Genomic DNA, 70,155 nt, shown 5'->3' on the forward strand with positions numbered 1-70,155 from the left:
GTGGGGGCTGTAATTCAACTGGACTCATCTTGTTTCCTCCCGAGCACCCATCATAGGGCCTGGCACACAGTGGGCGGCTTACAAACTTCCGAGGTGTGAAGGGGACTTCTGGTGCCAGCCCGCATGGCTATGGCCCGTGTGCTGGGTGCCGGCCCCAGCCTGGTGTGGCTCAGCCGCTGAGGTGGGACCCTAGGCCCTCCCCCCACCCCAGAGACCGGATTCCAAATGTGGGAATGCGGTTCTCGCCTCCGGTTTAGCGGAAAGTTACCTGGGGAATTTGGGAGAAAGAGGGCTTCATGCCTGAACCAGTCAGATGAGGCTGCACTGCCTCGCGCTGACCCAGGCGACATCCTGGCCTGAGCCTGGCTTTTCACAGCTGAGGAATCACCCCCCCACACCCCCCCGGGCATTAGCGGGGAGGGTGACAGGTCCAGGCCCTGGCTCTTTAACAGGGGGACCGGGAACAAAGGGATGACGTGTGGCCGGGCTCGTTATGAGGATAGTAAGGAGCAGCCCCAGTGATCCCCACAGCCCAGCCCCTGGATTGGCAGGAGGCCTGCTTCCTTCTTCCCCTGCCCTCACCTTGGGTGGGGGGTCGCGTTCCCGTTCAGACCGAATTCACCCTCCTGGACACTGTGCTCTGCACAGGGAGGCCCCTGGGATCAGGTGGGTGGGTTGGGCCTCTCACCTCTCCAGGGGTACGTGTGGGGGAACCAATGTGGCCCACAGCTGGGCCTCCCCGCTGGCGCCTGGGAGGCTGGGGCATTGTATGGAAAGGCAGCCGGAGGGTGGAGGGAAGATGAGTTGGCCGGGAGGTGAGCTCCCAGTTCAGGCTCTAGCAAGGCCTCTCTTGTCAGTTCAGCTTGCTACCAATGAATCCCCCCACCCCACCCCCAAAAAAGCAAACCAACATGAAACAAACAAACATTTATTTGTAAGTGCACAGGTCTGGCTCCTGGATTTCAGGGCCTGTGTCTGACTATGATGCCTGGCCAGCTCTCTGACCGGAGAGGTGCTTGGCTGGGGAGGAGGAGGGGCAGTGGGGGTCTTGGGCACCGCGGGGGGCTGGGGGGCAGGGGGGGGTGTTGGCTCCATGCTGGTGCTGCTTTGATTTATCCCTAATGAGTTCTCAGCACATGGCTGCTCCCAGCGCACCCCAGGGGCCAGCGCGGCTTCCCGTGGCCCAGCCCGCAGACTCCGCCACAGCCGCTCGCTCAGAAAAGAGCCAATTTCCACACTGCACAGTCCGCTTCACTCGGGGAAATCACATTTCCCTGGGAGAGCCGCAGGCGGCACCTCCCTGCCCGGCCTGGCCGGCTGCCACCGGCACAGATGGAGGCGCCCCCACCCCCACCCCAGCGCCCCACTCCCACCCCCAGGAGACCCAAGCCGGGCCCCAAATCTCCAGGAGGCCTCTCCTCAGCTGGGGCCTGGCGTCGCTGCCCAGCAAGAGGAGGAGAAGGGTGCTGTCCACGGAGCCTGCTGGCCCGAGGGACCAGTCTCCAGGGAGAGGCACAGGCTCTGTCCCAGGGGCTTGGAGAAGGAGGGGCAAATGGTAGTGTGGGCCTGTCCAGAGGAGCGGGTGGGGGGGAGGGGTCTGGACCACCAGGAGGAAACAGCCCTGTGGGGTGTCCCAGTCCCCAGGGGCCAGAGGAAGGGAAGAAGGCCAAGAGGAGCATAAGAGGTCAGAGAGACGGGGCAGGGGGCTTTCCTGACCAGGCGTGGCCTCTGAGCCCTTCCCACACCCGCGGTGCAAAGGTCTCTCAATCGGCTGCAAAAGGAGTCATTGCTGGGACCTGGCAGCAGAGGGACCCATTGCTGGGACCCGGCAGCAGAGGGACCGGAGTAGGAAACTGAGAGGGGGAAGGAAAGAGAAGGGGAGAGGGAGGAGGTCAGTCGCCTCTGTGGGACGGGGTCCCTTGCTTTCACCAGCACCACAGCCTCTGCTGGCTCCGCTGGTCATGCCTGTTGGAGGTGACACAGGAGCTGGGGCCCAGGAGCATCACAGGTCGTCCTTCAGATGGTGGTGCACATGGCCCTGAAGGCTGGGGAGGGAAGGGGGGCCAAGGATGCAAGGGAAATGGATCCACCTGGCACTTCTCGGAGGGCCTGAGGGCTGGCCGCTGGGAGCCAGCAGCTCTGTCCCTCCCCACACAGCCAAGTGCCGGAGGCCACGTCCAGGCATCGGACGCCTCTGAGGAGGGTGCAGATTCAGCTTGGTCCCAGCTCCTCCAAACGACCTTGAAAAGGTCATCTCTTGCTGTCAGTTTCCCCAGGTGCAAAATGGGGACAATGTCCCGAATCAGAGAGAAATGGATGTGGAGAAGTTTTACAAACAGACAGACAGCACGGCTACGTGAAGGGTTGTCATAACCTCTGAGGGTGACGGAGGGCGGGGTGAGGGGGCAGCGCAGTGGCGGGTGAAGGAGGGCTAGGAGGGAGCCCCCAAGCCGCTGGGGGTCAGCCCCCTCCTCCTGCGCCTACCCCAGGACAGGGACACCAGGAATCACCTCAGAAAGACGGGTGGGTGTGGGGGAAAGGCGCATGGGCGGTAGGGGGGGCGGTGAGCAGGAGGAGAGGGAGCCCTTGGTGGGCCCATCTGGGCTGGGGCACCAACTCCCCTGCCTGAGGTTGTCTGAGGGTTGAGTGTGGCCCTGGGAAGGCAGGGCAGGGAATTCGTGTTCTTCAGTAACAACATTCAGCAGGAATGCTAGAGAAGCGAGGGTTGGACACAGCCCAGGGCCTGGCCACGGAGGCAGGACTCCCAGCTGGCCAGTCCCCAGCCTGCAGGACAGAGGGTCTCAGCAGCTCCAGCCACGGTGGGAAGATGGGTTCTGCCCCTCCTTGGCCAGGGAGGGTTCGAGCTGCTCTGTCTCCCACCCAGCAGGGGCTGCCTTCCCCACCGGGGCCTCTGTGGGCTGCAGGCCGGCCTGGCCCAGCTGGTGCAGGGAGGACGGGGTCCTGAGGAGGGAATGGGGAGCATGAGGGACCAGGGCGAGTGGCCTCAAAGCAGAGGGGCCTGTCTACAGCGGAGAGGGGCTGCTCTCGTGTGCAGGGGCAGGCGAGGTGGGCCCTCCCTGCCCCGGGGATGCCTCGGGCCTATGCTGTTCCCCCAGTTCTCCTGCCAACACCCTGCTCAGACAGGCCTTTGGAGAACCAGGGCCCAACAGCGCCACACAGTCAGCCAGCCCCTCCCTCGGGCCGCTGTGATGGGTCCCGTCCTCCACACACAGGTCCCATCAGGTGGCTTCCAGCTCCGCCCTATGCCCCCCTGCCCTCCTCACCCTCTCCTCTCACCCTTCTCTGCTGCCCTCACATTCCAGATTCTCCCAACAGCACCTCAAGTCGTATTTCTCTCCCAGGACATCGCTGGCTGCACGGTTTGACCACGGAGGGAATATCTGGCTGCACACCTGGCCCAGCCACACTCACCAGCACCTCAGAGCAGTGTCCTGGATACCCAGGTGGCCTCCGAAAGAGGAAGAGTGGCTCAGTCACCATGGCACAAGCACAGCCAAGCCCCTTTGCCACTCGGGGTGGGAGAGGGCCGGCCAGGGCACCGGTGTTTGGATTGCTCTGCAGGCTCCCTAGGTGCCATGCACCCCACAGTGATTCCTGGGTGAGGGTTCACTGTGGCCCCAGAACCAGGTGGGAGCTGCCTTAGGGCCTCAGGAGCCCAGAGTTTCAGGGTCACCAGGAGTCTCAGGGATACAGGGCTTGGTCCCCCCACCAGGCTCGTGGCCAGAGGGAAGCCGTTATTGAGGACGAGCCTCATCTCAAACCTCTGGGAAGAGATGGGGACCCGTTATTCCCATGGGAACGTTCTCTGGCCCGTGGCCTCCTGCTGTCCTCATCTTTGGTGGGCATCTTGGCCTCTCCTGTCTCCCAGCCCTTGCCCTCCCAGGCTGGAGTCCCTGGATGCTGGGTGTGTGTGCAGGGGGCGGGGTGGGGAGGGGCGGGGGAGAAGGGAGGTTGGAATCCTCTTCCATCTGACGCAGCCTCAGGTGCTGTCCTTGCAGCCATCAAGTTCACCACAGCCCTGCCTTTTGTTCCAGGGTCAATCGGAGAGGGTCCCTGTGGACAGCAGACAGCCCCTGGGGGACCCAGCACCCTGCAGGGGACAGAGCCCCGGAAGCCACCATGGTATGTGCCCCCTTGTTCTCTAACATATCTTAGAAAGAGGTTGTCCCTGCGGGCTCCCTCCCTACTTGCTGGCACTGCCACCCCGTGCCTCTCCATGGCGCCCTGCATAAGTCCCTCCAGCACCAGCCAGGCAGGGCTCTATGGTGCTGGGTGAAAGTGCTGGACTTACGGTAAGAGAACCTGACTGAGCCCACTGCCTCCACGCTTGGATTTCATTCTTCCTGCGCTTCAGTTTGCCCACATGTACAATGGGGCTAAGCCCACCTTCACTGATGGGAGGCCTCCCCCCTGTGCCTGGCACAGCAGAGCCCAGTAGATGTCTGCTCACTCCCCTTCCCCCCATCCCCCTCATACCACAGGGTCACAGGCTGCTTCTGTGCGCAGCCATTCCTGGGTCAGCTGCCAGCTTCCCCGCGACACTGGCTTCTGTTAACAACAGCAGCCACTTGTGGGGCGTCTACCACCGGCCCGGGACGGCCGTGTGCTTGTTTTATTCTCGAAGGTACTCGGAGCTGAAGACGTTAAAGTGTGGGATGGGTGTGTGCCTGGCCTGAAACATGTCAGGGCAGAGGGACAACCTAAGTCAGGCCTCATGGGCACCCCAGTCCCCAAAGTGAGTGTCCGCTGGGCCTGAGGTTCTCTGGACAAAGCCCACCCGCCTCCCCCATGCCTCCCAGTCAGCCCCGAAGCCTGGAACGGAGTAATGGTTTATTGAGTCGAGTGGCAATAGTGGCGTCTTTAAAAAAGAAAGAAGCATCGGGGAGGGAAGCCCAACATGGCAGGGAGACACTTCACTGAGAGGCCACAGTCTGGGTGGACAGAGGGAGCGGCGCCCATCAGAGCTGCATGTACAGTATTTACAGTCAGGCCTTGGGCGAGAGCGGCAGGTGCAGAGGGAGCCTGCGTGGCTGGCTGGGGTGGCAGCAGGCCTCCTCGGCTATGGGGTGGGAGGGGGGGGGGTCTTGGGCCAAGGCAGGGCTGATGGGAGGGACACAGGTCCCCAGCAGCTCTGCCTGCCCTGCGCTGGGCCCTTTGGAAAGTCTGTGTCTAGCTGTCAGAGGCTGGTCTCTGGGACGAGCTGCAGGAGGAGAAGCTGGGGCGCTGGTGCATCACAGAGCAGGCAGAGGAGGGCCCCTGAACCGCCAGTGGAGCTTTTGGTTGACTGGGCCCGGCTCTCAGGCTCTCAGCCCGTGGCCCAGGGGGAGGTGCAGGCGGAGCCAAGCAGGCTGGGTTGGGGAGGTGGACAGCAGGAGCCTCAACTCTGGGACAGCTCAGTGAGTGACCCTCAGGGTGGCTGTGGGGACAGCCTTCCCACGGCTGCGACGCGTGAGCCTGACGGAACTGCTAACAGCCCAGGAGAGACCGCTAGAGCATGTTGACCGTGGAGCCTCAGAGGCGCCTGGGCCCCTCAGCCCCCTGGGGGCCACCTGCCATCCCCTCAAGCTCGTCGCTCCTCTGCTCCCCGAATTCCTCCAGTTTTGCGTGTTTCGGGGTGCGATGTCCCTCCCTGGGACTCCGCCTCACGGAGGGATCCCGGAGGACAGTCTGGCCTTCTGCAAAGTCATCCTGTCTTTCACGGTTCATTAGGTCAACCACACAGGAGTGCGACCTGCGCGCGGACTTGTGATTGTTTTCGTGTAATAAATAAAGATTCCTTTCCGTGACTCTCTGCGGGCGTCCCCGACCCGGTCCTCCTGCGGCTCCTTCGCTCCCACTGTCCCCATGGCGACTACAGGTGGTCAAAGGCCGTGGCGGTGGTGGGCGGCGCGCTTGGCCTCGATGTGGAACTGTAATAATATGGGGAACCTGGACACGTCAGAAAAATAACAACAACACGGCTGGTCAGAGGGGGAAATTGCACCGCAGCCGCCCTGGCATCTGCTAACCTTTAAGACAGCGCAGGTTAATCATTTACCCCCGGGCCTATCTGATCATCAAAGATTAACTCCTCTCCGCCTGTTTCCTCCTTCTCTGACCTCACCTTTGAGTTTCTGGCCAGAAGGAGAAGGTGGCTCCTTGTCCCTCCCCCCATGATCACTGTGACCTTCAACGCCCTTGTTTCAGGGAGGGAGAGAGCAACAGAGAGCAGGTACGCACACCGGGGGATCACCAGGGTCTCCCCAGCTTTGCCCAAACTGTGCGAGGTCATAGAATCTTCCTCTTCCAAATCAGAGGGATTAAACATTTTGACTGGTTGTCCTGGCCAATGTTTCCCAGTGGTTAGAGCGTCGGTTCAGGCACCAAAGGGCTGTGGGTTCACTTCCTGGGCAAGGACACGTGCCTGGGTTGCAGGTTCGATTCCCTGCCCCAGTCAGGGAGTATGTGGGAGGCAACCAACCAATTGTCTCTCTCACATCAAAAATCAATGGGGAGAAGGTCCTCGGGTGAGGATTAACAACAACAAAACTTCTGACACGTCAATGGGGGCTGTGCGTGTTGGGGGAGCTCCACGGGGAGGCTCTGTGGGAAGGTGACCGGCCCTTAGCCCCTCGGCCTAAACTGAGCAGAGAGGTGGCAGTCCCTTCTGGAATGCCAGGGGGTAATGGGAGGAGAGGGAGGGGGTCTCGAGAGCGGTCGCCCTGCCAGGCCTGCGATGATGCCTGTGGGGTCAGCCATGCTCGCACCACTGCCTCTCTCTGGCCCAGGTTGGTCCGAGGTCATCACTCAGGGAGGCTGAGTGAGTTTCCTCAAGTTCCCCTCTTATGGGGCGTGTTTCCTGAAAAGCTTCTCCACGTAGTCCAGGCCCGAGGAAGAGAGGGGTGGGGAGCAGCCCGCAGGTCACTCTCTGGACCTGGATTCTAAGGCTTCACATCTCCAGCCAACTTCCGGGACTGGGTGGAACAGAGGACTTCTGTGCAGGGCCTGCTGAGCACTGTGAGCCACCTCCATGCCTAATGTGGGCAACAGGGCAGCGCTCGGTGCCATCGGCGTGCTCCCAGGCAGGGCCAGCGGGCGCTCTGCGGCCAGCCCAGCAGTGTTAATGCTGCTGGATTGTGAGCCCCCTAAGGTGGGGCATCCACTCTGTGGTTTCTTAATCCACCCCGGCCCTTCCTGAGCCCTGGATCCTCCTCAATAGAAAGATCTCAGAGACATGGCCTTGGGCAGCAGGAGAGAGATGGGCAGGGAAGTCTCCCCCACCCCACCCCCCGCCCCACCTTCTTGCCCCAAAGACCTGGCCACAGCCTGGCATACTGCCTTCCCGCTGGAGTTATGAGTAACACCTGTCTCCCCCGGCCCTGGTCTAACCTGGGCCTCCCAGGTTTGAGACGACTTTGGCCCAGCCTTGTACCCCACCTGCCCTGCATGCAGAGGGCCTGGGCGGCCCCGGGGACTTACTCAGCAAGCTGGAGTTGGGGAAGCGCCAGGCCTCGCTGTAGGAGGAGTAGGGGGTGTGGCTGTAGGCATTGCCAGAGTATTCACTTCCTGTTGGAGACACACAGTGAGAGGTGGGGTGCAGCACCCACATGGGGCTGGGGTCAGGGAGAAGGGTTTGCAGGGCTGGCACTGGCTGAGCCCTGGGAGGTGGAGCCAGGGCAGGACAGTGGCAGCTCAGAAGGCCCCTCCCTTGGGGGCCCTCAGTCAGTGTCATTTGGAGCAGTGTCCTTTCCCTGGACACTGGGGCCCCACCCTGACAAGCTGTCCCTCAAGGAAATGCATGGGCAGTTGTTCCCATTATGCCCGTTTTCCAGGTGAAGGACCAAGGCCTAGGGATTTGGGTATGTTCACACAGCCAGAGGGTTTGGGAGCTGTGACTCCTCGGCCCAGCTTCCAACCACTTCTACTACTGCCCAGACCTGCGAGGGGCTTCTCCAGGCAGGTCAATGGGGAGAGGGAGGGAGGGAGGAAAGGCAGAAGGGAAGGAGGGAAACAGGGAGGGAGGAAAAAAGCAAAGAAAAAAAAATGAAAACTAAAAACTAAGAAAGTATCTAATCCAACCATCATTTCCCAAATGAAAAAACTACTATGCAGAGCGGGAAAGACATTAGCCCTCAGCCACATGTGCATGGAAGGCCTGCACCAGAACCAGCCCCAGCGCCTACTCCAGCTCTTTCTTGCACCCCACAATGTGAACTGCTCCGTTTACTGCTGCTGTAGCCAAGACATCCTGGGTTCACTGCACCCAGCGAGGAAGCCGATTCAACCCTGGCGACACAGCAAGGGCCCCGTGCCTCTACCCCGCCCCCCCCCCCCCCCCCCACCCAGTGCCAACACTGCTGGCGCTAAGGGACAAGGAGGAGAAGTGGAAAATGCAATGTGCTTGCCCTCTCCTCTTGTCACTTACTCGTGCATTCGCTCACTCACACACGTATGCACTCACTGAACTCATGTCTGCCGAGCACCCATCTGCTTCAGTTCCTGCTGCAGTGGGGACGGGCCTTGGAAGGTGGTGCAGCGTCCTCCCTCTGCCAGATCTGTCAATGCCCCTGCACCCACGACAGGCCAGCCATCCTCTTTGCTCTGCATCCCACCCCACTCATTATGGCAAGGACTTGATTCCTACAATGGGTCCCTTCTCCTTTCTGCTACATCGGTTATCCCTTTCTAATTCATCACCCCCTTCAGCCAGCAAACATGCTCTGTTTTCTTTTCTTTAAAAATCCTCTTCCTATTCCACATCCCTCTCCAGCTCCCAGCCCCTCTCCTGCTCCCTGGTCTTTGCCTTCACCGCTGCATTCCCCTCCAATCAGACTGACCCCTCCTATCCTCACTGCCTCTACCCAATCATCCTAGTGGTCACTCTGTCTACCATTCCTTAACTCTCAGCCACCTTGGACTCATCCACCAACCCCTCTCTCGGGGGAGGGAGTGGGGTGGGGTCTGTCCTGACCCACTGGCCTCTCCACCAGTCTCCTGGTTCCTTCTCTGTGAGAACTCTAAATGTTGAAGAACCCCAGGGCATGATGTGTGAACCTTCTGTGAATTTCTATCCACCTTCTCTTTCCTGTGATCTTGTCTAATCCTTAGCATTAAATTACAGCTCTGAGCAATGGCTGAAATGTATGCCCTCGTCAGGATGGTTTGCTGACTTTAGACATATATTGCACCTACTGACTTACTCAACTGGTACCAAAGAGGTGTTTCAATCCTAATCTGGCCCCACAGGACTCTTGATTTCCACCTGCCACATGCTCTACCTCTTCCTCTCCTAGTTTCCCCCATGCATACTTGCCACCACCATCCAGGAAGTTTCCCAATTCCCAAGCCTAGGGGTGTCTGAACCCCTACAATCACTTCACCAGCAAGTGTTGCTGGCTCTATGTCTTGAGTATCTCTCTTCTCCTCCTTCACTGCTGCCTCCCTAATCCAAGGCCACTGCTTGAACCACAACTGCCCCTGGTCTCTGCTGCCTCTTTTAAATGCCCACAACCAGTTCCCCAGCAGCCTGAGTACTCTTAAAATTTGACCCAAGCCACTGCCAACATCTCATGGTGGAGTCCTTTCCCGCTCACTCACACTCCTATCTGTGTGCGACCACAGTCCCTGCCTTGGGGCCTTTGCACTTTGAACACCTCAGAGAGGCCTTCCTGGTCTCCCCATCTAAAGTAGTATATCCTTTGTATCACATCATCCCATTTTGTTCTCTTTACAGCACGTACTGTCTATTCATTTGTTGGCTTGTTTTCTGTACTTTTTTCTTCATTATTAGGTTGTAAACTCCATAAATAGAGAGACTGGCCTTATTCACTGCTATATCCTCAGCATCTTGGATAGATCCTCAACCAGTATTTGTTCAGTGAAAAAGTAGTGGATGGATGTATGGTTGAAAGGGTGGATGATGGAAGAAAAATAGATAATGGAAAGATGGATAGATGAAAGGATGGATGTATGAAAGAACGAAAGGATGGAGAGATGAAAGCATGGATGGATGAATAAATAGATGGAAAGATGTAAGGGTAGATAGATAGAAGAATGAATAGATGCATGGATAGAAGGAAGAATGGATAGGAAGATAAAAGAATGAATGAGAAGATGTATGTATGTATGTATGGCAAAACGTGTAAATGTGAATGGAAAGGAAAGATAGATGAATGGATGGATGAGTCAGACTATCTCTGGAGCTGTTGGTTAAGCTCCAGAACTGGTGTGAGCATCATTAACTGTGTGAATGGGGCAGGGTCAACAACAACAATTAGGAGGCAAAATAAGAGAAATCTGAGTCCTGTCCTGTTCCTATGTTGTTCTCTGACATGGTGTCCTGATTTCTAGGATGGTGGGAGGCAGTGTGGTGTGGTTGACAGAGCCCTAGGTTTGAAATCAAAATACCTGTTTTTGAACAACTCAGCCACTTAGTATGGTTATAACCCTGAGCACACCACTTTGCTTTTCTAAGCGTGTTTCCTTATCTTTATAAAGCTAGGATAATACCAGCTTCCCAGGCTTATGGTAAGGATAAATGAGAAATAAAGTTATATTTATGAATGGCCAGGCACACAGAAGTACAGAATAAGTGATCTCTTCCTTTCTTCCACAACTGACTGAAGACTGTCATTAACATGCCTTGCTTGAAGCACTTACTCTTTACGTAGCACATAGTAGGTGCTTAATGAAGGTTTATTGATTTTAATGGAAGGAATCCTCATTGTTCCTGGGAGACTGTGGCCACTGGTAAGAGATGAACAAGTAATTTTCCTACAAAAAATTCACCACGGAGTTCCTAGGAACCAGGTGAAACAATGAAATAGCACTGCATTTTCTGAAGATCAGATTTGCATGTAACTTATTGGGAGCCAACCCACTGTCCACTGCACAAAGCAAGGCCCCTCCCTTCCAGTGCACTTGCAGTGGATGCTGTGGTTGTGCTATTTTTTTTGTCCACAACACCCACGCGGGATGAGGTCTTTCTGGAAACAACCTGGGGCCTTTGATGAGAGGCCCAAGCTTTCCAGCTACCTCCCAGGTCAGACTCTGGGCCCCAGGAGCCCCTTGCCCTGGGCATGCCCCCGGGATGATTCATAATTAAGAGAAAAGCCTGGGCTTTATGTTTCCTCCTCTAAGCAGGAGGCCGGAGAAGGTGGAGAGGTTGGATGGGGGTTGGGGGAGCCGACTGGAGCCTGGGATTTTGATTGAGAGGCCCCATTATCCACACTCTTAAAAAAATAACCGAATCTTTTCCTTTTTTATCTTGACCAATCTCATTTCACGCTCCAGAAGAGGAAGGAAGGGAGGGAGGGAGTCCGGGGCCAGGAGGGAGAGAGGAGTGAGTATTCTGTATTTTCAACGCTGCATTAAGCACATCGCCACGGTAACCAGTCAGCAACAAGTGCCAGCTCAGCAGGTTCCCAGGGAGCATAGAGCCTGCTTCCCTCCCTCACTTCTCCCTCCCTTCCTTCTGCCCAGCCCCCTGCCTCACACAGGGCACCAGGGTGGGTGACTGGCAAAGACAACCCTGCCAGGGGGCAGAAAAGCAGGTCTGGGTGAAGGCACTGTCTCTGGGGTCAGGCCAGGGCATCTGGCCCAGGGGTGGCATGGGGATCGCAGAGACCCTGATTCAGCCCCTTCCGGAAGCTCCAGGTCCTCAGGCCTCTGGGCAGTGAAAATGTTCTAACCTATCCTTCCCATCCTTCCTTTATGGTCCCTGAGAGACGCCTGCCAAAAGAGACTCTCCTTGTCCTCCTCACGTGTCCAGGCCTTGACACCCTGGGTCACCGTTGGGTGATGACCTCACTGGTAGACAAAGAAACCAAATGACTGGCAGGCAGGATTCCAGGGCAGCTCAAATGACAGTGGAGAAATGCTCCCAGCTCCTCTCACACTCTGCAGTACCTTCTGAATATTTAGAACTTGGGTCCCGCCCATACAGGGTTGAGTGGGTGTGGTGTATGAAGATGGCTATACTTCAACCATCATCATCATCATTATCATCGTAGTCATCATCATTGCCATCGTCATCGTCATCCCTACACCACTCATATTCAGATGTTACAGAAAGGTAAACTGAGAGTCACCCGTTTAATAACTGGGAGACCAGGAGTTATGGGAAGGCTAGGCTTATGTTTAGCTGCCAATGTTTTCCAGCCCCACCTGGGCTCCCTGAATGGAAGGACCAAGTGGTAGAGCTCCGATTAGAACACCAGTCTGCCTCAGCCCCTCCCTTTTCACCACCATGGGTGACGTAGGAGGATTTGGGAAGGAGGAGACAGAGTTGGGGAGCGGTAAGAAGCCAGGACTGCACTGAAGTCTCTCCTCCAGACTTTCAAGAGATGCATCCTTCAGTCCCTCCCCCAGTGCCCTTCGGGGAGTCAATGCATGGGACACACCCTTCCCCTTGCTCCACCTTTGGCCAACACTTCCTCTTGGCAATGCTCCCCTTCGGTGCGGCGTCCCCTTACCTGCCACCATGCCTGCGATGGCAGAGGAGGCATAGCTGCCCTGTCCACTGGTGGGGATGTGGGGTGGGTATCCGGGCAGCGTGGGCCCCACCATCTCTCGCCCTGGAAAAACACAGGAAGGAGTCCTCAGTTGGGCCACAGGAGGCCGTTGTACTTACCATCTTGCTTCCTGGATGATCAGTGAGGCTTCCCTCCTGCCACGCCCACTTGCTCTCAGACCATTCTCCAATCCACTTCCTCCCTCCTTTCTCCTCTGCAGCCCCCAGGCTCCACCAGGAAGGGTGCACTGCTGTGGCTGTCCAGCATCATTCCCTGCTCTCCAGGGATTTTGTTTCTGTGAATCTCATTCATCGCTAACTGTCATGTATTAGAGGGAGGCTGGGGCTGTGTCTTCTGGGCCCTGGTTTCTCCTACCGCATCCAGGACAGTTGGCCAAAATGAATACGATAGAGGTCACTGGACTCAGAGCTCACACCCTTTCAGCCCCAGCTCTGAGCACAACCAAGAACAGGGCTCTACTAAGGTGGCATAGGTATGGCCTGCTGGCCCATTACTATCCTTTTTTGAACCCATGCAGACATTACTAAACAATCACTGCAGTCTTTTTCCACTGAGCCAGAGGGAGGTCCTCCTTCTCTTCCTGCCTGACAGATGGACACAGCCTATCAGAGTTACAAGGGACAGGAAACCTACTGGCTATCCCCAACCCACAAAGGGGACGTGGACTGAGATGTATTAAACATTTACACATGACCACCAACCCCACATCTGTCGATCCCATTCCTGAAAAAACATTTTCAGCGAAACAGACGCCCATCTCTTTGCTAGTCTATATTTGTGGGTAGTGTCCCTGCCCTGGTGACACGGAGATGGCTCAGCCCTGATTTCCCTGGCTCCCCCTGTCCTGTACATCAGGAAGTTGAACCTTCCCTTTCGGGAGACCCCGCCTGACCTCTGAGTTTCTTTCCATCTGCACCTGTGCCCACAGATGCACGCCCCTCCACCCATCACCCCTTTTTATGACCTGCAGGCCCAGATCAGACCCCTTCCGGGATTTCTGGCAAGGTGAGACACATGCTGGCCTGCCCAGTTAGGATCACTGTCCCCGCATACTTATTAGTAATGCCCATCTCACTTTCAAAATGCCGAGCTTGAAGGATGAATTACTTGGTCATCGGGGCTCTTGCTGATGCTTCAGGGTTTTCAACTCAGCACTGCTGACATTTAGGATTAGTTAATCTATGTTTGGGGCTGTCCTCTGCCATATAGGATATTCGGGACCATCCCAGGCCTTTACCCACTGGATGCCAGTAGCAGTTCCCTCCCAATGTGACAACCAGAAATGTCTCCAAATATTGCCATATATCCCCTGGTTGCAAAATTGCCTCTGGCCGAGGGACACTGTGTTAGACTGGGACCATTTTACCCAATCCCGCTGCCTCTTCACACGGAGGCTGATTTTTCTCCTAGGACCTATGAGGTTAGCCCCTGTCAACCAACTTACTAAGTCCATCCCCTGTACGACACTGCCCGTCCAACTTCCCTCCCGTTGGCCCCTGTAGGACCTTCATACCTCAGCCCTTCAGGGGGTGCCTGGTAGTGATGGAAGAAAGGTACATCCACGGAACTCTATAAATTGTCAAAACCACAGTGACTAACTCCTCCTCACCTCTCTTTCTGGAGAGTCCCTGAAGGCAAGTTTTTCATTCAACAAATACTTATGAATGAGTCTCATGGACTGGGCAGCTTTCTGACTACTCGGGGACACAGCAGGAAACAAGAATGCTCAATTAGCAAGGCCAAATGGGGCACAGACTAGGCTGGGCATGGGAGCCACGCCTAAGGGGTCAACAAACAGTACCAGGCCTACTGGATGTCAGGAATCCGAGGACCTCACTTCTTATCCTGCTTCAGTGGCTCCTATTCCAAGTGCCCTTAGACCAGCCGCCCATGTGCCCCAAGGCTCAGTTCCTTCACATGCACAATGGGAGGAAAAGAAGAGAAGCGCTATGCACCTCATCACTATCTCTATCTTATCACTGTTGCTACGATGTCATCCGTGTCATCCAGAGACAGGGTCTCATGCAACAGGCAAACACTGGCTAGTGCAATGAACACATTCTACAAGTTGTTACATGTCAAAGGAACCTGAATAGAATAAATCCCATTTGAAATGAGTTATCAGTGAGACCGTGAATATGTTGGTAAAAATAAACACCGCCCCTAATTTGTTTGACCTTCAGTACAATGTCCGGCTGTGATTGGTGCTGGGCCAAACAGGGTGGAACCCACTGGGATTCCACAGATGGGTCCAGTGTGCTTGACTCAGAGTCTGAACAAGTGAGGAAATGTTGGTGAGGAAAAAAGGAATGTTAGCATATTTACAGGTAGCGGGAGGAGGATGCAGAAGCTATATGGAGGTACAGTCTTATCTTTCTTCCAAGACTGCAATATGGTCAGACTCAGTCCTCAGCCCTTGGACCAAGCGCCTGGCCAGGAACCCAGGAGAGAGAAGGAGAGATGTGCCATCTGTAAGGGCAGGAGGAGTACAGAGGGTGGGCAGGTGACCTGAGTAAGAGAGTGATGGGAGAGAGGTGGCTGGTTCAAACCTGATGCCTTCTCTCTTCCTATTTCCCTTACTTCCTCCTGTCAAGCGGGGAGGGAATGGGGTCTATGTCTAGGTCAGGTTGTGGCTGAGGAGCACGTTCCTTAATTTCTTTGAACTGCATCTTCCCGTCTGTCTCATGAGGAGCTGGGTTGGATGAGAGATGGTGAAGTGGATTCGCCTCACTTCTTCATTGCCTGCCTGGGGCTTCCTGGTGCACTGTGTTGAGAAGGACTCTGAGGATTCTCAGTCTTGGCTTGCAGGCCACCTATTTGCAGGGGTGGCCTAGGCACTCTCCAGGGATGCTCCTTCCCCCTGCCCTTGTCCTGTCCTTTCTATCTCCTGACTCTGCTGCTTCGTGAGCAGCTCGGTGAGCAGAGCACCAGGGCACATACTCCTCTTAAACCACAACTTAATTCAGTCATAACTGCTCCCTGCATCCCATCCCATGAGAACTAGCCCCCAAATTGCTTTTGGAAACTGAATTAATAAGTTTTGAGATTTTAATCTTTGTTTCTCCTTAGTTGCCTAATTTCCTCCCAGCGGGGCAGAGATTTCTGAACCGAATGCTGGAGCAGAACCCGATGGCCTCCTCCCAGGACCTTGGCCTCCTGGATAGACTGGTAAGACCCTCTTGGGTGCCACCTTCTCCCAGACTATTGTTCCATAAACTTTTCCAGCAGTCCCATAAAACTCTGCCTTAATTCCTTAAACTCGTGGTTTCTTCCCCCAAAGCCAAGAACCTCGCAACCTTCTTAGAGATGAAACCGGGGAAGCCGTGAAGTGAGGCCCTCCATCACAACCTCACCATGCCCTTCTTTTCATCCACTATTTACTTTTAAGGCTCTTCACCATAAGTTTATCTTTGGTTTGTAATTTTATCTCCTCTGCACTCACACATCCTTCCAATGTGGTCTTATTTTTAAGAAGCTGGCGTAGGCACGGGCCCACACTGACTTGCTGTGAAGTGGGGTTCTATAAGAAAATGCCAGCACCCCGGATATATTGGTGACTCTTGTAAATATGGGTAGGATTGGGATGAGAACCATGGTGTGGAGGAATTCAGAGGGCAGAGGTGCTTTCAGACAATTTTATTTGCCCCTTTGATGTCTGCCCTCTACGTGACCCTTTTAGTTCCTTATCTTGTTCTGATAGCAAGGAGAATTTATGGCGATCCAGAAATCTCTCTGGCACGACTAAATATAATTTTGTACAAAAGGATGGAGGCGGGTAATGGACTCTTTGATGATAAAACCAAACTCAGAGCCTTCCGACCAGCGGAGCTGGAGTGAGCCCTGGAGCAGCCAGGACCAGGCGCCTCCACATCGGTCCTGGCGAGAGTGCCGGGACCCCAGCTGGGGCACCCGAGGGCACTGGGGGAGTAAGGGGCAATCCTACGTCCCCCGAGCCCTGATGCTGCTTTGTTCTTGGCTGGTTTAGGGAGAAGCTGAGAGCCAGAGGACAGCGAGAGCCTCTGGGCTGGGTAGGGAGGGACCTGGGGAGACTGTGAAGCAGGAAGGCTGCAGGAGGCAGCAGGGTGTCCTCAGGAGCCTCAGGGGGGAGGGCTCATGTAGGTGGGGCTGAGCCTCCCTCCCAGCCCCTGGGTCCTGCCTCCTTTTCTTCCTTTCAAACTCACCTCTTCTTCCCTCGAATAGGTTTCTAGTCTCCCACCCTCAAGATCCTTCTGCTGACCTCCCACCCTTCCTCTCTCTGCATGGCCTCCTGGTCTGTTCACCGTGGTTCAGCCACATGGTAGATGTTTAGGTCCGATCTGGACCAGGGCCCATATGTGGACATTCTCTCAGGAGCTCCAACACCCGGGGTCCGGCATGGACACCAGCCATCAAAGGCCTTGTGCCCAGGCCACAGGACTGGCCCAGCTCTGTAAGCTTCCTACTCTTTTTTTTTTTAAAATATATTTTATTGATTTTTTACAGAGAAGAAGGGAGAGGGACAGAGAGTTAGTAACATTGATGAGAGAGAAACATCGATCAGCTGCCTCCTGCACACCCCCTACTGGGGATGTGCCCGCAACCAAGGTACATGTCCTTGACCAGAATGGAACCTGGGACCCCTCAGTCCGCAGGCCGACGCTCTATCCACTGAGCCAAACCAGTCAGGGCAGCTTCCTACTCTTGACAGCCTGCCTGGACCCAATCCTTTGAGCTAGGGCACTTCCTGCTCTTCTCCAAGCTCCTGGACAAGTGGGCTGGGCCCTTCATCAGTCAGCCATCAGCCTTCCCGGGGATCACTCCCTGCACCCCAGCACCACCTGGCCCTGGCCAGGGGCCACCACCCTGAAGGACACATCAAAGCTGTGCATGGGCTGCCTGAATGGACCCAGATCACTGCTATCAGCTGCTCCACCCCAAGGTGCATGTCCCACAGCTGGTTTTAGAGTGGGCATGTCACTAAACTGAGAGCTGAAAGGAGTTGGAAGGTCCCTGATCTGATTGTGTGTCGACAGGGGTGCTTAAAGCCCCAACAGGGTGACAGGGAGAGGAGAAAGTGTGGGGCTTTGGGGCACGGAGTTTCCCTGGGCTGACCAGCTCCACTCTGTACCGACACCCGCTGTGCTCTGAGACATCTGCCCTTCCCTCACTTGCGGGCCCTGCACCCCTCCTCATGGCCTCGTCCACACCCTCATCCCTCACCTGCCTCACTGTTCACATGAGAGGGGCAGGCTGGGAAGGCAGACTCTTCTCCTCCCCCTCTCTCCTCCCTCCCACCCCATTTTCTCCAGCTGACATCATCCTACCCAGCTCAAGATTTCTCTCCTTTCATCACTTTGGTCAAAACAAATGACCCATCTCCGCTGACTTCACCCTCTTTTGAAATTCTCAAGTCTGAGTCAACATTTTCTCCCTTGCTTCCCACACACTGGCTTCCTTTATTAACCCTTCACCTCTGTGCCCACCTCCTCTGAGGTGACCTCCCTCCCCAGAGGTGCTGGGGAAACTCCCCGTGCCCCACACAGAGGGGAGAGTCCTTGGAAGGGAGGGTGGAGACCACGGCTCCCTCGGAGGCGAAGGCCCGCTCTTCTCCTCGCGAGCAGTGGTTCCCAAGTCCAAGGGCGCTCGGGGCAGAGCGGGGCTGCAAGCAGGGCCACTCCGCAGTGGTCTGGCTGGGACCTGACTTCCGGAGAAGCTTTCATTTCCAGAGTTGCGAGGCCCCCGGCATGTTTGGAAACCACTGGTCAGAAGGGCTGCCCCCGTCTGCTCCCCCATCCCGTCTGGTTCAACGCCTGGGCCCACACCTAGAACAGCCCTTGGCTACGGCCGCCCTTCGGTGCCTGAGCACTGTTACGGGACCTGCCGTCTTCACTCCACCACCGGCCTCCTCTGCCCAGGCCCACTGCCTCGCTCGCCCCGTGCCCCTCAGGCCCTGGCCGGCCGCCCATGGCCTTCAGCCAGGGAGACCCCGCCCTGCGGGGGTCTGAGCAGGGGCACAGGGGCTGAGCCCTCACCTGCCAGCACCATATTCCTATCCAGGGCCCCCACCGGCCCTTCTCTGGGCCTGCCTCCCTCAGTGTCAGGACTGCTCCAGCCGCCCGGCCCCCTGGTGCTCTGGCTTTGAGGCGAGGAGACTGGGGTGTGAGTCTTCCGAGGGTGACACCGTGAGGCACGCACGACCGGAGCTCCACTGTGGGGACCCGACTGTGACTGGTCCTTTGTCTTTAGAAATTTGATCTGGAAATTGGCTCCAAAATCCAATGACTTTTTTCCTTCAAAGTTTTATCAATTTTTCCTTCCCCCCCCCCCCCCCAGACCAAGTGTTCAGCAGAGCACCTGGTTCCTGGCCTAGGGTCCCTGCTCTTCCACGGGGCCTCGGGGCGAGGTTCTGGAAAGCTGCCAAGCACCCCATTCCAGGCACTCCCAGAGTGCCCACCCCCCATGGCCTGACTTTGCTGCATGGAGACCCACATACTGGTACCTCCAACAATAGCCAGAGGAATTTGGAAAGAGGTTGACGGTGGACAGGACTGAGGACCAGAGAGGGGACTGGACCCCTTGGAACCAAAGGACTGGCCCTGGGCCCCTCCCACCCCCACGAAGGCTGCAGGCCCGGCCCTCCCTGTCATACCTGAGAGCAGGGCCTGGCCCGCGAGCTGCCCGTACACTGAGGCAGCGTGGGGAAAGGCATTGAAGGGCGGGACCGAGGCTCCCGCGGGGACCCCAGAGCCGACTTGCTGCAGGTCCAAAAAGGCGGAGCTAGATAAAGAGGAAGGGGTGGAGCTAGAACTGGACACCTCGGGGCTTTCCTGCTTTATGGCGAAGGGTGAGTGAGGATCTGCCGGGGAGGGAGACAAGGAGAGAGGGTGAGATGATGGTGGGAGCATGCACAACAAGCCATGAGATGGGGGTGCAGGCCCGGGGTGGCTGGGCTGGTGCTCCTGGAGCTGAGAGGCGGGAGCAGCTCTGCTCTGCTGTGCCCCCACCAGTGTGCAGAGGGCTGGAGTGCCCGCCTCTCCACAGTGTGCAGCAGGCAGAGGAGGGGCTGAGCAGAGAGGGTAGGACCCTCCTGACCCACCAGGAGGCCCAGCCAGCAGAGCCCTCTCCTCTCCACGTCTAGGGCCCTAACACCTTCCTCCTCATGCTAGCTTTGCCCTGCTTTCGCCTGCCCTCCAGCCCAACCTGGCAGCCAGGGCCACATGGCTCAGGAGATTCTGGGCATCCTACCTGTCACCACGGGGTAGGTCTGGTGAGTCGAGAGGTTGCGCCCCAAGGGTGTGTTGGAAGGGGTCAGGGTGGCCTTCCCGTCGTCCAGGGCGCTGTTGAGCAGGGGCAGCGGGTAGAGGCCCTGGGGAACAAAGAAGAGTTGGCACAGAGGCCCCTGGGGCAAGCCTTACCTGCAGCTGTCTCTGCTCCTCGACTCCACTTAGTGTGTTTAATGGCTTCTTATTCCTGACGCACAGCCCTGCTGTTCTCTTACCCAGGCTCCCAGCTCCCCCTCTGCCATGGCTCTTGGCCTGTGAGCAGGCACAGGATGGAGCGTCTCCTTCCCAGTTCCTCCCCCAGGCCGGCGGGTCCCTTCCCTTGCCTGCTCACAGGATGTGAACCCACCGAGGACAAGATGTGGGTGGAGCTTCAGCCCACAGGACTGTGTGGGACCATTTTTTCCTCCCAGAGAGGAAATGCGGGCCCGAAAGGTCAGGGAGCCTGTCACTCTCGCACACGGGGCGGAGCCAGGATTAAACCCAAGGGGCCTGGCTGCAGTGCCATGCCGCCAGCCGTTGCCCTGGACTGGTTAACAGCATCGCCACATCTCACATCTGCCAAGAGCTTTGCCTCTGTTATCCGGGTCCACGCCCCTGGCAGCCCTGTGACGTGTGCAAGCAACACTGTGCCTGCTTTCTGTGCGGAGAGCCTGAAGCCCGGAGCCCTTACGGAACAGGGACCACACTGGGGACACCAGCCCCGACCGGGTGCTCCCTCCTGCGGCCACTGGGCAGCCGTGGTCCCCACCAGATCAGGTGGATCTCCTTTCTCCTCTCCACATCCAAGCAAATAGAAATGTTCAGTCCAGCCTGAAGGTGACACTTGGGTTAATTCTGTCTCTTTATCAGCACCTGGGTTTTTTTATTAAGAGCTCAGGTCAGACTCCCCCCAGACTCCACCTACACAAGCAGGGCCATCTCCTAAGGCACTCCCTCCAGAAAGAGGTTGTTCAATTCAAGGCTGCACACACCGCCCCCACTGGGACCCCTCCCACCCACCAGAGGACGAGGCAGCACACACAGTGCACCCTGTTCCCCACACACGTCACTAACACACTGTGCAAAGCTGAGCTCAAGCTCTGGCTGGTGTGGCTGTCGTTTGGGTGTTGCCCCATGCACCAAAGGGTTGCTGGTTCGATTCCAGGTCTGGGCACATGACCAGGTTTCGGGCTTGGCCCTTAATAGGAAGCGTGTGGGAGGCAGCTGATCCATGTTCTGCTCTCGCATCCATGTTTCTCTCTCATCCTCTCTTTTCCTCTCTTTCCCTTCCTCTCTCTGAAAAAAAAAAAAATCCATTTAAAAATCTTTATTTAAAAAAAGATAATCTTAAAAAAAACTGAACTCAAGGATTGCTTCCTGGTTACATAATAGTCCACTAAGGCAATCACTTCCAGTGACTTCCATGGAGCTGGTGCTAAAGAGCCGCAGCACCTTCGGGTGCGTGCCGGGCCCTGCTGGAGGACACGACGGCTCCATTACCGTCAGAGCAATTACCGACTCAGTGATGCTCTGGTCCCATGCCTCCGAGGGCCCATGCCTCTGAGGGTGGAGATGCTTACGGCACAGCTTAGCAAAACTGAACAAAATACCTAATTTCTAGAGAGGGTGAGGCAAGTTTAAAATGCCTTTGAATGTGTTGGTTCCATACCAAAATACCTATTGAAATCTATAGCTGCTCTAAAATCCAGGAAATTTAGTGGAAAAAAACAAAACTAAAAAACAAAAAAAACAAAATCCCAAACCTATCTAGCCAGCTACTTTGGTGCTGTCACACAGGATGGCTTACATGTCCCAGAGATGACTGGTTTCTCACAAGGCCTGAACTTGAACGGGTGCGGAGCGGTACGATGCTTTAGAGCAGTGGTTCTCAACCTTCCTAATGCCGTGACCCTTTAATACAGTTCCTCATGTTGTGGTGACCCCCGACCATAAAATTATTTTCATTGCTACTTCATAACTGTAATTTTGCTCCTGTTATGAATCGTCATGTAAATATCTGATATGCAGGATGTATTTTCATTGTTACAAATTGAACATAACTAAAGCATCGTGATTAATCATGAAAACAATATGTAATTATATATGTGTTTTCCGATGGTCTTAGGCGACCCCTGTGAAAGGGTCGTTCGACCCCCAAAGGAGTCGCGACCACAGGTTGAGAACCGCTGCTTTAGAATGTGGCGAGCCCTGCTTCCGCACCGCCAGCCAGGCAGCTGCTGGGTCCTGGCCTTTGGGGCCTTGGTTTGTGTCACCTGTGTGGCAGGGGCAGCAGGCTCTGAGGCTGAGGTCCGGATCGACGTGTTACACACACGGATGGAGCACCCAGCAAAAGTGTCTGGGGACAGCGCGCGCTCTGTACAGACTTATCACAGGCAGTGTTATTCCCGATATCTGGGAGTAAGTAGGAGCTGCCAAGTTCTCGGGCCCTGTCACCCTACCAATATTCCCTCTTGTTAATCGGTTCTCCGTGCACTTGATACGGAGGAACAAGGGCCTCAGAGACTCCTAACTACTCCTGGCACTGAAACACGACGCTTCTGTCCAACACTCTCCCCCGTGTTGCTTTTCCAGAAAAGACAGCATGTTTGCCCCACCCTGAGGCCAGGTGTGAGGAACTGGCCTCTCTATCGGCTGCGGGGACCGTGCCAGGTGAGAGAGCATGGCTGCTCCTCCGGCAGCATCAGCAGCCACCAAGGGTGGGAAAGGCCCCCTCACCAGGCTGGGCTCTCGGGGGCTCAGGAATGGAGCCGTGGGGGTGGGGGGGAGGTTCTGCAGCCCCAGGGCTCTTTCCATCTTCCGGGATGGCTGGTACTTGCATGCTGGGCTGTGCAGGCTCCTGTGAGCAGGGCGAGCTCCCACTGCTGCGCCCCACTCCCTCCAGAGCCGTGTGCTGACTCGATGAGCACCCAGCCCTGTCCCCAGGTCTGCTGACAGCCAGCTTTCTCTGCACCCCTCGTGGCTACCATGGCCCAGGCTGATAAAATCGCTGACGCAGATTGCCTGCCCAGCTGCAGGTGCTGGCACAGGCCCAGCTGCCCAGATGGCCACTGGCAAGGGTTCAGCTGATTGGTGGCATCCTCACCGTCGTCCTGCTCAGATCTTAAAGGTATCTGCATTTGCTTCACTCCTAGACCCTTATAGCATGAGCAAAGAGGAGGGGCAGACACCACCCTGAGACCCCTCAGCTGGCTAACTGCCTGGGTCAGGGGGAGATGTGGGCTGTTGACAGACAGAAGCGGTCAGAGGCAGCGCCTGGCAGCTGTGTCAGAGTGTGGCACGTTGCTGGCCCCAGGAGACTGGGCTGCAGCGGCCACCCTCACAGAAGCCAGCCCACTCACTATAAACTCTCCTTCCTGAGTGTTTGCAGTCAGTTGCCTGCATTTCTCAACTCCCTCACCCAACCCGCCTTTACTGAGCATCTATTATAACGGCACGCGCTTGGGGCTGGAGACTTTATAAGGTGCTCCAAGAGGCTGCCCACTGTGTCCTTACACCTCTGCCCACTGGACAGCTCTGACGCCGCGGGAGAAGTGACGAGGAGTGGCAGGTGAGGTGCAGAAGCCCAGGAGGGAGAGAGGACACACACCTGGGGGAGGGGAGGACTCATGGGCAAAGTGATGCTTGAGCTGAGTCCTAATGGCAGGCGGTATTTTTCCAGGCAGAGGCGTGGGAGGAAAGGCATTCGCAGGGAGGCACAGGGTGTGCCAGAGCAGAGAGGTGTGAACGAGAGTGCACGCTCGGGGGCGTGAGTAATGCAGGGTCATGGGGTGTGCAGGCGTGAGTGGCTGGAGTGGGACTGGAAGTGCTGGTTGAGGTCACAGTGGGAAGGCTTCGGGTTGTAGCTCTAGAGCTGTGGGACCCGACCCTGTGGTCTGGGAGGCACTGCGGGCAGAGGGGGTGGCACGACCTGGCTGTGGCTCCCTGGGAGAGGGCTGAGCTCAGTGTGGATGAGGGAAGAAGGCAAGAGGGCTGGGAGGAGGAGGAGGAAGTGCCAGCATTGGTGAAACAGCAGATGTTTGGGGCGTGGAGCTGCATGAAGCTCCTGCCCCGAGCAATCAAAGACACTTCCTGCGGCTCTGGTGGCAGGACTGCAGGCAGATCACGGGTCTGCAGAGACGCACCCTGCTGGGCCCCAGCCCACCCTGTCCCCTCCACTCCCCATCTCACCTGCTCGCCTTTGGTGTGGCCGGGGGAGGCGTAGGCCTCGGGGTAGTGCTGCCGCTCAAAGGGGCACTCAAGGGGCTCAAGGTGGTGCTGGCTGAAGGCATCCGTGCGGAGGTGCTTGCGGGGCCCACTGCTGCTGCTCTGGGAGTCGATGCTCAGCCGGCAGCTGTCCTGGTCACCTGGGGTCCCCGGAAAGGAAGAAAGCTCTCAGGGGACCCATCTACCCATCCCCAGGCCCGAGTGGAGGGGCAGCCTGAGCTGCAGAGGCAGGAGGGACCCAGGTCCCAGGCCTCTGGGCCTCAGGGCTATGGCTGCTCAGAGACAGACCACGTGCTACAGGCCAATAGTTACCAAAACAACACATTCCTGGGCCCAAAGGGTTCTGGCCCATCAGAGCCTGAGAAAACTGCCCTCCTGCACCCCAACCTGCCCTCCATGCCCCCCACACTCACTGTCATCCATCTTCCTCTTGCTGTCGCTGCCGGGCTGGGCGATCCCCAGCAGCCCATTGATGGAGTAGGTGGAGCCCAGAGAGTCGGACTGGGGTGACTCCGGGGGCGTCACGGCCGAGCTGGGGACTACAGCATGAGAGGGACAGGGTCAGGATGGGGGAGGGACACCCCTGAGCGCCCCTGCCCCACCACGGAGTCAGGCCTCATGCTGTGCTTCCTAAATATCTCCTGGCTGGTTCCCGGGAGCCCACAAGACTTTGTCCCCTGGAAGGGCCGAGTCCACACGGGGGTGTGAGCCATGTGTATACAGATGGGCACGTGTGTGCAGGGGAGTGTGCCTGCGGCCCCTCCACACTCACTCAGCGTGTGTCCTGGGCTCAGGGACTTGGTGGCCACGCAGCTGTCCATGGGGAGATTGAATGGTTGCTGCACTTTGGTCCGGATGATTCTGTAAGGAAGGGAAGCAAGACGGGTAGAGAGAAGAGGAGGAAACATAACCGGCAGCTGCCCCAGGTCCAGTTGCCTTTCTGAAATCCCACTTGGTGACTTAAAAGCACCTCATACACAACCTGTCCACCTCGAACCCACGACCGTACTCCTCACACTTGGTCCTTCCCGGTGTTCCCTGGCCACCCATCTGCTCTTGACCTTTCTAGTCTCTTCTCCCTATTGCAGGCAGGCCGGACTTTCTGAAATGCAAGTCCACCTGTTGCTTAAAACTGCCAAGAGCTCCTCATTGCTCAAGGGTCAGAAGCAAGAACATGTAGCCCGGCCCCTACCCTCTCAAGGGCAGCCTTTGCTGACAGCTCCTCCTCAGCCTGCTTCCTGCTCCCCTCCTATCTACTGGCTTTCTTCCAGCTTCTTGTATAAGATCCTGCTAGCCACAGGGCCTTTGCATGTGCTGCCTCAGAGCTCTGCTCACTCCATTTCTAAGCTAGTTAACTCTATTCATTGCTTCTTACTCAGAGGCATCTCACAGCCTTCCTAAACCAAGTCACCCCCCCGCGACAGCTCACATACCCCCTTTAGAGCTGCACTTTTACAATTGCTCCTGTGGGTGCCTGAATAGTGTGTGTCTTCCCACTAGACCCTTGGTCGGCAAACTGCGGCTCACGAGCCACATGCGGCTCTTTGGCCCCTTGAGTATGGCTCTTCCTAAGCCTTAAGATTACCCTAATTAAGTTAATAACAATGTACCTACCTATATAGTTTAAGTTTAAAAAATTTGGCTCTCAAAAGAAATTTCCATCGTTGTACTGTTGATATTTGGCTCTGTTGACTAATGAGTTTGCCAACCACTGCACTAGACTATAAGCTCTACCACAAGGGTCCTCAAACTACGGCCCGCCGGGCCACATGCAAATACAAATATTGTTGCCATTTTGTTTTTTTACTTCAAAATAAGATATGTGCAGTGTGCAGAGGAATTCATTCATAGTTCTTTTTAAACTATAGTCCGGCCCTCCAACTGTCTGAGGGACAGTGAACTGGCCCCCTGTTTAAAAACTTTGATGCCGAAACCAGTTTGGCTCAGTGGATAGAGCGTCGGCCTGCGGACTGAAAGGTCCCAGGTTCGATTCCGGTCAAGAGCATGTACCTGGGTTGCAGGCACATCCCCAGTAGGAGATGTGCTGGAGGCAGCTGATCAATGTTTCTAACTCTCTATCTCTCTCCCTTCCTCTCTGTAAAAAATCAATAAAATATATTAAAAAAAAAAAAGTTTGAGGACCCCTGGTCTACCAGGACAAGGACTTTGTGCCCCCAGGGCCTAGCACATAACAGTGAATTATGTGTGTATGAATGAATCAATGAGTGAGTGAGCCAATGATAGATTAAGGTAGTGAGTGAATAACTAACTGAATGGCTAAACAAATGAGTGATTATCTGAATGAGGGCCAAGTTAGGGTTCTTGTGGCTTAAGAAAGGATCAATTCAAGAAGGAGATTGTTTTATTCAATGAAAAATGATGGTGTGTAAGGAAGGAAACTGCAGGAAGTACAGCCAGGAAGGGAGTGGGGATGCCTATGGCCGAGGAGGTGAGGAGGTGAGATGCCAGCCCTGTGCCTGGGACTTCCTGCCTGACTCCAGGCTCTTCCCAGCTCTGCTCCGTGAGCCAGGGCCTTCCTCAGGTCTCTCCCATGACCCCCAGACCCCTGGCTGCCGTCCACCGCTCACCTGTTGATGGAGCTGACACTGGGCACAGTGTCGTTGTCACAGACGCCCTCAGCCAGGAGCCGATCTCGGATCTCCCAGGCAAACATGGTGGGGTTCTGCCGCTTGTAGTCCCCGATCTTCTCCACCACCTTGGGGGTAGCCACCTTGGGCTTGGAGCCACCTATCACCCCAGGCCGGATGCTGCCAGTCTCGTAGTACCTACTCCAATAGACAACCCAAAGATTACCCAGTCGGCAGGTGAGTCTCTGGGCGTGGACTTAACCAGAGGCCCTTGTGCCCTCTGAGGCTTCTGGGAGGGGCCCAGCGTCGCATGTGCCCCCAAGGCTGGCCTCAAACGCTGGGCCCTCCCGTGCTGTTTCCCCTGCATGGGCAGGTTTGTGCTGCCGCCTGGCCACTCTGCTGAGCACCTCACCCCGGGCCCCTGGTCGCCCGGACCCCTGGCTCATCCCTTGCCTTTCCCTCTGGCTGGTATGAGTACCTGCCAGGCCACCCTGGGGGCCTACAGATTCCTCTCTAGAACAGGAATGCGGGCTCCAGTAGGTTCCCTGTGAGTCACAGCTCACAGTGGTGTGTCCTTGTCCGGCTCTGCTGGCTGCAGCATGACTCACTCTTCTCCCCGGCGACCCTGGCTTCGCCCTCCCCAGGAGGCCAGCTGCGTCACTGAGCCCTCTGCCCCATCTGCTGGTTCACCTTTGCTCCCCATCCCACCCCCCACCCCCACCCCACTTTGGGCACTGTTTTCTACCAGGTTTCAGGGTTCAGGTAGAAGCCCCTCCTCACCATCTCTAGAATCCCAGCCTTGCCTGGGTGTCTGGCCATGCCCCCACCTTATGCTGAGCCTGCACCCCTCTTCCTCTCCCTTCACCCAACCAGCTGCATTGGCAGGTCAATGACCTACATCAGGATACTTCCTCCTCCTTGTTCTGGAAACTCTCTTGTCTCTTCTGCCATGAAATGGCATCTGCCTTTAAACTCTGTCTGTTGCCACCATCCAGGGACCACCTCCTCTCTGGGGTGCTTGGCCCACCCTGGGGTCCCCTCTCCTGACCCTAAGGGACCACACTCTTCCCTGACAACATCAGCCGGGAGGCCCGAGCTTCCCACAGTTTGGTGACGGGTCCTTTGCCTCTAAACCAGAGCTCCCCCCCACCCCCTGCCCCAGTCTACTTGTGGGTCAGGAAGGGAGGCAGCTCCCCGCTGACAGGAAGCTCCCCACCCGCTGCCTTGGGCACTTGGAAAGGAGTGGCCCTCCAGGCAGTCAGCCTGGATGCATAGCTTTGCTGTCCTGGCTTCTCCTGAACCCCTGGGCAGTGATTTCAACTCTGGCTTTAGAATCATGTGAGGGCCCGAAATAATGCCAAACCTGGGCCCTGCCCCTAACATTCTGCCTTAACAGGCGTGGGCTGGGCCTAGAACTGGACTATTTTTTAAATTAAAGGTTCCCCAGGCAGGTCACCTGGTCATCTCATAAAGCTCACAGCATCCAGGCCTGGCTGCCTGAGAGGGTGAGGCCCAGGGGTTTGACCTTGGAAGCCACCTCTGAGGGCGTGCCCCTTCCCTAGCGGCTCCATCTCCCTGGGTCTCAGCGGGCAAAGCTCTTTGGGGAAGAGTCTCCTGCTGTAGGAGTGAGAAGCCTTTGGAAAATGAGACACACCAAGGAGAAAAGGAGGAGGCAGACACCAAAAGGCGGGAGAAACAGATAAAGAAGGAAGGAAAGAAGGGCGGAAGCACCCTGCTGGGGAGCAGGGAGCCCTGGTCCCTGGGAGGGAGGGGCTGTGAGCCCGGCGGGTGCAGAGGCCGCCCTGCCGAAGGGTGGTGGGTGGTGAATTTCGTGCTTACCTGCCAAGAATCTTGCTGACACAACCATGGCTGACGCGAAGCTGGCGGGAGATGTCACAGGGCCTCACGCCCTGGTGGGCCAGGTCCACGATGCGCTGTCGCACCACTTCGGGCAGGGGTCTGCCGTTCACGAAGGCCCCGCCCAGCTGGTTCAGCCCTCCGTGGCCTGGGAAGACAAGAAATAGTCCCAACACAGTGGTCAGGGCCAGGCGGCAGCCGGTTCACTCAGAGCCTACCCACCCATTCAAACACACATGGACTGCGTGCCCACTACGTGACGGGCACTGTACCAGGCCCTGGGGATGCCGGGGGAATGAGGCAGATGTGGCCTCTGCTCTTGCCTCATGAGGTTTATTAAAGTGCGGCCAAGACTGCCCACGGCCCGTCAACATTTCTCACGACCACTGCTGGGGCCAGGGACATGCAGAAGGTATGGACCCTGGAGGGGACCAACCTCAAGCTCAGGGCACCGAGAAGGGCTCCTGGAGAAGATAAGCTGGGAGTGGAGATGCAAAGAGAGGAAGGACAAAGCCATTCGGGCCATGGGACGCCAGGCGAAGCTGAGAGGCGAGAAGGGGCTTGTCCTTGGACTGACCAGCTGCCTAGAGGTGGTCGGGCTAATTTCAGGGCCGAGAGCTCCCTTTTTCTGATGAGGACACTGGGGCTTGGGGAGTTCTAGTGGCTTGGCTCACAGGACTCATGTGACTCGGCCTCTAGGAGAGGGAGTCAAGACATGACCCAGGATAAGGTTCCATGCTGTGTCCTGCTTCCTTTCACGGCCCAGAACCGACCCCAGAAGCCGGGCATTGGCCCTGAGTCCTGTGCTGAGAGGCCATGGCCTGGGTGTGAGGCATCTTTTCTCATGGGGCTGGGTGTGGTGACCCGCTGTAATGGTGGAGCCGAGCAGTGGGGGGGGGGGGGGGGGCGGGGGGGGGGCGGGGGAGGCGGGGGGAGTTGTTGGGGGACCAGGCAGGCAGAGCCAGGCTTCTGCATGAGCCCATTAAGGACTAGTTATGGCCAAGGTGGGAAGTGCCTCTGCAGGGCACATCGTGCCCGTTACCGCCCACTGACTTAGCACATTCAGAACTGCTGTGTCTCCTCGGGGCCCAAGCTTCTTCAGCACGACCGTCAACTTATCTTTTAAAAAAGAACAAGAAGAAGATGACCAAAAGCCTCAGGCCAGGGCACTAAGTCAGGAGGAAAAGCCCGCTGGCCAAATGCCCGCAGGAGGGACACGGTGACCCATCTTCCTGGTGAGCTTGGGCACAACTTCCCACCTTTCGGTTCTCGGCAGCCTGTCCCTCGGGTGCTTTTCCACCAGGGCTGGGAAGAAGCCGGCAGGGCATCAGGGCCACCAGAAGGCGGGGAGTGGCCTGTGCCCACTGCTGGGCCCATTCCATTGGCTCCTCATGGGCCACAGTCCTTCCCAGCAGAATGGCTGCAGCTATTTGACCCTCATTTCCTCCTGGCTGCCTTTCTGCTCTTTGAGGTCCAAACACTGAACACCAGGGGGCGCCAGACAGCCACTCAAACCCAGGCAAGCCCTTGGGGGTCCAGCTTTGCCCCCATTTCCCAGAACTTGGGCTCCAGGTCACCCCCCAGGCTTAGGCATTGGCACCATGACCTCTGTATCTGGCAGCGAGGCTTCCTATGGGTGAGGTTGTTCGTCCCTGGGCAAGCAGAAGATTTAAAACACCGAACGCCATTTTGGGGTGGCACAAATTGGGAACTTGGACTGAAAAAACACATAAAACTACCCTGTTTTCCCACCGAAGCTGGGTGGGTGATTGTCCTCAGTCGTCCTGAAGGGCTGACCTTGGAGACCCGAGGGCCCCAGGACCCTCCTGAAGGTTCGACACCAGATCAGCCAGTATGGCTGTGAAGGGGAACATGAGTTCAGCCTCTGAATTCTGAATTCTCTGGGGCTTTATTTTATTGTACTGGCTTCTGAGTGGCTGTGTGTTGCTACGCGGAGCTTTGGGTCAGATTCCTGCACTGACTTTGCCTACTTCAATTTTATCATTTAAAAAAGTTGGGTTTTGTTTCAACCGTAGTGTTTTCATCCATCGAATGGAGCTAAAAAGCACCTCTTACTGCGACTGCTGCTGACCTATAACAGCTACTGTTGGGGGGGGGGCGGGGCGGGGAGTGAGAGTGGGGAAGTGTTTGGCTAGTTGAAAATCTTGATTTTAAATGTCAAATTTTTCTGATTTTTAATATGTACATGTTCTGGCCCAAGTGTGGCCCTAAGACTGGGGCAGTGGTTCTCAAACTTGAGGTGCATCAGAATCACTTTAGGGGTTTGTTAAGACACAGGCTCCTAAAAAATGAAAAGAAAAAAAAAGAGAGAGAAAAACAACAACAACAAAAAACCCAAAACACAGGCTTCTGAGCTCAGGGCCCCGAATTTCTGCATCAGCAGGTCAGGGATGGAACCAAAAACCTGAGTTTCAACAAGTTTCCAGGAGGGGCATGCTTGCTGGCCTGGGGCCATGTGTTGAGAGCCACTGGGCAATGGCTGGTAAAGAAACTATAAGAGAATAACTAACTACTTGTGCACCTCCTACCCCACCCCACCTTATTCTAGAATCCTCTTTCCTATTGTTTGTCTATTACAGTTTTCATTTATTTTCTTCTGAACACATATATACCGAGTGCCCACCATGAGTCAGGTACAAAGCCCTGGGGATACTGCCTTGAACAAGATGAGAAACCAGGCCCTTGAAGAACTGGAAACCTTCTGGGGGTGCAGTTGTTCCGGAAGAAGTGTTTTGAGAGAGGTAAGTCCAGGTGCTAGGGGGCCCGTAAGTGGTGGGAAGGAAGCTGTAGGGAGGGATGACCAGGAAGTCACCAGGCAAAGAGGTTTCCATGGGAAAAAAGTCCACGCACAAGGTCTCTGGGCTCTCAAGACATGAAAGGCTTGTGGCAACTGTGGGACGGGAGGAAGGAGGGCCTGGAGATGGCCCCTCTGGTTTGAGGTTTGGAGCTGAGTCCCTGTAATGGAGGACTTTTGTCCTTCCTGTGTCCGGTGTGGGGGAGTGAGTCACACCAAATGCCCAGAGGTGGGTGCAGCCTTCCTGCACAGAGGGCCGGACACCCACTGCGCTGACCACCTTTCCAAGTGGCTGTGGACAGGAGGACTTTGAGGCTGGGAGCCAGAAAAGAGTGGGAGCCCCTGATTGGACCCGGGGGAAGGAAAGTGTGGACCAGGAAGAGGCCTAGAGCTTCCTAAACAAAGGCCCTTTGCATGGTCCAGAGGGTCGTGGGTGCAGAATGGCGGGTGTGGAGGAGGAAGACGAAATGCCTGGCCGGACACAGCAGGTTCTGGGTGCTAACTTTCTGGGGCCAGGGAGGGTTTATTCTACAAGTGAGAGAATTTGCAAGTCTGCAAAGCCCTGGGGGAAGCCTGCTGTTCAGAAATGTAAACTTTGGAAAAGTGAACATCTGTGTGGGTCTTAGGATTTAGTTCTTTTTAAATTTTTCTTTCTTTTTTTTTATCTTTATTGTTGAAAGTATTACAGATGTCCCCCTTTTTCCCACTGACCCCTTTTAGTCTCCCCTACTCCCCTAGTCCTTCACCCCACTATTGTCTGTGTCTATGGGTTATGCATATAAGTTCTTTGGTTAATCTCTTCCCACCCACCCATCCACCTACCCACCCCTGCCTTCCCTCTGAGATTCCACAGCCTGTTCCATCATTCTATCTTTTTAAAAAAACTTTCAATGACCATTTACATTCAATATTATTCTGCATTAGTTTCAGGTGTACAGCATAGTACCCTATACAGTGGCTCCCGATATTTTAAGCACCCACTTGGCCCCATATATAGTTATCACAATATTACTGACTAAATTCTTTAGGCTGTAGTTTACATCTCTGTGACTGTTCTGTAACCACCAATTTGGAGATTAGGAAGTACACCTTGGGACTTTCTTTGATAATTTCCTCACCCCTTACAGGCTCAGAGGACTAGGGATGGTAGAAGGACCAGAGAGGCTCATTGCCCCAAATTCACATACAGTCACCAACACCCAAGCTCTGAGGACGTGGGGATGGTTTTCTGGGCCCCGCGGTTCTTTGCACATGTCCCTGTCACGGCAATGACTGCACCGCGCCTGTGGCATGGCTTTATGTGTCTCCTCTTACATACCTAGCACCTCTCACAAAAGTTCATTGAATACTCCAGTAAAATACACGTGATAGACAAATGCTTCGCAGGTGTGAGGGGTGCTGGGATAGTTGTTGAGTCGATTCTCCACCCTGGGCCCCTGAGTTCCAGGTTCAGTTACTTTCCTCTTATACCTGCTGGTTTCTCTCACCTCTGCCTAGTCCTGCAATGACAATGGTGCAATATCTTGTTCTGTGGCAATTTACGTTTAACTACCTTGGGATTTAACTGCTTTGGCCCCCAAAGAGTTTTATGGTAAGAATTTGAGGCAGGTCAGGACTGTAATGGGAGGTGGGATGTTCTTTATTTCTTATTATTTTTTAAAAATGTGTTTTTATTTTAGACAGACAAGAAGGGAGAGGGAGAGAGATAGAAATATCAATGATGAGAGAGAAACATCGATTGGCTGCCTCCTGTACACTGCCCACTGGGGATCGAGCCCACAACCTGGGCATGGGCCCTGACCAAGGAATGAACCGGCAACCTCTTGGCACATGGGTTGATGCTCAACCACCGAGCCACACCGGCCAGGCGGGGGTGTTCTTTAAATCATGCTGGGCCCACACCCTTCCACAAAGGTGTGGTCGTGTCAACCTGACCTGACTCTGGAGTCTTAGCCTGGAGGTGGTGGTGGTCCCTCCAGCACACTCACTTGCAGGCTGAGCTCTCCCACTGTGGCCTGCCAGCTGCTCCCCTTGGCGTGGCGCCTTTCTGGAACACACCCAGGGTTCCAACCTCTTGTTCCACCTTCCGCCCCGAGTCCGCACCCTGGGTCACTCCCGTATCCGCGAGGTGTTGGGCTACCAGGGCACACAGGCCCGGGATGGACCAGGACACAGGGGCTGGGATGCTGGGAAGGACTTTTTTCAGCACCTGCACCTGGCTTCACCCCCAGCTGGCCATGTGGCCCTCGGCGCCCTGTGCTGTCCTCCTCCGAAGGGGACTGAGAGGAGACAGCAGCCACTTCCTGCTGAGGCTTCTGAACAGATGGTCTCAGAGTGCCCACTACCTTTCTTGAGTGGCGTCATCCGCGTTCTAATTTTATGTGTATTTGCATGATCATAGTATGAGTACCTCTTCTCCCACCACACGGAAAGCTCCATGAGGGCAGGGCCACGTCTGCTTTGCTCGTCATTAAATTATGTTAGGTGTTCAGTAAGTATCTGCCACATGAATTAACTGCCTCTAGTCTTCGTCCTCCCCATGCGGAGTACTCAGCAAACCATGGCACTTTCACGTCCTAGTTACCTAACCGGTGCTGTCCAGCCGTGCCCAGCAGCACGCGTTGGCTTATCCACTCAACACATGGTTACTGCACATCTACCACGTGCCAAGCTCTTTACTAGAACCGAGGACATGGAGCTGATCCTGCCTCATGAAGCTTCCAGGGTAGGAATCGTGAAACACACAAGGAAATGTACAACTATTGCCTGGAGAGGGGCTAAGAAGGACACGGCAGAGTGCAGTGTGAAAGGATGACGGGGGAGGGCAAGGCATGGGGTATGTTCCAGGTGACCAAAGAAATTGAAGTCATGTGGGACAAAGGTGAGTAGGGTTACCCAGCCACCTGGACTCACTGGTCTCTGGGCCCAACCTTGCACATGCGACCCTTAGCTGGGGAGCGGGACATCTAAAACCCAAGCCTGACCATGTCACTCCCACGTTTAAGAAAACTTGTGGGGCACGGCCCCATCACCTGCATGGGGAAGTCTAGGCTACGAATCTGGAGGACTGTGCCCAAGGAGGGACCCTGGCTTACCTCGTTTCCTACCTGTCTGAGACTTGAATCTGATGCCCTAGCCAGAGGCTGACTTGCTGCTCTTCTTCCATGGCATCGGAAGCCTCCTGTTCCTTGTCTATGCTGTCCCCTGCCAGAGTGCCCCATCCTTACCTCCTGCTGATCGATTCACACTCAGACCTGAAGCAGTTCAGGAAGCTACAACCTACAGGTAACTACGTCTGCTTTTTGATCTGGTCCTTTCTTTTATTTATTTTTTTTTAACTAGAGGCCTGGTGCATGAAAATTCATGCACTCGGGGAGGCAGGGGGTCCCTCAGCCTGGCCTGCACCCTCTCGCAGTGCGGGAGCCCTCAGGGGATGTCCAACTGACAGCTCCAGGGAGCGGGCCTAAGCTGCAGTCTGGCCTCCCTCTGAGGGAGGTGACTGGAGGACCAGCTCTGGCTCACACCCACCCACACTCTGCAGTCCTGGCCTATTGGAGGTTCTCCCACCCCCCTGGCAGTGGGAACAATAGGATAAGAAGTCTGGCTCCTTGGCTGCTCTTCCTTAGATCCACCCAGAGGGTGGGAGGTTAGCACTGTCCTTCCCCAGCAGGAGAGAGCTGGTGGGGGGGCGGGGGGCAGAGGCAGGCAGACACAGGTACACAGAGACGCTCCCTGGATTAGCCTCTAGCTGGGAAATAACCAAACTCTGCTGGTGTTTTACCAGCCTTGGACTTAAAAGAAGAGGAAAGAGGGAAAGGAGGAAGGAGAGAGGCGATTGTCAGTATTCAGCCCCCTTCCCCATGAGTCAGTGCTTAGCGGTAACACCTGTAGCCAGGTGGCGGGAGGAGTGGACTCTGGAGCCCAGTGAGCACAATAAACGCATCTTCCCCTCTACTTTGCACAACAGCCCTTAAAAAGGCAGCACATTATTCCACTTTGCAGATGAGGAGATGAGAAGCAGAGATGGTCCATAACCCACCGAAGGCTGCTGCACGACAAAGGGGCAGAGCTGACTGCGGCTGAGGCCAGGCCGCCCCCGCAGGTTCCCCAGGCTCTGGCGAGTCCAGGACAGCCAGCCCCTCTAGAGCACATGTGGCTTCCTGTCACCACCAAGCGCAGTGCTTTCCAAATCCCACTGCAAAATCCCCGCCTGGTTTTCATTTTGTGGGGCCTAATTTTCCCTTTTTACGATTTTCTTTAGTCAGAGAAGAGACCTGATTCTGTTATACTTCTCCCCCTATTCCATGTCTGCTTATGTCCCTCCCTCTTTATGCCCATCCACGGCCCCCAGCCCCCACACACAGCTTATGCTCTGGGTTTTATTCCTCTGCCCTCAGTCTCCTCCAGTTGCTTTGCTTTTATTTCCATCCCTGCTGACCCCACTCCTCCCCCTCCTCATCCCCTCCCAGCCCCTTCCCTGCCCCAGTCCTATCTGGTCAAACAGGGGACCCCCACCACCATGTCACCCACCCTCTCACTCTGAGATTTCCCTCCTCTCTGCCAGGGCTCCTTTGGCCTGTCCCCCGCCCTGCATCGTCTTCATTGCCTGCATGACTGCTCAGGTTCCTTATCCCATCTTCCCCTCAAAGGCATTTGCAGCTCGCTGTTATTCTTGTATTAGCATCGAACCCATTAAAGCTAATTTGTTTGCCCTAATCTCCATTTATTTTTCCCTAGTTGATATTAGATTTCCCTTTCTATTGCTCCAGCATGATTTTCTCTTTGTCTTCCTAATGGTCTACCCCCCTCTCTCTTCCTCTATTAATCTGGTTGGCTTCACTACATGGTTTCAAGGCCTTTCCTGCCTCCTTCAGCCCTTAGATTAACCCTGTCACCTCCCTCTCAGGATGCCCCATGCCCAGTAGATTTCTGGGATGGAGCTGCTGCAAATGGCAATAGGCCCATAAGCTCCCTAGAATAAAGCGACGGGGGGAGGCCCTGCTTGTGCGATGCCTGGTGGACACAGGGCTGGGCAGCGTGAGGCCAATGGGACACACATAGGCCGCTCTGAGCCCTGAGGTCACCGAGGTCAAGGGTCCCTGGAGTCGGTCCCCGCTGGAGGCTGACCCAAAGGCTTCCGGAGGCCCTGCCAGCTTGTTCAGGTCCTGTGCATTGTGTCAGTAGGCCCAGCGGAGATGGACACTGCCTCCCTCTGACTAAGATTAGACACCATTTCTCCTGTTTCCCAAACGGAAGACACACTCCCTCTCCTTCCTGAAGAGGGCAGGTGTCCCCTCTGGATGTGGCTTTGCGGGGGGGTGGGGGGGGGCGGGGGGGGGCCTACTCTGCACCCTGCACTCTAGTCTGCATGTTCCTAGCACAGAAGTCGGGGGCCTGCATTCCTGAGAGCAGAGATGTGCACGAGGCAGCTGGGCCAGCCCCGCTGCAAACGCACTGGGGGCCAGGAGCCTGCAAACTCCCTGCCTCTGGGGTCAGGGGCCTGTGGATAGTAACACTGTTTCCTAAAGAAACATTAAAGCAATTTTCAGTTCATTAGATTTCAATTCAGTGAGCACACACTCTGTGTCTACTAATATTCCAGGCTGTGCGGGGAAGGCGGCTCTGAGCAGAAGACACAGTCCTTGAGAAACATACATGTTAATAAACCTGACGTGTTGTAGAACCTGAGTGTCTGATCCACTCACACGCCCTCTCCTGCAGTGTTCCCACAACCTGGGGTACCTGCAGTGTGCATGAGTGTGCGTGCATGAGTGTGTGCCTTTCTGTCTGTGCCTGTGTGCACATGTCTGTGAGTATGTATCTCTGTGTATCTGTGTGTCTCTGTGTGTGTGTGTCTGTGAGTATGTGTGTCTGTTTATCTACCAGTGTGTGCCTGTGTGTGTCTATGAGTGTGTGTGTCTGTTTATCTACCAGTGTGTGCCTGTGTGTGTCTATGAGTGTGTGTTTATCTATTTGTGCATGCCTGAGCATATCTGTGTGTCTGTGTCAGTGTGTGTCTGTGAGTGCATGTGTCTGGGTGTCTGTGTGTATCTGTGCGTGTCTGTGTGTGTTTGAGTATGTGTCTGTGCATGTGAATGTCTGTGTGTGTATGTGTCTGTGTATATCTATTTTCATGTGTGTCTATGAGTTTGTGTATCTATCTCTGTGTTTGTGTATCTGTGTGTGAGTGTGCCTATCTGTGTGCGTGTGAATGTCTGTGAGTGTGTGTGTCCGTGTGGGGTGCAGAGCCCTAGGACAGGGGTGGGGTGGGCTGTCCTAAGAGTGGAACCACAAGGGACAAGTGAAGAAGAACCGCTGTTTCAAGCCTGACATACTGAGCAAAATCTGTGACAAAACTGCATATCTGTGCTTTCCACACCTGTCGACGGAATGCCAGAGCCGCAGCAAAGTGGATTATGCTCTCTACGGCCGCTTGCCACGCCTGAGGAAACCGGAGGGGCGGGGGAACAGACAGCCTCGGCTTGTGGTCCCGGGAGAGGAAACTGGGGTTGAGAACCAGGAGGCGGGTTCCGCCCACGCTGACCGCCCCTGTCTGTGCGTCAGTTTCCACATCTGGCTTACAGGGGCACATGACCGTGACTGTCCTCCCGTCCTAACATCTGCAACACCAGGATGGCCTTCAGGCTGGCACAGAGCGGGTGCCGAGAGCTCTGATGGGGGGGATCTCGGGCAATTTCTCCACAGACACTGACAGGACTGGCCATAGAAGACGAGGGAGAGCAGCACACAGTGGGCCCGTGGGCAGCATGTGAGCCGCTCTGGTTAGCACAATGCGGAGGCAGACACACACCAGCGGGGTGGGCACATCTGGGGGCGTCGATGGCCAGGGAGGCAGACGGCCCTTCTAATGTCACAGGTCACATCATGGCAGAGCCAGGGCAGCACTCACGCTCTCTGACCTAAGTCCCTGTTCACGCTACATCCCAGGCACCCTTTGGGTCCCTGGTGCCCTCTCCGCAGGGCCCCTGGGCAGAGAGTGAAGGAAGAAGGTGGGCGGGGTTGGGCAGGATGGGTTTGAGACCGCAGCATGCCCTGAGTTTTCTGGCCCACGTATCGACTTGTTTGCTTGCCATTTTTATGTCTTCGGTGATATACCCAGACATGAGGCTCCCCTCTTATGCATCCTGGGTTCCTCTGTGGGAGCCCTGGGGTGGGCGCAGCAGGAAAGGCTCCAGAGAACGGGGTCTGCTTCTCCTCTCTCTGTCGGTTCCAAACCGGGGCTTCTGTAGCTGGTGTCACTCAGACCTAACCCCGCTCTCTGAGTCTGGTGCAGGGCTGGGTGGTGGGTGGAGCCAGACCAAGAACATGCAATGCTCAGACTTCTGTAGGTCCAACTGTGTCCCCCAAATCTCCTGTGTTGAAATCCTAGCCCCCAGGACATCAGAACGGGACCTCATTTGAAAATAGGGTCCTTGCAGATGATCAGGTTAAGCTGAGGTTATTGGGGTGGGCCCTAATCTAGTGATGGCAAACCTATGACACACGTGTCAGAGGTGACACGCGAACTTTTTTTGGTTGATTTTTCTTTGTTAAATGGCATTTAAATATATAAAATAAATATCAAAAATATAAGTCTTTGTTTTACTATGGTTGCAAATATCAAAAAATTTCTACATGTGACACGGCACCAGAGTTAAGTTAGGGTTTTTCAAAATGCTGACACGCCGAGCTCAAAAGGTTCGCCATCACTGCCCTAATCCCACGTGACTGTGGCCTTATGAAAAGGTGACATTTGGATGCAAGAGAGAGAGAGAGGATGTAAAGTGAGGGTTGGCGTTATGCCACCATGTGTCAAGGGTCACCAGCGATGCCAGCAAACCACCTGATGCCTCGGGAGAGGGCGAGGGGTCCTCCCTCTTGGCCGGAAGGAACCAGCCCTGCCTCGCCTCTGTCTCAGACTTTCAGCCTCTGGAACCCTGAGATAATACATTTCTTGTGTTTACACCCTCAATGTGTGGTATTTTGTATGGCAGCCCTAGGACAGATAAGCAGATAACCAGGATCTAACTCTGACCTGGGCACAGCAGGCGCGGGGAGCCCTGGGGCCCCCTCCTGGGGTGTCTGGCTGCCCCTCCTAGTGACTTCTCAGCATAAGGCAGCTCAGGCAGTCAGGCCGCGAACAAATGCTTTCTAACCTATGACCCTCCGCTCGGGCCCCTCCATCCCTTGCAGGTACAAGAGCATCAACCTCTCATCACAGCGCGGCCTTCTCCACCCGCCTGGCTCCCCGGCCACCAGTCTTCGCCCCGCTCCAGGGAGATTTTGGAAGCCCAGTCTAGAGCTGGTCCTGAACTCCCCTGATATCTGCAGGACCCTGTCAAAGTGCTGCCAGCTAAGCGATTCCTAAATTTAACTCAATTCAACAAATGTCGACTGGGCCTTGGCTTTCACACTGTGTACGACGTGGGCTGGCACTTGAAGCCCCATTTCATATGAGAAGACGGCAATTTGACAGCTAAATGGCCAGTCTGGAGCAGACCTGAGGCTGGGTCTGCATCTGACCCACTCGTGGAAATCCCCGAGAGGCGGGCGCCCTGCAGGGAGAAGGCTCTCTCCCCAGCGGGAGGCCTGAGAGCGCCACACAGGAAACATCTCTGCTGGGCCTGGAGGGGCCGGCTTAGGTCTGCGGGTCTCTGATGCTGGCCCACAGCAGACTCGCTGGGAGCTTGTGCAGCTGCTGATTGCAGGCCCCGCCCCGTTTGCTAACAGAGCCCCAGGAGGGTCTGAGGCTGGTCTAGAGACCACCCTGCGAAACCAGGCTGTACAAATATGTAATGAGCACCTGCTGTCTGTCTACTCTGTGCCGGATATTATTTGGGAAGTTTTATCCCCAACCTGCTGGTCCTCACAGATGCTCGGCCCTAAATCTGACTGGCCACCCTGTCAAGCCGACGCCCAGTGTCCCCCAGAATGGTCTCATGTGGGGTCAGACCTGCCCAGGCCTGCCAATGTTTGCTACTTTCAGAGGTCACTGCTGCCCGGCCTCACCCCCCTGCACCTGAGCCCAGCCAGCACAATGTCCATCCCCAGGACCAGGAGGGGCTCCAGGGGGCAGCTTGGACCTCGATGGTGGCAGCAAGTTCCCCTAAAAGGGAACTTTGCTTCCTCAGTCCCGTAGTAGCCACTTTAGGAAGAAAACAGAAGAGTAATTACAGCAACATCGTGTGAAAGAACCAGTGTGCCTCATGTTGGGAAAATTTCATGAGCAAAACTTGAACGTACAAGGTAGGGCAACTGGCGAAACAACCAAACATGTCACTGTAGAACTGTGTGAAAACTCCCAGCTCAGACATCTGGGGAGCCCTCACGGCATTTAGGACCTGTGTAAAGTGCTGGGGACAGAGTGAGACCCACTATTCCTATTCGCCTGCCTCCAAGGTGGGCTCCGTGTGAGAAGGTAAGCCAGCCACGCTGGTGGGTCCCTGGACCCGAGTGCCCAGTCAGGGGCAGAGAAGGTGCAGAGGGAAGTCGGATGACAGCCACAGCAGGTGAGGGTACCAGAGAGGGCTCTGGTGAAGGAGGTGGTTGGTACTTGGCCGAGCATTGCCAGGGTGGGAGTGAGGATGGCGTTCTGGGAGGCTGCCACTGGATGGGCAAAGGCCGGAGATGGGAGGATGTACATTGTGTTTAGGAAACAAAGACTAGTTGGCTGGACCAGGAGTTTGCATGCAGGAGTAGTGGGAAATAGAGTCAAAAAATAGGAAGGGATCTTCTCGGATTATACACCAGGGGTTTGCCCTCAAGTGCCAGTTAATGATTGGATTGACAGGAAGTGTGAGCAGGACTCCAAGATAGTTTTGGAAAGTCACCAGGCTGAGTCTCTGGAACGGGGCTGGAAAAGGTAAAAAGCAAGAACATGTTTGTAATGCAAACCCTCCAGCTCCCGCAGACTGTTCCCCGCTGGCCCACTTAATACTGAGTCCGGGACCCACGGACAGAGGCGATTGGTGAGTGGCTCTGGCACGAGAGCTGAAAGGGGTATGGGAATTGACGCCTCGCGTGTGCAGTAGCCCAGGCAAGGGCAGCAGTTCAGGCACCCCGTGCACGCGACCCAGGCTTATCCATGGCAGCTCAGAATTAACACCTGCACCCTCCCTCATCAAAGCCCATGGCTTGTCTGAACCACACCTGTCTTTCCACTGCTGTCCCCTGCACCTGAGCTGACTCGGGTCCCTGAACTGCATACTCCTCAGGTCTCCACATCCCTGCTCCTGCTGGTCCCTCCTCAGGTCACCTGGTGGAGACCTGCCCCTGACTCAGGAGGCTCCCTCCCCGACCCCAGCCCAGTGGCAGCCACCTCCTGCTCACTCAGCATCCATGTCCGTCTGCACTGGAGCCTCCCCTCTCTCGTCATCGTGAAGGCCAAGACACGCCTAACTCCATGCCTGCCATTCCCAAGGACTCAGTAGATATTTACATACTGAACTAAATATTACTGTAATAATGCCCTCTGAAGTGATTTGGAGATAGAACCCGAGGTCTGTGTGGCCAGGGGTGCCTGGCTGGGTGAGAACGTGTCCTGAGAACTGGGCGGCTGAGAGCTGGTGCCGTGAGCACAGAGCCCTGGGGCAGTGCAGGTGTGCTGGGACTCAGAGGCAGAGGCGGGGACACCAGGTGCCTCTTTAGGAGCTGCAGTGAAGCCCAAGGTGGTCCAGGCACAGGTGCACACTGAGCACCCCTTAGGGAGAAACAGGCAGGAGAGGGGGTTGCCATACAACACAGAGGGCTGGGAATACAAGTGTCTCTGGATAGTGGGCCAAGAAGAATAAAAATAAATCATTATTTCTGTGGGTGTTGCTATGGACTGAATGTGCATGTCCCCCCCCCCCCCCCGCCCCAGATTCACATGTTAAAGCCCTTAACCTCCAACATAATGGTTTTTGAAGGTGGAGCCTTTGGGAGGTAATTAGAGTCAGGTGGGGTCATGAGGGTTAGAAGCGGTAGAGAGGGTGGGGCCCCGTGATGGGATTAGTGCCCTTATAAGAGAAGGAAGAAATAGCAGTGCTTGCTCTCTCTCCAAGCACACACACTGAGGAAAGACCCAGTGAAGACACAATGAGGAAGTGGCTTTCTTCGAATCAGAGATCCTGACCACACTGGTATCCTGATCTTGAACTTCCAGCTTCCAGAACTGCGAGAGGCGAATGTCTGTTGAGTAAGCCACCCAGTATGTGGTGTTCTATAGTGACATACCGAGCTGACTAAGATAGGTGGCTGGAAAGGGGACTTCATGGTGACAGGATCCCCTAAGGAAATTTGAAGAGAGGTGTCATGCTCCAGCTTTGTACCAGGAAAGATGAAACTGGGACAGAGGAGCGACTTGCATGAGGTGTGATGGGCGAGGGACACTGTATAACAGGAGCCCCTAGTCCAGCAGCCCACCCTCCCTGTGTGTCCTCACAAAGCCACTGGGTTCCCTAAGGGACCCACACACGTACTATGAACCTGAAAAGGAGGGTTTTTCGGTAAAAGGACAGGTGAGAGGAGGGGCCCAGGGACAGGACTTCTCCTTGGATGGTGGCGTGTCAATTCTCCACGATGGAAATGCTCAGCTGCCCCATCATTTCACAGCGCTGGGCACCGCGGCCACCACGTGGACATCAGCAATGCCAGCCTCACTGCAGCACTGGCTGCCTGACGCTGGGCAGGAGCCGGGCACCTGGCAGGTGACACTCAGTGCTGCAAAGAGCACCAAGAACAGCAGCTCACCACGCGGACACTACCACGTGCTGCTCCTTCAGACCTGAGGCCCTAAGGAATATACGAGGCTGTGGCCATTGGTGATCCAGAATTATACGTGAGCTCGAAAGTGTTTTATCCACAAATGTTCTTTTTCCTGCCCCCATTGTTCAGTTTCCTTACTTCGGCGAGCACCTGTGCCCACTCTGCAGGACGAGCTATTTGATAGTCGCTGACTAACGCACAACGTATGCAAACGCTTGTTGATCAAGTGTCCGAAGCATCATGACGACACCATGGTGTGTAATAATCCGTTCATTTTGGTGCTGCAATCGCATGGCCCATGTGTCCCTGAGACAGGCTCGCACTCGCCCTTCCGGAGGGATTTAGGGACAGAGCGCACTCACAGGGTGCCAGCAGGTCTGCGGCTCAGAGCAGAGCTCGGGGAACCCCGTGCAGGCAGCATCCCGGGGAAACATTCTCAGGGTCTGAGCAGAGGAGCTGGCCGGGGACAGCCCCCGCCATCTGCCCTCAGTGTTGCTGTTCTTAGCGGAACAGGAGGCCGGACTCTAGAACAGGCAAGTCCTGCTGCTGCCCACCCACCTTATGACAGACTGTCCCCATCTGAGCAGAGCCACCATGAACCCCTGAGACCAGCATTGCGAGCTGACCGGACATTGGCCAGAAGACTGACCTGTGCAAATGACTGTCCCAGGGTCTCACCTGGGGCCACAGGACCACTCATGTCCTGAAAGTCAAGTGGGAGGTGGGGGGCAGGGGTGGGGAGCTGTGGCTGCCAGCCAAAGTGCCTCTGCTCAGGCTTCAAACCCAAGGTCGAGAGAACGGGGAGGTCACAGGTCCGTGACCTCATGCCTAAACTGACCAGAGTTGGTCCACTGACCAGAGCTGATTCCCTGATGTCTTGGACCCCACTTCCCCTACCATGTCTGCTGTGGGAGCCTTCTCAGCAGCGCGGACTCAACCTGGACTCATCGACTGCTCCGTGACTTCACAGCCTCGCCTCTCAGGGTCCCTGTGAGCAGGGGCTTGTCTGGCCTTCGTTTTCTTCACCAACAGACCTAGGAGAGCATCCTGCACATTCCTATTTTTGTAAAAGCTTCTTCGTCGTGTGTTCCTGAATGAGGGGTGAGTATTGCGTGTGTGTGAGTGTGAGTATGTCACACCCAGGGGACTGGGGAGAGGACAGCAGACACCCAGGGTACAAAATGTAAGGAGGCCTCACTCTCAGGCCAGCCCTGCCCTTGCGTGAGCTGGTGAGTGAGAGTCTCCTGCATTTTGCAGCCTCGGTTCCTTCCTGCCTCACTCTAGTCCCAGCCTTGGCTGTGTATGAGTGTGTGTGTGTGTGTGTGTGTGTCTGTACAGTTGTGTGTATGAGAATGTGTTGTGTCTATGTGTGCATGCATGAGTGTGTGTGTCTTTGAGTGTTTTGTGTGCATGTTATGCATACGTGTGTGTGTGTGTGTGTGCGTGTGCATGTGCGTGTGTACAGCTCACCAGTCCACATCATCAGAGGCCCCTTTGCATTCCCCTGGGTGGGTGCCCACTAGGAACAGGTTTCCCTCAGTGCTCAGGCTGGGGTCAGCCCTCCTCTGCCCTGCGCACTCTCTGAAAGGCAGCGCCGCTCAGGAGAAGCCCTGGCTGTCAGCGTGGAGGCTCTGCTCTGCCTCGAAACTCGTGGGGTCTGGGCAAGGCACGCCTCTCTGGGTCTGTTTCCTTGTCTTGGATCCCCTTCTGGCTTGGGCCAACTGTGGGTCTGGGTGGACCCCGGTGGTAACAAGAGTCCATGAAACTCCTGGGAGGTGTGAGGTACATCCTCCCAGGCACTCAGGTAGCTCACGTGCACAAGGTGAGAGCCACAGAGGTAAACATGCTACACCAGCAGAGGGCAAAACAGGCCATAACAATGGAGTGCTGGGGCCTTGGGGCGTGGGAGGAGGAAAGGGTTTGCAGAGGCCTCAGTCTGAGGATGTGGGGAGCCTGTGACTCAGCGTTTTATAAACATGAGCTGTTAGTCCTTGGCAGTCGCAGAGGCCGGAGCCACGAGTCTCCTTCCCTGGGGAGGTCACGCAGGTGTCTGTGGTGGAAGGGGAAGCAAAACCAGGTGTGTCCAACTCCCAACTCCGAAGGCCCAGCCAACAAGGGCGACAGATAGGCTCCCTCCCCTCAAGACAGGCACCATCGGCGTGGGGACATGGTGGACACGCACACACAATAGGAGGCTGCACACAATTGTATCTACACTGAGGTACAGACAGTGACTTGCAGGCAGGTGGGGACGGACAGCAGCGTGGGCAGGGGCACGATGTGCTCCTGGCCTCAGGTCTCTCAGCGAGATGGACACCTTCCAGCCAACAGGCCCTGAGGACAGCGAACGAGTTGCTGTCAGCAGGACTCCTGAGAGCAGTCCCACTGCTAAAGGGTCACCTGAGGCCCAGTCAGGGACACCTGACCAGATACCTCTGTGGCAGCAGAGGTGGGCCGTGGGATCCTCCTGGTATATATTATTACATATACGGTATATTCTGGATTATTATTACACAGTGTCATGTCATCACAGAAGATGAGGACTGGAAGGGCCCAGTCAAGGAGAAGGGAGGCCCAAGGGGCGTCCTACAATCTGAAAACCTCTGAAGGCACCGGGGTTAGGCATTGGAGTGTCCAGCCAGAGTTTGATTTGGCAGAAGTGGGCCTGTCTCCACGGCAAGAGCCGGGGAGACTGTGGCGGAGCCTGGTGATCCTACCGGCTCGCGCCTGCCTTCCTGCCACAGTGAGCGCCAGGACCCAGCAGGTTCAAGGCAGGACGAGGTTTACCTGGTGTTGGCAATGGTGTGGTTGACCTGGCTGATCATTCCGACAAATGGCTTTGGTGTGCCCACCAACCAGGCTCTTAGTTTCCAGCCCTTGTTCCCCTGCTGACTTGTTTGGTCTGATTCCTCCCTTCCTGCTGGTGGTCTGTCCACGTGCGGGAATCACAAGACTCTAGCTTCCTGCCTGACAGCTGCTCCCCGTCCTGGGCACCTGCACACAGCGGGCAGCCTGTTACATGAGTTGAGCCCCTGGCCCTCAGATTCCAGCGGCTCCCAGCTTGAGTCTGTACCTTCTTGCTCAGACACTCTCCCTCGCAGCCTTCTTCCTGCTCCTGGTTCCCACCTCAAAGCCCCAGCTGGACACCTAGGACCCGTCTGGCGGCCACCCCATTCCTGCCGCCTCCATTTTGACCTCGGTGCTGGAGAGCAACACGGAGCTGGGGCCAGTAAGCTGGTGCTCGGCTAGTCACGGCTTTGAAATGTCACCCAGGGTTTGCTGTCATGCCAAAGCTGGGCTATTATTACACAAAGTAGAGAAATATTAGACAGGGCAGGGGAGGTGGAGGGGAGAGAAGACAGAAGATGAGTAAATGCTCATTTAAAAAGAAACGTATGGCTCTGTGTCAGTGAAGAGCCAGTCTTCCTGTGGTCCTGTCTTAGCTGCACAGGGAGCTGCAACCCCCCCCCCCCCCCCCCCCCACACACACACACACACAGCTCATCCTTCCTCCAAGACCAATGCTACTAAAGCCTTAGAATATTCTGGATTCCAATGTAAAGTCCATGGACAGCTCGTTCTATCACCAGCCTGGGGCTTCCCCTACAACTGTGTCTTCTGCTAAAATGAAACAAGGAACGGTTTTCTAGACTGGGCTGCGCAGCCGCTGATCACGGCCACAGCTCCGAACCAGCCCTTCCCACATAGCCTTTCGTTCAGATCCAAACCCCTGGCCAGGCAGCCTTTCATTTTGTCTATGTGTGCAATGTGAGAAGGTCTGTCCTAAAATGGAACTGCAACCAAGTGTCAGCACTGGTTTCAAGTTATTCATGGAGTTTCACAGAAAATATTCAGAAAAGGTAGGGTTTGGGCATCTGCCCTGGAGGGCTGTTGGAGACTCCTCCCTGGTGACCGCTGTATACAGGAGGGAACATGTATGAGTAGGTGCTATGCTCCAGGTGAGGATCTGGCCTACCTTTCACTACTTCCTGGAAGCCCGAACCATCTTCCTAATTTATACAGATGAGGAAGTTCAAGGCCAGAGAGAGAGTTGACTTGCCTCAGGTCACACAGGGAGAAAGCAGCAAGGCCAGGCCAAGGTCAAAGCCTCCCAGGCCAGCCCCTGCAGAGATGGGGAGGCTGCCCCAGGGCCTGCTCCACAGTGACTTCAGAAGTCCCCTCTTGACACCTCACGCCCCGCATTTACCCTGGAATAACGGCTCTGCTGTCCTCCCAGAGAAGCCGAAAATCAAAACACACAGAAGGCCCTGGGTTCGTGCAAATGCGCAGTTCCCGTGATGACAGCAGATGAAGCTGTTTCTCGCTGGGACCCGTCACCCAGCCAGCTCCCTGACCTCTCTGCTGTGCCGGTCTGACAGCGACAATATGTCCCAGGGGACTAATCAGCCCTAAGCACTCAGGTCGCTCCAAGGCCACTTAGGAGAACAGGGCGGGAGACAAAGCTGGGGGCCTGCAGCTGAAGACGGGAGAAAGAGCAGAGTGAAGAGAAGGGAGGGAAGACACTGTTTGAACTACAGAAGGGTTTTCGTCTGAGAAATGCCCCGGCCCACTCCACACAGACAAAACTGACCATTAAATGAAACCTCTTTCCTGTCAGTGTTCCAGGAGGCTCCCCAGGAGCTCAGGCCTGGGTTTTGGACCCACGTGGAGGGGCCCTGAGGAAGCAGCAGAGGGGCTGAGCCTGAACTTGGAGAGATGGGATCCAGCACCTCGAGTGCCACCACTCGCTGCCTGGGGGCCTGGTGGTGAGCGGGGACTTCACGGATGGGTCTCCCAGTAACTCTGAAGCTGATTTCATCACACCCACTGGACCATTAATTTGTGAAATGGACCCAAAAGGCAGCCTAAGTGTGGCTTGAAGACGCCCGGGAGTATGGCCTGTGATTTATTAAGGTGCTTTAGGTAGCTGCTTCTTTTTTTTTTTTTTTAGGTGGGAACATAGCACCCTGGGAGGATGTATTCAAAGAAAGCTCCTCTCACCCTTGTCAGTTTGGCTCAGTGAATAGAGCATTGACCTATGGACTGAAGGGTCCTGGGTTCCATTCTGGTCAAGGGTTGTGGGCTTGATCCTCAGTTGGGGGTGTGCAGGAGGCAGCCAACCAATGATTCTCATCATTGATGTTTCCTTCTCCCTTTCTTGCTGAAATCAATAAAAATATTTTTTAAAAGAAAGAAAGAAAGAAAGAAAGAAAGAAAGAAAGAAAGAAAGAAAGAAAGCCGCTCTCTCTGCCTTGCCTGCTGGTTGATCCTCTCCTTCCTCCTCAGAGGGACCTCCAGGAGTGCTGCCCAGATAGGGATCACTTCTCCCATTTTGCAGATAGGAAGACTGAGAACGACACTGAAAACGGGGCTATTTTAGTTGAGCTGGAGAGTTGGGGACATTGACAAGAAAAACAAGCTGAGAGACCAAAGGCCCTGCCTGTCACCACTGCAGTCATATAGGCCCTGTGCCATCTCACCAAGGGCTGTGTGTGGCCGGAGTTCCCAGTGGAGCTGCAGGTGCAAACCATCTGGTACCACAGGGAGTTGTGACAAGTTGGGCTTTGGTGAGGGGGTGGGGGGAGGGCAATGAGCAGAAACTGCCTTCTCTTCTGTATAAGCGACAGTAACACCTCCTGCCTGGGAGAGTCCTGACAATGAGAGGAGCCCTGGACACGCCTCTCCAGTGGAATCCCATGCCCACTTCCATTTGCGGGGGGCTCCCTGGTGCCGGGCACACTCAGCTCTTCCTCTAGGTATACATACAAGTGGTGCTGGCAGAGCTGGAGCGGTGGGGGCTGGCTGTGCTGAGCCCTCGCCATTCTTGGCCTCCTCTGTGGGGTTTGTGGCAATGGGAGGATGCTCAGGAATCAGCACAGACACAGGACCCAGATATGCCTGGGGGACCGCCTCAGGAAGGAGATGCTTGGAGAGGAGCCCGTGGTCACTGTAAAGACAGACTCAGAGAGGCGAGTTGTGCATGTAAAATAGAAACTGCCCCAGGAAGGTTGCTCTGGTGCGTGGCCCCCCGTCCAGAGCTCATCATGTCCCCACCTGGCTGGGGAAGGAGCTTTCAGAAATCCAAACAGGCTTGCGGGTCCCCAGTCTGGCCGTGAGGAAATAATTACAACCCTCAATGATCCACTTAAAAGCGCCATGGCCGCAGACACATAAGGAAGGGTGCTGCCTCTGCCCAACCCTGGCCCAGGGTCACTGAGCATGGGCTGGATGAGCAGGGACTGGCCTGGGAGAGTGTTCACGAATGGACTGCGGTTCTCTGTGCCCGTTCCCGCAAAGAGAACCCCAGCCCCTCTGCTGGAAAGAGTCACTGCACATCCCCAGGCAGAACTGTCCTCAGCTCCCTGTCCTGTGAACCTGGGCTGAGTGTGGGTGCATTCTCCTCTCTTTAGAGGGTGTTTTGCACCTCAAGTTCTATCTCTGAAGGGACTGGAGGCTGGGCGGCTCAGCCTTTCCCCAACTCTCAACAAAAGCAGAGTGCAGTCTTGAATGGGGGCGCATTCTCCCCTGCCCCCTCCTTTTTCAATCACCTTTTTCTTCGAAAACCAAATTGTTTCTTTTATCCTGTGGCTCCTTGTGTACTCAGAAGCACGGAGCTCAAAGCTTCCTCCTCTGCGCTTCTGGGAGCTCACTACCTCTTGGACTGATAAATGCCGCAGCTTTAAACGCTTTAGAAAGGAAGACAGACCAACTGTGGCCAGAGAGGAAACACATCCCTGCACAGTCAAGCCTAGGAAGCTCCTCCCCAGATAACAAATGGCAGCTGCTACCTGAGCTGGAAGGAGGCTGGCGCAGGTTGGGGGTGGGGGGTGTGCATGGCCAAGGAGCAGCCCTCTGCCTCAGGTAGGTGTGCCCCAGAACAGGTAAGCCACCTAGGACAAGCCTGGATGTCTCTAAGCAAGTAGACTCTACCAGTATGTCCCCCACTGGTGCCACCTGGAAATGTCCCAAGATAAGAGGGTGGCTTTATTCTTCTCCTCTCAAGGGGACTTCTCCCCTTACCCCTACATTCCTCGTGTGCAGGTGAAAGTCACCAGTGAGAGAACTGGGACATTTTGCAAAATACAATGTGAATGAACACTACATAATTTGATATGAATATTTGAAAAACTTTTCCTATGAAAAATGGATACTTTAAACACACCTGCAACCACACACACACACACACACACATTGTTTTTATGAGAACCAATTAATAAATGCTAATTCATTCAGGCATATCTACACTGAATTACTGTTTCATTTAATTGCAGGGGAATTTTCCATTACTAAACTCTCCCTTGCTGATTTTTTTTGGCATTATTTACATATTTTTTAGTTTCACTAATAGTGAGGTTGGTATGTGATATTATCTGCTGTTTGTATGTCTTAAAGTTCTTTTCATCTAAAATGTTTCCTCATTCTTGTAGCTCCACGTAATCCAGGAGAAACGCCATTAAACGCAGACAAGACTTTACGCATAAATGATTGAAAAAGGCACGGACTGCAATTAGCCTGCCGGGAGGGCACCTTGTCTGATTGTACCACTCTCTGTCCAGGCGTGCGCTCTGGGCTAATGTGGAAATACCCTCCTATGTCAGCGAGTCACAAGTCTATCCACGAAAAGATTGTGGGTACACAACTAGGAAAGAGCACTGCAGGGGCTCTAATAATAAAATAAACACGAAAATCTGTTTATAAGCCTCCCCTCCCCCAGCTTGGCGCACAGCTCAGGCTCCCTTTTCAGGGACACAAATCAGGATTCTGACATCTAGACACCAGAGATCCAGACCAGCTGGCTCCCAAAGACCCTGCCTCTTTTTATGCCCAAAAGGTGGGGGGTTCCGGTGGTGGTTGGGAGTTACTTAGGGGCGGCAGTAGGAATCCTATTCAGAGGATGTGCTCTGAGGTAGCATTCGATTTTCTTATACAGGAATGGCCAAGGTTCCGCGCACCTGGCTACCTTCGCTTCTCAAATAAGTTCTTTCATTTTTATTATCTAGCCACCTTCTCCCGAGCCCCCTCCCCCTGCCTCCTTTCCGTGTCTTTCTTTCTTTTTCTAATTCTTTCCCTTTCACAGTAACTATTCTGGAGGAGGATGTGAATGATTAAGCTGTTTGCTCTGAGGTTTGGATATGAAAAGGCATGTCACACCGTAAGTAAAGTTTCACCTTTATACTCAACTCTATCAATAATTACAGAACAAGGAGGACTATTGGTAATATTTTTTTTTTACAATTAGCTCTTACAAAAATAATACCATTTATTCAAAGCATCCTGAGTTCTGCTCATTTTACTCTTTATAAAAATTAGTTACAAAACAGAATAACTGCCACCATGAAGTCAGCATATAAAGGGATTGTGAGCACCCACTAAAACTGGCGATCGGAAACCCTTAATACAAAGTTCTGACACACTATTCTATTAGTTAATGCTCTCCTTTGAACAGAAACATCTCTTCATAATTAAAATTCCGTGAGATTGATTTTTGCACTGTGTTCCTTTACTTCCTTTGTCCTTTTCAGCAAAATCGGGCAGAGTCCTTTTGGGTATAGACTGATAAAATTAATTAACTTTCCTTCCACTCCAAAAAAAAAAGTCCCAAATAAATGCTTCCAATAGACATCAAAAAGTGTCAATTAGAAATAATTACTTCTTATCCATCAGTGGGGCAATTAAAGTGACAAAGCTTGAAAAGATACTTATCTTGAAACTAATTCACAAGGTCGCTAAATTATCTCCTAATTAACTTGCATTGAGGAGGGTGGGAGCATGGACCTTCTTGAAACAAAGATGAATTGGAGAACCCCAATACCTCTTTATGCTCTTCCCAGACCTTCCATCCCGGGAAGACCTTATTTTCATCCCAGGCTAGAAACCTGGGAAGAAAACAGATCCTCCCCAAATGCATTTGACCCCTCTCCTCCTTTCTACAACCTCAATTTCCCATCTCAGATCTGGGGGGTTAGAGGCATGCTCCTCCACCACCTAAAGTCTCATTTTATCGCGTGAATATCCCATTTTCAGGAGCCCGGGCCACAAGGTTGCGGGAGTTGTTCCACATAACTTTTAATGACCGCCTGCTTGCTAACCTCTCTTCTTCAAAGTCACAGCATTGTTTACCTTGTGATATTTATGTGGCAATTATCATTTATGTGGCATTTATCGTTTCCCATGCCTCTTGAATATTTAAAGAATATTTTTGCTTGAGAGGCTCTTTGGTTCCCTGATGCTACAAAATCCCCACCGGGTTTTAGGGAAGGTTCAGACCCTTGCTAGCCAGTGCGCACCAGGATAATTCGCTATCGCTCTCCACATGCCTTCAGAATAAAGCTGTAGAAAACATGTACATATATATATATGTATATATTAAGACAAGGTAAGATCAGCTCAGAGGAAGCCCAGGGTGGGCTGGTGGCCCAGCGCAGAGGCGCGCAGGACACTCGGGAACCAGCGCGCGCGCCCGGGGTCGCTGGAAAGGTGAGCCCGCCTGGCTCCTGGCTCCCGGCTCCCTGAGCTCCCCCTTCCCCTGAGGAAACTTAGCTGGGAGTCTCCAGGTTAAGCCCCTCAGAAATGGGAGTGCAGGGAGAAGGCAGCCGCTAGCACCGAAGCGAGAAATGGGCTTACAAGACCCGGAAGGTCAGAGTATGAACTGAGCTCCACAGACAGGCAACAGCGTGGAGTAAACTGGTCGGAAAGACGGGATCCTCGATGCTAAAACGACTGAGGATTTAGAAGAGAAGCAGGGGCAGCCGGACCCTCCGAGCCGCATTTCGGGCAGTTCTCTTCTGCTGTGTTACCATTGCATGAAACTAACGGGGAAAGTCTCTTTCTCCCCTCCGCTCAGCTTTCTTTCTTTGTTTTTGGTGTGTGTGTGGAGGGGGGGGGGTGAGGGGGGGGGGAGAAGCCCCTCTCGCCCCCACTAGAGAGAAACGCCTGACCCTCCCTGGCCGGTGCTCCGCTCCCTCCCCAGACCAAGGGCGAGTTGTTTCTAAGCTCTCGGGAATCCGAGCAGCATCTGGGCTCCTTGATGATTTACAATGAAAACAAATTGTGTCCTTTTTTCTTTCTTTTATTCCCATTACTCTAATGAGTGCTTCTAGAATGGAAATAAGTAGCGAAAACAAACTCAAGCCAGCCCGGGGAATTGCGACGTTGCCTTATTTCCCAAAGGGTCTGGTCCGGCGCAGTACATTCGGGGTCCGAGAGCACCCAGTCCTCCCGCCGCCAGAAAGGTCGGGACAGAGTGGGGTGGGTTGGGCGCGGTGGAGCCCGACCCGGAGCGGAGCGGAAGCGGCCAGACCGGCCTGGCGCGAGAACCCGCACCCTGCGGCGCTGGGGCCTGGGAGACGGTCCTACTCCCGCGGGGCGACGCCCCGTATTGTACCGGGTTTGGCTAAAGATTAAGGGGCCAAACATCTCCCTGGCCTCCGAAAGTGGTCCAGGAGCGCGCGTGGAGCCCGGGCGCCGCCGGGCAAGCGGTGCTGGGTAGACCCACTCGCACCCGGGCTCCCGGAAGGGTCGCGAGGTTTCGGACCTGCGCCCCAGGACTGACGGCAGTGTTGGGGGTGGGGTACTGCTGACTAGGTCTCGCCAGGCAGCCAACCAGAATAAGAAACCATCCGCCCCCACCCCCGGGTCTCCCCGGGTCTCCCCGCGCCCCACACCGCGGAGCCTGGGCCCGCGGATCCGAGGCTGCGCGCGGAGCTGGACCGCCGCGCTCTGGCTAAATAGAGATCTCAGCCGCGCGCCGCGCCGATCCGACCTCCTTATTATAACAAATGTCCCGTTTGCCGAGCGGACTTCATATTCGCCGAGAATTCATCTGAAATATTGATTTCCTCTCACTTCGCCGGCCCAAATCGATAGCGCTGCGCCCTGGCCCCATAAATCGCCTTCCCCGGGGGCCAACCCGGCTCCATCCATCACCGCGGCCGGACCAGGCCGCTGCCCACACTTGCTGCGCGCCCGGAGGCCGTGCCCAGCGCGCCCACCAGCCCGATTGTAGGGCACCTTCCCAACAGAGACCCTCACCCGCCACTCCGCCCCGGCCTCGCTGAGCCCAGGAGAAGGGGAGAGCAGGTGCCGAGGCTAGGGACCCCGAGCGCGTTTGAAGGCCCTAGGCCCGGCGCTGGTGGGGAAGAGGTTCCGCACCGCGGAAGCTCAGTCCTAGAAGCCCAGACGCCCCGCGCGCCCGCTGCTCCCCGCCTGCCCCGTGCTCGGCCAGGAGGAGTCCGAACCCCGAGCTCACTCAGGGCTCCCAGGCCCCGAAACACGGGCTCCTTTCCCGCGGGCTGGAGAGGTGCGCGGGCTCACAGTCGCGCCTGGGGATCCAGGAGAGCTGCGTGCATCCGGACAAGCGCTTGGTGGTCAGGGCAAGGGACCTGCAAGTCCAGCATCTCCAGCATCGCACGGCCCACCCTCACCGCCATGCCAGCCGGGGAGGGTGTGAGGGACACCTCTCTGGCCCCGCGGAGAGCTCTTACCCCTCCGTGTGGTCCGCAGAAGCCAAGGCCTGCGTTGGCAGCCCCGCTGGGCGCGGGAACCTCAGAGCCGGAGAGAGCGGCGAGGCTGCCTGAGCGGAGAGCCAGGCCCCAAGGCACCCCTGCCGCGTCCTCGCGAAGGGGGGTCCCGCGAGTCCGGCGCGCATGCCCCCCAACCCCGCTGCCCCGAGCGCACGCAGGGAAGCACGGCGACCCGGGGCTGGGGTCCGGCCGCGCGCGTCCTTACCGGATCTGATGGAGTTGTGAGGCATCCTGAGGATCACTCGTGGCCCGCGCGAGGCTCAGGGAGTCCTCACGCAGGTCCCTGCCGCATCCGCCGCGCCGCTGCCCTGCAGGCCCAGGGGAAAGGGCATGAGAGCGTGTCTGCTGCCTTAGTCCTGCGCCCAGGCCCTGTCCCCATGGCTTTCGCTTCGTGGCAGGAGTCGGTGGGGTTTAGGCGGAAGTGTGGCCAACCTCAGCCTGGCCTAGCAAGCACGTGTGGGTCGTGAGGTCGGGATTGGGGGTCTGCCAACTAAGTCCCAACTCCAGCCCCGGTGCCCTCTCCTCTGCCGCCCCAACCTCATCCAGTTTAACCTGGGAGGAAAAACGCTTCTTGGGACCGTCTCCCTTCTCCAATCATCCTCCCCCAGGAAGCTTTCGCCCGGGCTGTGCAGCTTACCTGGCCTGCGGCCTCCGGCCCTCAGTGCCCCGGTCCACTGCGAGGGTGCCCTGGGCCCGCGTCTCTCCTTGGTCCCAAGTTTGTTCCCATCCACCAGGCATCGCTACCGGTTTTATCCCGCCAGGGCCCTGACACAAGGGTCTGGGGAGGCTCGCAGCCCGCGGATTGGCTGGCTGGGTGCAGGGGGGTGCGGGAAGGGGAGGATTTTGCAAGGGGGACATGGCTGAGTGGACTCAGGACTTAGAAACATTCTCTGGAGCTTCTGTTTCCAGCGGCGGCGAGGAGAGGGAGGCAGCTGAGCCCTAACTCAGCAGGCCTGGGAACATCCAAGGAGTGCGCTGGAGACCTCAGGCCTGGGGATGAGGGTCCCTGGGTCCTCCCAGGTCATTGGCCACCAGAAGTGAGAGACACAGCTGCTGGGCAATGCCCTCTCGCTCCTGGTCTGCTTGTGGGCAAGCAGCCTTTTCCTCTGCAGGAGGAACTGTTGTTTTTATGCCAGCTTCTTTAGGTAGAAGCTGCGCACCCTCTCACCGCTGGTGCGGGCCTCTTCGAGGGCAGAACCCTGAATAGCCCCTGAGCCCACTCCCTCCTCGCCACCAGACAGGGTCCACACTACTAGGTTAATGACAATGGTCACAAAACCCATTTCACAGGCCCTCCCTCCCCCAACACACACACACACACACACACACACACACACACACACACACACGCGCAGCACCAGCCCTCTTTCTTGCTCCTGGAGGCTTCTGAACTTGGGAGAAGAGTCCACAGGCCTGTTGGTGAGAGCCTAGATCTCACCTCACCGTGGGAGGGTGTTAGAAAGGGACAGGACAGAGGTCAGCAGCCTTGGGGAGTGAGGGCCTGGGTGTGGATAAGGTCCCGTGTGGGACTGAGAAGCCTTAGTGTGGCAAAAGTGGGGTACAGGCAACACTGTGGGGGTGGGGCAAGGCCTGGATGCTCCTTCAATCTCAGGCCAGGCTCTGGGGCTCAGGGTTACAGCCCAGAGGACAGCATGCCCCCTCATCCCCAGGGGCTGTGCTGCCTGGGGAGGCTCTGGAAAAGAGGGTGGAGCTGCTGGGTGAGCAAGAAGCAAGAGGCAGAGGAGACAGAGTATTCAGGGGTGTATGTGTGTGAGGGAAAGAGAGAATTCACAATATTTTTCTTAATTAAAAATAAAGTTCTGTCTTTCAGGCTAACCCACTTCCTCCTCCCTTCTTGGTTCTCAATTTATCAAAAATTAATCATTTTGTGGACATTTACTTTATTCAGTTTCTTCTTAAGGTGAAGAAAACTCTTTGTAAATGTCCTAGAGAAATATAGTAGCTTTCTGTTCACACTTTGCAAGTAAAAAGGGTGGATCGTTCCACTACTAACATATTTAAAAAAAATTAAAATTAAAAAAAAATTAATCAATTTGTGAAAGGAAAAAGAATATGTACGACCCTAAACGGAGCCTCTGCGTTTCTTAACATCTCTCAACAAAAGCAGTAGGTGCTTTATTGTTTTAAAAGTTCCTCTAACATTGTCGTTTACAGTTGCTCTGTGGTTTCCAGATGTCTGGACGCTGCACTTCTCTGCTCAGAGCCCGGAGAGATGGAGAGATGCTGGAAGGGTGTTGAGATGGCAGTGGGCCTCAGCATAGGTCCCACCACCACTGGCAACTGCCCTCCATCCCAACTTCTAGGGGAGCCTGAAAGCCACCAAGAGGCTCCCTTCCCACCCATGAGGCTGTGCTCCAGGGCAAGCCTCACAAGCCCTCATCCCGATAGCTGTGCAGACCTCAGAGGGGCCACCCAACTGCAGGGCTGAGAAGTACCAGCGACCATGGAACCCAGGCACCCGCCTATGCTGTTCTTTGGCTCAACAAAACAAGCCCCACCCCGCACCCGCCATTTCTGACAAACGTTATCAAAGGACAAAAACCACTGGTGAGTCATCAAAACATCCCTGTCTCAGTTGTGAGCTCATCTTCTAAAAGTATTTTTATTGTGAAGACTTAGTGTCAAAACCTACCTCCATACACCTTGAGAGCACCCTGTCCCAGACGGCAGGGGCAGGAGGCCCCTCTGCAGAGAAGCTCTGGAGCCCACAGGCCGCAGGCAGGAGGGACTGGGCCCGCCGCCTGCTCTGGCCCTGCTTTCTGGTACCCGTGGGAAGCAGGCCGGGGTCCTTGCCATGTCCTGCTTCTCTTCAGCCAAGGCCAAGGAAATGGTGTAATAGCATCCCGACCCCTTGGGGCTCTTTCTCTGCAAAATGAAGAGGTTGAAATACATAGATGGTTTTTTAAATGCCTTTTGCCACAATTTTTTTCTCAGACTTTTAAAAATCCACGATTCTCTTAGTTAAGAATGAAAATCCCAAACTTTCCTTCGATGTTACTTCAGATTTCTAACTAAATTTAGCATCATGACTGACAGACTCTTGGGTCAATGGGAAATTGAGAAAAACCACTTTTCAGAACCAGCACCTTCTTCTCCAGCACTTCTTCTCAGATTCGATGCCCGCGGCAACCTGTGGTTTAAGCCTCATTATAGTTGTTTTTTTTTTTTTTAACCCAGTGTTTTTCCCAAGAAAGTTGATTTAGTTGCCAATATGAAGATAAATAGAGGAGAGAAAGTAACTCTGGCTTGTCTTTACCGTTTTGACACATCTGGCCACAGATCTGAGTGTTTCATTGTGGAAATGAAGTTCTTCATTGTAGAAATGAAGATTCTTAAAGAGTTTACTACCCACCCCAGGCAGCGGCCTGTGTCCAGTGAGTATTCTGTGCTTTTTAAAGTTTAGGTTGATCTGATGAGCCTTCCAAAGATGGTCTCTTTTCCAGGGGACCCAGCTGAAACCCACCAAGCTGGGGGCAGGGCTTGGCAGGGCTCTTGTTCCCTGGATGTGGGATTTGGGTGCTAAACCCACCATCCCAGGTAAACCAGGATGAGGTGGCCACCTAGCTGATGGAGCCGGAAAGCGGGTGGTTTGGGGGCCGGTTAATTGTGCAGCTGGAAACCTACCTCCTGGCTCAGGCTGCGTGGCCCTGGAACTCCCTGTGGTCCATGGGACTCTCCCTCTGCCCCAGGTACCCGGGGAGAGGTCAGCCTTGGGGGAAGATTTTTGCCTCCCAAGAACCCTCCTTGGTTACCTGCCCTCCCCTATGTGATAAACACCTGCTGGGACTAATGTACACCCTTTGGGAAGGAAACAGCCGCTCCTGTTTGGAGTTAGGAGGTGAGCGGCTCTGCCCTGGCTCCCTGGGATGGGCCCTTTCCTTTCTCTGAGCCTCGGTTTCCTCTTCTTTGGGGTGTGGGTGCAGGTGGGGAGTGGGGCGGGAGGCCCTGTCCTGGCTTTGTTGTGAGGTGAATAGAGTTATGGATGTGAACGCCCTTTGAAAGCCGCAGCTCTGCACAGAGTTAATTATTATTAGACAACAAAGGCAGGGCAGCACTTCCAGAGGGCAGAGGGAAAAGTGCTCTAAGATTTTGCTGTAGAAGTCGGTTCCTTTAATCCTTTCCCCAAAGCACTGTGAGTTACAAACAGCCACCTGAGCCCCGAGGTGATGGACAGGTGATTTCCTGTTGGCAGGAAAGGGCCAGGGAGTGCGCTGTGGGTGGAGGGTGGCTATGGGCTGCATGGGGGCTGGGGTGTCCCTCAGGGGACCTGGAAAGAGGAAGCACAGCCAAAGGCAGAGGGGGCCCCCAGGGGGGCAGAGCCTCCAGCCTTGATGAGGGCAGCAGTGCTCAGGGTCCCTTCTCCCCTCGGACTTGCCCAGGGGTGCCACAGCCACTCAGCATGGCTCCCCTGTCCGCACACCTAGGGAAATGGCCAGGCAGGCCCTGAGGCCTCCCGGTGGTTGTGCCAGACAATCAATCATTAATTGTCTTGTGCTCCTCCCCTCCTCCCCTCAGGCCATTTCAAAACCCAGAAATAGAAATACAGGTCCTGGCAGGAGAAAGGAAAGGGCCACTGGTTGTGGAAAGCACTTTGGAAAAAGCCACTGGTGGCAGAGGTCCAGTCGGCTTCAGGTTGGAAAGGTGTTCTGGGCACATCTCTCTGGGGCTCCTTGCCCATGGGCAGCCCCTGGGTGGCTGCCACCTGGGCTGCTGGGGGAGAGTGCTGTCTCCAGGCTTGTGTAGGAGCCTCCCTGGGGCCCAGAGAGGAAGGGGCCAATGTAGACAGGGGATAACACCGGTCAGGTTTTTTCTAGTAATAATAGTGTTTTAAAAAAGTTAAAAATACCCAGCCTGGTGTCTTAGTTGGTTGGAGCGTTGTTCCATACACCAAAATGGTTGCAGGTCCAATTTCTGGTCAGGGCACAAAACTAAGTTGTGGGTTCGATCCCCAGTCCGGGTATGCAGAGGAGGCAATCCACTTTATGCTTCTCTCTCTCTCTTCCTTTCTCTCCCTAAAAATCAGTAAATATATCCTTAGGTGAGGATCTTTGAACATTATAAACAATGAGCAAGGCTCTTTTGCGACCTATTTTGCAGATGAGAAGACAGAGCCTATTTTGCAGATGAGAAGACGTAAGCACCACGTCCCGGGTTCTTAGCCAGTGGGTGGATGACCCGGGTTCTTAGCCAGTGGGTGGATGACGCAAGGTCCCAGGCCGCACTGGTGGCCCAGGCCTTCCCTTAAGTGTTGGGAATTCTGCTCTCCCAGCCCAATCCCCCACCCTCCTCCAGCACCCATACTCCTCCCTTCAGGAGGAAGGTTCTGAAACCCAGGGCGTGGCCGGGGTGAGGTGAGGTCTGACCCGGTGGCTAGAAAACTTTCCTGTGCCAGGAGAGGGTGCAGCTCACTCTGCAGGAATGTCCTCCCCTCAGCCAGGCCCCTGCCTCCCCCCAGAGCAGCCCGAGTCAGGCCACAGGAATCCTCCCAGGCCAAAGCTGGGCACCTGAGTGGGGGCCTCCCTGGCACTGTCGGTGGGGAGGTGCCATGGAAAAAACCCAGGCGCAGGCCTTCATCAGACTCATGGCTGGCTTTGTTCTCCGTGGCCTTGGAATGCCAGAGGCTCCTGCTCTGGGCACAAACCACAGAATAGAGCCTGCCCTTCCCTTGGCCCTCGGCAGTGCCCAGGGGCCTGAGGAAAGGACCAGGCTTCTGGTGCCTGGGAGGTGGGGCGGGCTCCTGCTGGAAGGAAGGAAGGAAGGAAGGAAGGGAGGGAAGGAGGGAGGGAGGGAGAAGGCGCACATGGGAGCACAGTGGTCCTGGGCCTGGGCTCTCCTCCCAGTCAGGCGGCTTGCATTCTGCTGCGGACCAGGGCCCTACCTCCCAGCAGCCCTGAGGAGTTAGGGCTTTGTGCCTGCGTTGGTCTCCAGTGCCCAGTGAGAGGGCCATCCTTGGTGTCGCATGGCCCACACACAAGGATGGACACACCTTCACCTTGAGGGAACTCAGGGCAGGGTGCTGGCTTCCTTCTGTAAGAGCAGCCACTTCTACTGCTATTTACTGGTATTGCTAAATGCCGAGTATGATGGCATGCCTTACGTACAACCCACTTATTCCCCACGACACCCAGTGAAGCTGGGTTTGGAGACAACTGAGACGTAGAGGTTAGCCTGGGTCATTCCAGTGCCGCAGAGTCAGGATTTGAACTCAGGCTCATCTGAACCCTGAGCCAGCACTCTCTCTACCATCCAGGCTCCAGGGCACAGACGCAATAAACGCTCCAAGAAAACCATTGGAACAAACTGGAAAGCAAATCAGAAAGTCTTCTCTGTTAGTTTCAGGGGTCGCCTTGGCCTGTTGGAGGAAGCTTGATCCTTGGTGAGGAGACTTAGGTGTTCCAGGCCCTCAGAGAGGACAGACGGATGGAAGGACGGGAGAAAATTGAGGCCACTTACCCCAACTGAATTCCCAGGCACTTGGCAAAACTTAGACACTGGGCACCCTGGTGGCAAGAATGAGTGAATCATACACCTGTACATTTCCTTTTTCCTCCTCCTCCTCTTCCTTCTCTTCCTCCTCCTCCTCTTCCTCCTCCTTCTTCTTGCTTCCCAGCTTTATTGAGGTAAAATTGTAGGATATTTAAAGTGTACAACATGGTGACTTGAGGTGTGTACACTGTGGAAGGGTTCCCCCCAGTTCATTGACACCTCTGTCACCTCGTTTTTTATCATTTTTAATGGTGAGAACATTTGGTGGGGAAATTGGTGGGGAACACTCCTGGTTTTGGTATGGCCCACAAATGATGTTATAAATATCCGAATGGCCCTTGGCAGAAATAAGGTTCCCCATCCCTGCCTATACATTTTTCTAAACTTTGTTTTGGAACTCTTCATTTTTAGGCAAATGATCTCTGCAGGAGAATTTCCTTTTTTATTTTATTTTATTATTATTATTTTTTTGGTCCTAAACTCACCTCCCTGAGCCTCTTGGGTGTGCTGTGCCCTGATGGTTTCTGTTGCTTCATCCATGTTCCCGGTCACTTGGTGGACTTGGAGCCCATGGGCTCCGTGACTTCTGTTTCCATGCAGTCACTTCCCTAGAGCTCACTCCTGTGGAGGGTGGAGGGGCCCAGAGTCCGGGAGAGCGGCCTTTCCCACTGGAGTGCTGGCACATCTGTCCTTCCATAATGCAGAGACAGCGCAGGAGCCATAACTGATAACAATTGACAGGGGCTGGGCGTCTGACACCCAAGCTGGAATCCGGGCACAGCCCGCCCTGCTGTGTGACCTTGTGCAATCCCCTGCCTTGTCTGAAACTGAGCAGGGAGACTAACGGGGATGATTATTCAGACAAAATGCTCAGAGCACATGGGTGCTCAGTAAATGTTAGTGACTGACCTCAAACTGGCCCCGATAAAGAGGAAGGATTGTTGCTCATAGACCTAAGGTGGTGCCACTGTCACCATACTCAGGACACTAGGAGACAGGGACAGAGAAGGAGGAGAACTGGACTCGCAGGTTGCTCCAAAAGCAGAGCACAGGGTTCCAGGCCTGGGAGCTGCATCCTCACTCCACCCTCAGCTCTGGGTGTGCACTCCCCTGGCCCAGCTCTGGGTGTTCACTCCCCTGGCCCCAGCTCTGGGTGTGCACTCCCCTGGCCCAGCTCTGGGTGTGCACTCCCCTGGCCCAGCTCTGGGTGTGCACTCCCCTGGCCCAGCTCTGGGTGTGCACTCCCCTGGCCCAGCTCTGGGTGTGCACTCCCCTGGCCCAGCTCTGGGTGTGCACTCCCCTGGCCCAGCTCTGGGTGTGCACTCCCCTGGCCCAGCTCTGGGTGTGCACTCCCCTGGCCCAGCTCTGGGTGTGCACTCCCCCGCCCCAGCTCTGGGTGTGCACTCCCCTGGCCCAGCTCTGGGTGTGCACTCCCCTGGCTCAGCTGTGGGTGTTCACTCCCCTGGCCCAGCTCTGGGTGTGCACTCCCCTGGCTCAGCTGTGGGTGTGCACTCCCCTGGCCAAACTCTGGGTGTGCACTCCCCTGGCCCAGCTATGGGTGTGCACTCCCCTGGCCCCTGCTCTGGGTGTGCACTCCCCTGGCCCAGCTCTGGGTGTGCACTCCCCTGGCCCAGCTCTGGGTGTGCACTCCCCTGGCCCAGCTCTGGGTGTGCACTCCTCTGGCCCAGCTCTGGGTGTTCACTCCCCTGGCCCAGCTCTGGGTGTGCACTCCCCTGTCCCAGCTCTGGGTGTGCACTCACCCAGTGGTCCTCAGTATGCCCAAGACTATACTGTGGAGCAGAACCTTCTCTCTGTTCAGAGGGACCGCCAGGTTCTTCAGCCTCAGCTCCCTCCTGGACAGTGTTCCTGTGGGTCCAGAGGTGGGGTGAGAATGTGACATCCTTCCTGGGAGGCCAGGGGTGGGTAGGCTCCTGGTGGCAGATGTCTGACCTTACTGCCACCTTCTGATTCATTGAGAAGACAGTCTTCTCCAGTTTTCTTTCTGTTTTTATTTCTTTATTGTTAGCGTATACACAGAATATATCATAAATAATTCACACTGTGGTGATAAATGTCTCCCTTCGTCAGCCCTTAGCCTGAGGTAGCCCTCTTATTATTTGTATTTGTCCTTGCAGACCTTTCCCGTTCATATCTTATGTCTATGCCCCTGGAAATGAGGACTTTGTTTTCGGGGTGTGCATTTCGCATGCACAGTAGCAAACTGCATGGAAGTCTGGCTCTGCTGGTTGCTTTTTCTCCCTTAGCCAATGTCCTGAGCATCTTTCCACATCACGACATTTAGCTATCTTGTTCTCCCAACTTCTCCACCAGAAAACAAAACATGGATGTAATGTGTTCTAATTAACTGCCTCCTTCCCATGGGTATTTCTCTCATTTTTTCTTAAAAAATATTCTGCAATGAACTCTTTGTGCACATGCGTGCGTATTTTCCTAGAGAAGTGTGAAATGGGATGGTGGGAGCACAGGGTGGGTGCCTTTAAAATAGGATGAAGCCTAGTCTGCCTTCCCTTTCCATTGCTCCGGAATATACCTTTGAAGATTGAAGGTGAGCAGGCTGGGCTGGAAGAAGTGGGAGCTGGGGAGGTTCCCTAATCCTCCAGGCAGTGACCATGGTGTGCACCCCTCAGGGCAGGTGACCTGGCAGGGGAATGCCCTTCCCCCCAGATCATCCTTCACTGCCCTGAGCTAGCCAGGGAATGAGGGGTGACCTCAGCCTCCGGGATCCCAAAACAAAGCCACCTCCACAGGTCAACTGGGTGCCTGAGTTCAGCATTATACTCTCTCCATGCTTGGGGCTCAGTCTCTCTATTCCAGAACCTGAGAGGCCATGAACTCAAAGTCAGAGAGACCAGGCTGTGGCACAGCCCTGCCCTGTCCCAAGTCGTGGGCCTTTGGGAAAGTCACTCACCCACTCTGATTCTCAGGTTTCTCAGTTTTTTTAAAAAAGGGCATATATTGTTCACACCCTATCAGCAGGGTGTGTGAATGTAATTTGTAAACAGATAAGAGGGATGATGAATTTGGAGCCATTATGACTATGAATATAATGCCAGAGGATCCTTTCTCTTTCCTCTCTCCTTCCCTCCCTCCTTTTCCATGGATGTCATTGTACAAATATTTATTGAACATTTACTAAGTGCTGGGCCCTCTGGTAGGACCTGGGAACACGGTGACCAAAACAAGAGTCATGTGGTCATGGAACAAACAGACAAGTACTTGAAGGGGGTGTGCTACATGCGGTGATGGGTGGGAGTGGACAGCGGGAGTGTTCCCCACCTCACAGAGCAGGCAGCTCACACGGGGCTGTTCAGATAGAATCTCAAAGCAGAGACCAGAGGGAGAGGTGGAACCAACCGGGCAAGCAGAGGATGGGAGGGAGTGAAGCGAGAACATTGTGGTATGGAGAGAAAATAAAGAGCACATGCGAGGGTCCAGTGGCCACGGGCATCAGGCACATTTAGGGAACTGAATTCACTGTCGTGCAGTTACAGGGGGTGTGTGTGAGTGTGTCTGTGCGTGGTGGGTATATTATCTATCTACACTAATAAAAGAGAAACATGGTAATTGGCGTACGACTGCCACCCTTTTCATTGGCTAATCAGCGAGATATGCAAATTAACTGTCAGCCAAGATGGCGGCCGGCAGCCAGGCAGCTTGAAACTAACATGAGGCTTGGTTGCCTCAGTGACGGAGGATCGTTGGAGGAAACCAATGTTCCCCGCTTGCGGCTGCAGGCCTCTGAGCGGGCAGTTTAAGAAACATTGTAACAAATACCGCCAGACTTCAGCCAGCAGATTCGCAACATTGTAAGCAAAGGCCAGAAACCTACTTTCAGCGGGAGGCCTAAGAGCTGGAGCCAAGCCTCAAGGTAAAGCTGGCCCAGAATAAAAAAAGAAAAAAGAAAAAAAGGAGAGGTTGGGAACTTCAGTCACTCCCAGTCTGAAAACAGCCCTCAGCCCCTCACCCAGACTGGCCAGGCACCCCAGTGGGGACCCCCACCCTGATCCAGGACACCCTTCAGGGCAAACCAGCCGGCCCCACCCATGCACCAGGCCTCTACCCTATATAGTAAAAGGGTAATATGCCTCCCGGCACCGGGATCAGCGTGACAGGGGGCAGCCCCCAAACCCCCTGATCGCCCTGCGGCTCTGTGTGTGACAGGGGGCGGGGCCCCAACCCCCTGAGCAGCCCTGCTCTGTGCCTGATAGGGGGGAGCTCCCCAACACCCCCCCCCCCCACGGGTCCTGCTCTGTGTGTGATGGGGTAGAGCCATAACCTCCCCATCGGCCCTGCCCTGAGTGTGAGAGTGGTGGCGCCCCAACTCCCTGATGGGCCCTGCTCTGTGTGTGACGGGGGCAGTGCCCCAACCCCCTGATTGGCCCTGTTCTGTGCGTGACGGGGTGGCGCCGCAACCTCCCCATCGACCCTGCCTTGAGTGTGACAGGGGATGGTGCCCCAACCCCCCAATTGGCCCTACCCTGAGTGTGACTGAGGGTGGCATCACAACCTCCTAATCTGCCCTGCTCTGTGCATGACGGGGTGGCGCCCCAACTCCCCAATCGGCCCTGCTCTGAGCCCGACCAGGGGCTGCACCTAGGGATTGGGCCTGCCCTCTGCCACCCAGGAGCAGGCCTAAGCCAGCAGGTCGTTATCTCCTGAGGGGTCCCAGACTGTGAGAGGGCACAGGCCGGGCTGAGGGACCCCCCCCCGCCCCCCAGTGCACAAATTTTTCTGCACCGTGCCTCTAGTATATATATAAAAGCCTAAGAAACTATTATGACTGGTTGATGAATGACCAGTCGACTGGTCGCTATGATGCACAGTGACCACCAGGGGGGCAGACGCTCAATGCAGGAGCTGCCCCCTGGTGATCAGTCCGCTCCCACAGCCAACCTCCCTCGGTCCCTCCCTCCCGGACTGGGTGAGACGGCCCCAGTAGGCCCTATCATGGGCCAGGCTGAAGTGATATATTCCATATAAGGTATGGTGGGATTGGAGAGATAGACCGGGTTGGTGTGCAGGGTTCAATCCCGAGTTAAGGAATGTGGACTTTACCCTGAAAAGCAAAGGGGAGCGCGTAAAAGGTTTTTATCAGGGACAGGAAGGGGCAGCCTTATGTTTTAGACACTTTTCCTGGCTGCAGTGTTGAGAATGGGTTGCAGCTGGGAGGCCATGTTCCCATGAGGGCCGATGGGAGCTTTGGGGATGGGAGAGCGATGATGCGATGGGGTGGTGAAAATGTTTTCTCATTTTCCATACAAAACGCTAAGGACAGCTGCCTCCTCATCCCCTGGGGCGGGCTCTCCTGAACTCCTGTGCTCGGAAGCACTTGGAAAGCCCATAGGTTGTCCTGATGCTGCGGACCGATAGGGCCCACTCTTCCCAGTGAATAAATGCCATCAAATCCATTATCTCATGAATGCACTTGCCAGTGCTTGTGTGTATTCTTACGTATTGCTATTGTGTCTTCTATATAATAGTGTGTGATACTGTATGGAAGACATTACCCTATATATTAGAGCAGGCATGACATTCTAATATACTCTATTATCTTCCAGGGCCCATCCGGGCTTCCCGGCACTCACACAGCATAACAAGTTCTTGCACTGCCTTCCCAGCCCTGCTCCACCGCACACCCCGCTCACTGCCCTCTTGGTCTCCTCCCCTCTCCCCTCTTATTCTGCTCCCACCACGCTGGCCTCTGCTGTCTCCACATCCACCAGGCTGGCTCCCACTCCGGACCTTCATGCTGCAGCTCCCTCCCTGTTACCTTGGCGCTCGCCCCGCCCCTCACCTCCAAGTGTTGCTCACCTCGCCTTTCAGTGACCCTCCAGGCCCATGGCTGCAACCCTCTCCCCACCTATTTCTCCCGACCATCTGACATGTCATATATGTCACTTCCTGTGTATCCCTGTCTCCCCCAGGCAGGAAAGGGGTGTGCTCACTATGTCTTCTGTGCCTAGAGCAGTGCCTGGCACACAGGAGGTGCTCCGTAAACCTTTGTGCTGGCCTGATTGATGTCTCATGGAAGGAATGCGAGTGGCGGGGACAACTCAATGACCTCACCATGGCAGCACGCACCCAGGTGCCAGGCACACGGCAGTTCACAGGACAAACACTGGGCCAAAGTCTCAGCCAGGCATGCCCGCATTGGTTTTGGGCAGCTGGTGGTTGAAGCAGAAACTCAGTAGCCTTAACATTTACCCGAGGACGGTGTCTGCCTGTCACTTCTTCGCTCTGGGCAGCTGACGGTCCCGTGAGTAGACTCTGGGTGGGAGGTGGGCTCAAACCCTGACCAGGGCCAGGAAGAGGCTCAGAGGGAGGGGTTCCCCAGATCCTGGGCAGTGGGAACAGCCAGACCACCCTCCTCCTCGCTGGCACTCAGTCCTGCACCGAAGGCTCCAGAACTCTGGGCAAAGGTCACAGCACCTGCTGCCAGGGGAGCATGTGACCCTCTGAGCACTGCTGAGTTGGAACAAGCCACACAATCAGGTCATTGTGCTAAACATGCAGGTCCCCTTGCCAAGCCACGCCCCATTCCATCATTGTCAGACCTTCCTGGAACCCTGATTTACAGGGGCCCCAAACTGGGGAGGGTGTTGTTGCAGTGGCCCTGGGGGAGGGGCCTCCCCTGAGGCCCCTGGCGAAGCAGATAGGAGCAGGAGGCCAGAGCCTGCGTGGCTCCAGGCCCATGAAGAGTGGCAGATGCTGATGAGACCACCATGTCTGACTGGTGGCACGTGGACACTAAGTACTGAACGTGCCTTGGGTGGTGAAGACGGTGTGGGTCACTGAATTTTTGGAAATCCAAAGGTTTTCCTCCTTCATGACCGGGTCCAGGAATTCACACTCAGTCCACTCTGGGAGGGAGATCTTCCCCTACAGCACGGAGCCTCCACCGCCACTGGGCAAGGATTTGGCTGCTGGACTCCGGGTGACCCTTCCCATCTCAGACAGCACAGAAACGGGGGTGGGGGTCAGACTGAGCGCCCAGGGAGAGGGCCCCGCTTTTTCACCTTATCTCCCTGCGCCTGTGTGTCTGCAGCTATAAAATGGGGATGACGATGTGTGTCACACCTGATGGCAGATGATGGCACATGAAATAGGGTCCTGTATGGCATGAGTGCGCCTGTCACTGTCCTTTTAGGAGTGAAGAGTCACCCTGGGCTTTGCACCCTGCAGACCCTCAGGCAAAGCTCCCCGGGGGTTTCACTCCACGGGCCACTGGCTGAGACCACCCTGCTTGGGTTGCTTAGTTTTGTCGTCACAGGTGACTCTAATGGAGATGGCACTATGAGGTGGTACTCTGCTCGCTGAACACAGAAATCTTGACCTCAACAGGCAGGTGAGGAAGGACTGGTCCTTTGCCGGGTACGCTGCAAGGTTCTCGAGTGCCTGGTGTGTGGTGAATGCAAAAAAGAGGAGCACCTGAATCACGGAGCTTGAAGCCAAGCAGGACCCCCAGGCCCTGGGGACGCGTGAGGACTCAGCACTCACCCTTCTCTCCTATCCTGAAGGAAGGAAGTTGGTCCAGAAGCCAGGACCAGACACCGACATGCTCTTGCCTGTGAGCCTGGCCCTTGGGGACCAACAGCTGATTTCTGTGCCCCATGTGTTGTCTTTCCAGAGACATCCTCCAGGAGGACCCCCTACCACCACCCTGTGAAGGGAAGTATGGGAGAGAGGGGGGCATTACAGTTATTGAGCACCAGTAACACGTGCTGTCCAAGGGCCGTGTGTATGCCATTTCCACCACGCACCTCCCCAGGTGCCCTGATCCCTGAAGAAAAGGCCCTGCCCGAGACCTTGAACTTTGGAGTTGGATGGTCGTGGAGGCTCCGCTCTGCCCTCCCTGTGGGTTCTGCACAAGGACTGAGCCTGGGTGCCTCAGTTGCCTCCCCTGTGGGATGGGGATAATTTCGTGGGCTGCACGAGGATGAAATGAGATGAGATAACTAAATCAAAGGGCACAGGGCTTGTTATGGGCTCTACAAATTTTAGGGATGATGATAAGATGGAGCAGCTTGGGCTCTAAAGCCTCCCTCGATGTTACGCTGGGCCTCACTGCTGCTGGGGACTCAGGTGGCTTCTGACCAACTTCCTCCCTGCAGGTGAAGTGGAGAAAGGCAAGCCTGACTCTATTTCTCACTTTTCTCGTCACTTTGGGGTCCGATCGCTTCAACCAGACAATTTCAATTCTGGGGTCTGAGAATTGGGTCCCTGGGGCGCTGGGCCAATCTGCCAGGTCAGAGCTATTCCAAAACACAGAGGGTCCTGCCTTTTCCTGGCGCCATCTTCGCCCCCAACGCAGCGGGTGGGCCGCCCCCTCCTCTGTGTGGCTGAGGGGTGGTGTCCAAGCAGGGCCCTGAGGAAAGGGGGAACCCTGTGGCTCAGCCGATTCCCCTCCATCCCACCCCACAAGGCAGTGCGGTGCGACCTGCTCCAGTCCTGGCCCCTCCCTTTAATTAGAAGCATTTAGCCTTCGATTGCAGGTGCCTTTTTCTTTATGCAGCCTCAGTTCTTCAAGCTTCCACCCTGCCTCTAGCACCAGCCCTGAGGTGCCATTCTTGGCATTTTAGATGAGACCGAGATCCATTCTCAGAGGGGATCCTCCCAGCAGCTGGTCTGGGGACAACAGGGATGTCCCCCCGAGTCCAGTCGATGCTTCCTTCTGCTGTGGCTGACATTCTGGCTGAGATGAGGGTCACCCTGGGGGAGAGGCCACAGGGCCTTTCTGGAGACAAGCCAGGCAGCCGCTGAGGTTGGTGAGACTCACCTTTCAAAGTCAAAGGAAAAGACAGTCCCTCCATTTCATACCTATGTGTGCAGGGGGTGGTCCTTCCATTCAGTCTTCAAAGAAGTGGAGACCAGAACTAGCGCTGGTCAAGTTTCATAGGTTTTGCTTGTTACTTTTTTCCTAGTTCCTATACTTTTTACAGGAAAGGGAGCTGGGGGAGGGGGTGGTGGGTGGGAAGGAGAGGGAAACAAAGGTCCTAAATCCATAAGGACTCAGTCAAATAAAAATAACAAGTCCTGAGAAACTGGTCTGGGCCTGTGAAGGAGGTGTGGGACCCCAGGCAGTGTCCCTAGTTTCTTTGTATT

The 70,155-nt window shown here is 55.3% G+C and overlaps 1 protein-coding gene across 2 annotated transcripts; it reads right to left on the reverse strand.

The window, feature by feature from the left end:
• Positions 1-4,836: 4,836 nt before the first annotated feature.
• PAX8 (paired box 8) lies at positions 4,837-55,250 on the reverse strand. 2 transcript variants are annotated; one of them, XM_081101217.1, is made up of 12 exons: positions 55,163-55,250; positions 54,731-54,833; positions 28,426-28,591; positions 26,587-26,784; positions 24,771-24,859; positions 24,412-24,537; positions 23,963-24,138; positions 19,758-19,878; positions 19,162-19,368; positions 12,474-12,575; positions 7,480-7,566; positions 4,837-5,949 (listed from the first exon to the last, which is right to left on the reverse strand). In XM_081101217.1, the coding sequence occupies exons 2-12, from the start codon at positions 54,753-54,755 to the stop codon at positions 5,873-5,875; spliced, it is 1,374 nt and encodes a 457-aa protein (XP_080957343.1). In that variant the 5' UTR covers positions 54,756-54,833; positions 55,163-55,250; the 3' UTR covers positions 4,837-5,872. The 2 variants fall into 2 exon arrangements, with proteins under 2 accessions (XP_080957343.1, XP_080957344.1); XM_081101218.1 differs by lacking the exon at positions 19,162-19,368.
• Positions 55,251-70,155: the final 14,905 nt, after the last annotated feature.

Source organism: Myotis nattereri (assembly GCF_964212035.1).
Source record: "Myotis nattereri genome assembly, chromosome: 10".
NCBI classification, from domain to species: domain Eukaryota; kingdom Metazoa; phylum Chordata; class Mammalia; order Chiroptera; family Vespertilionidae; genus Myotis; species Myotis nattereri.

Bases quoted from the DNA above. Each gene is read 5' to 3' on its own strand.
- PAX8 (XM_081101217.1), bottom strand. From the start codon at position 54,755: ATGCCTCACAACTCCATCAGATCCG. The intron at 24,139-24,411 runs GTGAGTGTGGGG...CGGGGACCCCAG, and splicing joins CAAGAGGAAGATGGATGACA to GTGACCAGGACAGCTGCCGG. The intron at 7,567-12,473 runs GTAAGGGGACGC...TGTCTCCAACAG, and splicing joins CATCGCAGGCATGGTGGCAG to GAAGTGAATACTCTGGCAAT.